The sequence below is a fragment of the Canis lupus genome, chromosome 29, assembly GCF_048164855.1.
Source record: "Canis lupus baileyi chromosome 29, mCanLup2.hap1, whole genome shotgun sequence".
In the NCBI taxonomy this organism is placed as follows: Eukaryota; Metazoa; Chordata; class Mammalia; order Carnivora; family Canidae; genus Canis; species Canis lupus.
This window is the reverse complement of record NC_132866.1, coordinates 27468227-27538925: the sequence shown is the minus strand read 5'-3', so window position 1 is coordinate 27538925 and position 70699 is coordinate 27468227. Positions and strand designations below refer to the sequence as shown.

The 70699-nt window shown below is 50.9% G+C and overlaps 1 protein-coding gene and 1 long non-coding RNA gene across 2 annotated transcripts; both read left to right on the top strand.

Annotated features, from left to right (window-relative positions):
• The first annotated feature begins 40985 nt into the window (after nt 1–40985).
• On the top strand, nt 40986–47440 carry TLX1 (T cell leukemia homeobox 1). Its single transcript, XM_072805631.1, has 3 exons — nt 40986–41866; nt 43997–44198; nt 46319–47440. Exons 1-3 carry the CDS (start codon nt 41278–41280, stop codon nt 46539–46541), a joined length of 1014 nt encoding a protein of 337 aa, XP_072661732.1. The 5' UTR covers nt 40986–41277; the 3' UTR covers nt 46542–47440.
• A 2526-nt stretch (nt 47441–49966) lies between these two features.
• Nucleotides 49967–56254, top strand: LOC140620579 (uncharacterized). Its single transcript, XR_012020327.1, has 4 exons — nt 49967–50246; nt 51886–52009; nt 55481–55599; nt 56164–56254. It is a non-coding gene; the product is annotated as an uncharacterized lncRNA (long non-coding RNA).
• Nucleotides 56255–70699: the final 14445 nt, after the last annotated feature.

Sequence of the window (70699 nt, the reverse complement as noted above, 5' to 3'; positions counted from 1 at the left end):
GCATGCGGAGGGTTGGGAGGGTGGTGCTGTTTGTTCAGAGGATGGTGGGTGCGGGGGCTTGGTGTTAGAAAACACTCATCCAGGGCAAAGAGAAGAATAGGGGCCCCACCCGGGGAGGTTCCCCAGTGCCCTGCCCTGGAGTAACCCCAGGGAGTAGGACTGCCTTCTCCCCAGGCCCCATGGCCTTTTGGGAAAGGAGAGGGTGCTGACTTGCCCACATGCCCCCCTTCCCCTGGGCTGGAACAATTGGAAGGGTGCCACTCTGGGTGTGTGTGGCAGGAAGGGATCCTGACTGGGATGGATCTAGAGAGAAAGCTCTCCCTCTCTTGCCTGACCCCAGTTGGGGTTAGGCCCAAGGGGGGTGGGGTGGGGAAGTGGGCCTGACTGGGCGGCAGTAGGCCAGCCCCTCTCCCAGGCTCCCTGAGACCCATTTCAAGTGGCTGCTTCCAGGCTGGGCCAGTCCGAGGGAGGGGAATCGGGAACAGGGAGCCTGTTTCCAAGCAAAGGTTCAAGGGTCTCCCTTCCTGAGCCCCTGCGCTCTTGTGCAGGGCAGTCATTGATTCCACCCTGTCAGTCTCCGCGTTCCCTCCTTATTCTCTATCCGGGGCCCAGGGTCAGGACAGTGTGTGCCACTCCCACCCCGTCTTGAGGCAGTTCTTGTACTTGGGGTGGGGATGGATAAAGACCCCTGGCGCAGACCCTTAGGGACCAGAATCCCCAAGTCTTAAGATTCTCTTTGTGAAAAAAAAAAAAAAAAGAAAGAAAAAAAAAGATTCTCTTTGTGGAGGTAATGGAGGATTTAACTTGTGCTGATTGTCCTTGCGTATCCCCACCCCCTCCCACCTTCTGCTTCATGCTGGATCTGGGATTGGGGCTGGGGCTCTCACACTTCTGGGGACTTTTGTGGCAGTCATGTGGGGGAGGGTGTGTTCTCCGGTTTCTAGTCTTCTCACCCCATCATGGCGGGAGTGGGATGAGACCAAGTAGGCCTGCCTTGCGATTCCCATGATGGTCCCTGGAATCTGCTCCTCTGCCGTACTTCCCCATCTAGGTAACAGGGAACTGCCTCCATCATCTCTGCCTCTTCTGCCTTAGAAGGGCAAAGGTGGGTTGCTGGGGAAGGATGGAGGAGAGATCTTTTCAAAAGACCTGTTTCAAAACCTGGCTGTCTCTCTGAGCCTCAGTTTCTTCATTTGTAAAAAGAGAGATTTAACACTAACTTCCTTGGCTTGTGGTGATGCTCAAGTGAGATGTGAGAGCAGGCCTCACACTGTGCCTGGCACATTGTAGAAGTTGAATACATATCAAAAGCACCAGCCAACGCAGGGAAAGAGCCGGGGATGTGGTGAAGGTGTGGACTTTAAAGGAGAATGACTCCTCCTCGCCTTCAGCCTTCCTTGCCTCCCTGATCGCTCACTAGCCAACAAGGCGGGGCAGAGGCCCTGGACCTGGACATCCCTGTCTGAAGAACTCATGGACAAGGCGAGGAGAACATTCGTGTTCTGGACAAGGTTGTGCTTGAGGAATGTGTGTGATTCCACGTCCCTGTTTCAAGAAAGGACTTGTTTGGACATCATCCAGGTGGTGTGCATATGTGAGTGTATACATATCTACGCACATGTGTGTATGTGTATGTGTAGGCTCAACGGCTGGCATCAAAATACTTGCTGATTAATCTCTGTCTCCCCGCACCCAGCCCTGGTCCCCCTGAAGCTCCAGGCCTGCACTGCTGTCCAATGGGCCTGAGGGTGCAGAATCGGGCCCAGGAAGATGGATTTCCCTGTTCCCTCGGCCCCCACCCAGCAGGGGAGGGAGAAGACTGCTTCATTATGTTTAATGGGATTATTAGGGGGGACAGTAGTCATGGGGCATTAGCTGTTAATTGGGTCCATAATAAAGTTAATAAAGCTCTTATGGTCTTTGCCATTAAGTGTAATTAAGGGGGTGCTCTGTGGCAGGATGGGGAATATTGGCGGGGAACGGGTACTCAGCTCTCACTGACAGAAGGAGCCAGAACAGGAGCAGGTGACAGGAAAGCTGGCAGTCATGCCAAGGCCAGGAGCTGCACCCCTGGCTGGGCTCACCAGCAGGTCCTCTGGGAGCTGGAGGGGGTGAGGTGGATGGGAAGGGAAGGGGGTCCACCATGTGCTGTAGATAAGAGCAGGGGGGAATTATTAACTTTGACCCAGATGTCCACACTCTTGAGGAGGCTCGGAACATGGAAGAAGGAGAGGATACCTCCAAGAAGAGATGGTATGGACCAGCTATGAGCTTTGGGGCCTGACTCTGGCTTGGGTGTGCTCTCTGACCTTGGAGAGATGGCCTAACTTCTCTCAGCCTCCGTTTCCCCTTCTATAACATGAGGATAATAATACTGTTGTTCATGCCGGTTCCAGAAGCTGATGTGGTGGGAGGAAACCAGACGAGTGACTGTGGCACTGTTGTTCTTTATCAAGCTTTTATTTAGTTGATTTTGTAATTATGCAAGAAAGAATTAAAGTCTTATCATAGATGCAGAAGCATAGAGTGAATGCCCTCTTCCCATTTTCCCTCTGCCATCTCTTTGGTGTTTATCTTTCCACAGTTTTGGAAATACATTTATGTGACATATATGTACATAGAGAAACATACAGGGTTTTTTTTTTCCTTCCTTTTCCTCTCTCTTTCCCCTCTCCTTCTCTCTCTTCTTCCATTTCTTCCTTCCTTCTCCTTCCTGCTCCTTCTCTTTTTTCCATAAGTGGAATGTTATTTTTGTACTGGTTTGCAATTTGCTTTTTCCTCTAACATTTGTCTTTGCAGTGTTTTCCTGCCAGTACCTATAGATCTACTTCATTATCATATGGCCACTCAGTACTCTGTAGTTCGGATATATCATCTTGTATTTATATGATTAACCTATTGGTGACCGTGGAAGTTGTTTCCAGTGTATGACATTTAAACAACAGACCATCCTTGTATAATCGTTGTGTACTTGTTTATTTCTGTAGGCTGGATTTCTGGAAATGGAATAGTCAGGCCCCAGGATATATGCATTTTATTTATTTTTGTGTTATCATAAATTTGTGGGTTTTTAAAAAAGATTTTATTTATTTATGAGAGACACACACAGAGAGAGAAGCAGGCTCCATGCAGGGAGCCCAATGTGGGATTTGATCCCAGGACTCCAGGATCATACCCTGGACCAAAGGCAGGAGCTTAATCAGTAAGCCACCCAGGTGTCCCTATAAATTTGTTTTTGAAAGATAAAACATGTGGGATGCCTGGGTGGCTCAGTGGCTGAGTGTCTGCCTTCAGCTCAGGGCGAAATCCCGGGGTACTGGGATTGCGTCCCACGTCGGGCTCCCCGCATGGAGCATGCTTCTCCTTCTGCCTCTCTTATTGCGTGTCTTTCATGAATGAATAAATAAAATCTGGGCAGCCCCCAGTGGTGCAGCAGTTTAGCACTGCCTGCAGCCCGGGGTGTGATCATGGAGACCTGGGATGGAGTCCCACGTCGGGCTCCCTACATGGAGCCTGCTTCTTCCTCTGCCTGTGTCTCGGCCATTCTCTCTCTCTCTGAATAAATAAATAAATAAATCTTTAAAAATAAATAAATAAATAAAATCTTTTTAAAAAAGATAAAACGGGGATCCCTGGGTGGCGCAGCAGTTTAGCGCCTGCCTTTGGCCCAGGGCGCGATCCTGGAGACCCGGGATCGAGTCCCACGTCGGGCTCCCGGTGCATGGAGCCTGCTTCTCCCTCCTCCTGTGTCTCTGCCTCTCTCTCTCTCTCTCTGTGTGTGTGACTATCATAAATAAATAAAAATTGAAAAAAAAGATAAAACGTGTACAATAGACAAATTTTATCAAAGTACAAAGGAGTCTCACTCCTGCCCTCAGTGCCCCCACTGTTCTTTAGTGTCACCACTGTTATTTCTTGAAGATTTAGAAATACCTATTTTCAAAAATTAGTGAATGTTATTTGCATATTTCCCCTTCTTCCACACTCCCAAATGGTGGCATATTCTATATTCTGTTCTGCACCTTGCTACCCTTGTATCTTGAAGATCATTATGATGAGAACATACAGGTAACTCATCTGACTGGCTGCATAGTATTCCATTGTATGGCTATGGCTTCATTACTTAGCTAATCCTCTAGATAGACACCTAGCATGTTTGCAGTCTTTAGCTTTTACAACACAATCTTAAATACTCGTGATATATATTTGTCTGAGCACAAGTGCAGGACATAAATAGACAAATTCCTAGATGTGGAATAGCTGAGCCAAATCAGGGGATCCCTGATTCAGGGGATCCCTGGGTGGCTCAGCGGTTTAGAGCCTGCATTTGGCCCAGGGCGTGATCCTGGAGTCCCAGGATCGAGTCCCACGTTGGGCTCCCGGCATGGAGCCTGCTTTCCCCTCTGCCTGTGTCTTGGACTCTCTCTCTCTGTGTCTCTTGTGAATAAATAAATAAAATCTTTAAAAACAAAAAACCAAACGACCTGTTCATTGAAAATGTCTGATAGGTATTCACATCGCACGTCAAGATGGTCGTACCAATCTACTCCGCTCCCAAACCCCGGTTGTGCTGCCCTCCAGGCCCTCAGCTGCAACCACATCACTTGTGCTCATTTGCACTCAGGCACACTTACAGGCAAAGGTTCTCCTGGCGGCTCCCGGGATCGGGGAGTCTCAAGGAGAATGCAGCTTTCCCTGGGAGAGGCTGGGCAGGAGGGGAAAGGCGGGAAGGAGAACTAGGTAAACACAGTTGTCAGAGGGGAGGAAGAGTTACAGTTGGGGTCAGGGGTTAATGCAGATGGAGCTACCGGACACGCTACACAGAGCAAACCAAACAAGTTGAGGAAGGGTGGGGCTGGCACTGGGAGGAGGGGGTGCACCAGGTAGCCTCGACTTGGCTCTTCCCTGGGCAGCTGCTGTCTTGAGCACAGGTTCCAGGATGCTAAAAACCCTGTAGCTAGCTGCTGGGCTCTGAGGCCTCGGGGGCAGCTTGCTCCTTCCATAAGGCCTCCACAGCCCAGAGCCAGCAGGGTGGGCCCACTGAGCAGCCCAGCCCACCTCCAGGGCCTCTCTGGGGGGTAATCCCCCTGGAGCCCTGTCTGGGAGGCTTTGTGAGGTATTAGAGATGAGCTAGGCGGCGGGCCCTGGAGCCAGGCACAGCTTTTAGAGCATTCCTGGGCATTAGGCTCCCTGTCCCAGCCCAGCCTTGCCCTCACCCCTCTGAGCCCCAGGGCCTTCTCTGCCTCAGCCACTCCTGGCCTAATTACAGGTGTCCATGTCGGGGTCAGCAGTGGGGTTAATTTGGGGCTTGTCCTGGGGCTGCCAGGGCTCATTAATGGAGTCCCAGGGAGTCCAGGGGATGAGCCAGGATAGCAGGGGATTAGGGGCTGAGGAAGACAGTTATTGGGGGATGGTGGGTCCGATGGGGCTGTGGGAGAGGCCTGATCAGCTCAAGTGTGTGTGTTCATGCATTCACCGCAGGGGTGCTCATACAGACACAACAGGTGCTCAGACACACGGACACACACAGCCACAGACCCAGACGCTGACCAGAGACGTGTGGAGGCAGACACACAGGATGTCATACCCACACAGGTTTGCACACAGAGATGTACAGTATATCATGACTTAGAACCATTGCCTACAAAGGTGCAGGGTGTGTGAGGGGTGGGAAAACTCTCTCTGCAGCCATAAACTCTGCCCTGTCGATACCAGCCTCCTCTGGTACCTCATCTCCACCCCCTTCACCCCAGAGAGGATGGCGGTGTTCCCTTCTTTTCTCGCACTCCTCCACCCACCCCAGGCCTGGAATGCTACAGTGCCGGCCTCTGGGTAGGATGACTTACAGTGGGCTCCCAGCCCGGCTGGGGGAGGGAGGGAGTTCTTCCTTCACGTCCCTGGTCCTCCAGAGGGTCCCAGAGCCCAGCTGTCAGCTGACCCTGTGCCTCATGACAGGCCTTGGGTTCTGAGGGGAGGTAGGGCCAGGCTGCACAGAGGTCAGTGGAGAGGAGGAAGAGGAGGAGGAGGAGGAAGAGGAGGAAGGAGCTGATAGGAGCCAGGGCCTGGAGGGGTTGGGCAGGGGGAAATCATTTAACCCCGAAGCCGCCACTGGTCTTTGGACACCCCACCCCACCCCCTGAACTGACAGGGGCCAGCTGGAGCTGGCTGAGGATGAGAGGCCTAAGTGTGGGAATGCAGGGAGGGGGCCTCTGCAGGGCTGCCCGGGTCAGCTGGGAGGAGGGCACCCAGAGACTTCTTCCCCAGCCTGCCCCCCCTGCCACGATCTCTGTCTAGGATGTGAAGCTAGGCCCTGGTTCCCTGGCCCTGTTGCTGGCAGGGAACTTTCTCCAGCAGTAGTCGCAGCCCCCCACCTCCACCACTCTAGCTGGCTGATGTTACCGCCTTCCTAGCATCGTGGAGGTGACAGCACGGGAAGCAGGGGAACCCAGAAACCTAACGTTTGACTCCAGAAGGGTCAGATTTTCCCAAGGATGCTTCCTTCAATTTGTGTCCCCCTTCCCAGGGCCCCCCCTTGACTAGTATTTGGAGGTGATCCCAGGGAAAAAGTGACTGCCATTACAGAAATAGCCACATCTCTGTCCCACTAGTTTAACCTTTTCATCAGCAAAGGTGTCCACAGGGCTAGGCTGCCACCTGTTGTCATCCCAGCCTTGGTCCTAGGCATCAGCTATTCCCTCCCTGGTTTACTTGTCTCCCCTATGCCATCCCAAGGACCCCCCACATACTCTAGGCCCATAATTGAATATAAAGGCCCAGAAGCCAATACAACAGCAGCATTAATCACCAGCAACCTGGCAGCCTCCTGCCATAGATCTTTCTCACACATAAAATAGCTCATGTTAATCATTGCTGCTGATTTATTGTCTTCTCCGCCTTGTACATAAATTATTCACCATTGCTGGGACACGTGGAGGAATCCTGTAATGAGGACTTCCATCCTTCCGTCTGCATCTGTGAGGTGGATTCTCAGACCTCTGGGTCTTCATGGCAGCTCTACAGGACTGTGGATTTTCACTGGTCTGGCCCAGGCAAGGAGCCGCGTGCAAAGGGATTTGACGGGATGGGAGGGAGAGGTGCTCCATTAGTGAGCGTCTGTTCCACCTGAGAACACACGCAGGAACTCCTCAGCTCTAGGAAACAGGGCTGTGGTCTCTGACACCTCTCTAGTTCTGGACAGGAGGGAGAAACGGGGCAGAAGGAGAGGCTGTGGGTGGCCTCTCGGCTTCCTAAGGCTGGAGTGGGTGGAGTAGAGGGAGCCTTCAGCAGGATGTTCCTGCACAGCACCTAAGAACCTCTGCTGCCAATCAAGCCCAACTCTTGGGAGTTCCCGGTCCCAGTAAGCAGGATGTGGGCGTGCTCACTGGGCTGGGAGACCAGCCTCCCCCAGGGCCCTGTGTCTCCGGGGTCTGGGCTGCAGTCTCTGGCCACACCTCTGAGAAGACTGAAGCCTGCGGAGGCGGTGGCAGTAGTTCCGCATTGGCCACCAGGTGGCAGACCTAAAACCCAGGATGGTGGCTCTGGAGGAAGCCCCTTTGCAAAGGCGGGCTCTGCGGGAGTGTGACAGGGAAGAGGTGGAGATGGGGGAGGCTGGCTGAGCGAGAGAGCCCTTTGCCTCAGTGGGACCTAAAGACGGTACCTATCTCACACATGAGACCACACATGGTGCCATCCTCAAGTGGGGTCGTCTCAGAAGAGTTGGGGACCCAGGCAGTGTGTGTGAGCAATGGGACCTGAGCTGAGGAGGTGGCCAGTCCCAAACTATACGGCCCAGGCCAAGCTCCCCTGAGACGCTGCCAGCCTGTCGAGGCTGTCCTTCCTGGGCTCAAGCCCCGCACTTCCCACTCCTGTCTTGGCTGGGAGACCCTTGGAATCAGCCAAGACAGGAGCTCCTGGTGTAACCGGGGGTCCAGCAAAGCCCAACCCTCAGCTTCTGGAATGCTCACTGTCCCTGCAAACTGACCATTCAGACACACAGGCCTGTGAGCTACATGGACTCTTTCCACTCAAGGAACCCTGTCCCCGTACACCCACTCCTTGCTCCCTCCTCCATGTATGCTGCGAGGTGCCCAGAGACACAAATGGGTCCTGAGATTCAGGAAACTTGTGGTCTCACCAGAGGTCTCCAGCCCAACCCTTGTCAAGCACCTCGGCCCCCACGTGCACCCGAGGGTATCCTCCCATGCCATCTCCTGAGGCTGGGCAGAGCTTCAGTATGATGGCTGATGGCGGCGGGCAGAGTGTGCGTGGCATTGCATCGCCACCTAGCTGACCAACTGCCTGCCTTGAGAGGCAGGGCTCTGGCCCTTTAAATGCCTTGAGCCCCAAGGGTGGAGCTGGCAGTACCAGGCTCTGAAGGCCAGCCAGGCCTCCTTTCACCCCAGTTGCCTCAGTTGGAGTCCTAGGAAAACAACTGAACATCCTGTCTACCTGGCAAATCTTGCCTAGGTGTCCTGCTTTCGGCTCCTCCCCCCAGCTCTCTGCAGGTATTCGCTGGGGATCCTGGAGTGCTCCAGGGATTCAAGACCTTTGGGTCCTGATGGGAACTCCCAGAGCCAGCAGGGCCCTATCTCCTGCTCCTAGGTCCCCAGAAGGCAAGGTCAAGGTGTCCCATCAGTGAGGACAAGTGTTTTTCCTAGTGTAACTCCCGGGCCTGAAGATTTACTGGGCTGTAGCCTATGGGGCCAGGCTCTGGGGAACAGGACTGTTACCTGTCTGTCTGTCTACACTGCAGGCTTCCTGGAGGCTGGGGACCTCTGAAGTTCCCCGACGACAGCTGCGCACCAGAGCGGGGTGGACTGGGGAGGTTTTCTTAGCTGGCATCTGAACCCTGACTTCCCTTCTGCAGCTGCCCTGGAAGAGGGCGCGCAGTTGGCCTCCTCCCTGTTTTTCCACCTGGGCCCTCTCCCTCCCAGCCTGCCCTTCCACACCCAGATTGCCTGGCTTCCTCAAGCCACTGTCGTTATGTCTGTCTTCACATAGGTTCCAGGGCTGCCCCAGCCTAGCTTGTTTACCCTTCAGGGGTCCGAGTGGGTGTTTCAACTCCAATTATGTTCTGACCACAGTCACCACAGATACCAAAACAAATGTCTTGGGCGTCAGAGGTGCGGGAGGCTCAGACAGACTGGTGCCAGGGGGGCTGATAAAGGGGGATCCGCTTGGGCTTGGAGGTGATGAGAGCTGCTCCTAGTGATGGGGCCCGGGGGAGCAGGGGCTCCTGGGTAATTGGCCTCCTCAGCTAGGCCAGGCCACAGAGAGGGCAGTCTTGGCCTCAGTGCTCTCCCCCCACCCATCTCAGCTTCCCTTTGGTCGGTCTCATTTAACAGTGGCCAGAGGGTACCTTGGAAAAGTCTTGCCTCTCCCCAGCTTCTGGCTAAATCTGGCCTTACCTCCAGAAGATGTAGATCTTGACCTCTCCACTCAGGCCAGCCCAGAAAGACTTTTTTTTTTTTTAAGATTTAAAACAAATTTATTCATAAGAGACACACAGAGAGAGGCAGAGATATAGGCAGAGGGAGAAGCAGGCTCCCTGCAGTGAGCCTGATGAGGGACTTGATCCCAGGACCCTGTGATCACACCCTGAGCCAAAGGCAGATGCTCAACCACTAAACCACCCAGGTGCCCCTCATTGTGGTTTTGATTTGTATTTCCCTGATGGCAAGTGATGTGGAGCATTTCTTCATGTGCTTGCTGGCCATGTGTAGGTCCTCTTTGGAGAAATGTCTGTCATGTCTTCTGCCCATTTCATGACTGGATTGTCTGTTTCTGGGGTGTTGAGTTTGACAAGCAATCAGATCTTCCTATCAGCGCTGCACGGCAGGCAGAACTGGCAGCCCTTCCTCACAGAGGAGGTGGCTGGGACTTAGAGATGTTAAGTGAATTGTTCAAGCCACCACTAGGAAGTGGTAGGTCTGACCGCCCAGCCCAAGGGTCCTGCTCCAGGTTCAGAATGGCCTGAGGGGGTTCTGGATGATGGTGGGTTTCTAGTCTCATCTCCATTCTGGCTTCTCTTGCTCATTCAATCCTGGCTGCTGCCCTGGATCTTCTAGGATTTTCCCTCTAAGATACAGGCAGCCTCTTGGCCTCAGGGCTGGAGCCATAACGCAGCAGGTGGAAGGATGAGAGTGGGCTGCTGGAGCCAGACACCTGCTTCCCTGTCATTCTGAGGCCCAGATTCATCCCCCAACACACACTTTGAATGAGGTCAAGGTTAAGATTAGAGACTTAGCCTCTGGGAAAGAGGGAGAGCCATCAGGGGCTTATGAGAGTCGATATGGGTGCGTTTGCTCCTTGTCAGTGCCTGTGCATGTCTGTGACTCTGTTTTGGCATGTGCCCTTGGGGCCGAGTGCATGCACCACTGGGAATATGGACATGTAGGTCTTTGAAAGAATGAGTGCCACTACGCAGTGTGGAGTATGGGTGCTTCTGAGTGTAAATGATTATGCTTGAATGTGAGAGCACAAAACAATAAGGAAGACATTACTGCCTATGTATCTTAGAGGGGAAATCCTAGAAGATCCAGAGCCCAAGCTCTGCTCTGCTATTGACCAGCTATGTGGCTTTGGATGTGTGACTTCTGAGTCTGTTTCTGTACCTGCAAGTGGGGAGAAAATCCCCTCAAAGGGTATTCCTGAGGCTCCAATGCAGTTGTGAGGTGGACAGCACTTTGTAATCTGTCAAATGTAGGGTCTTGGGAAGTCAGTGAGCTCTCTCCATCCTCTGCCTCTCTCCCTGGCCTCACCCTAGTCAGGTTACAAACCGGAGTGGGATGGCATCCCATAGGCATAGCCCATACGGGGAGGCTCTGGGTCCCAGGTTCAGGACTGGGTAGGCATAGGGAGAATGAGCAGGCCCAGCGGCCACATCTGTCCACTCTGGCTCTGCATATTCTACTCAAGGCTCCCATGCACTGCTCTGCTCCAGATCTGGGAGATTGCCCTCTACCTCTCACAGCCCACCACACTCTGGAACTACTAAGGCCTCTATCTGTGAAGGTAAAGGCCCCAGGGAGGGAGGCTCTCTGTCCAGGTTCCCCTTCTGACCTTCTGTAGACCATTCCCCACTGGATTCCAGGGTTGTAAGACCATGGCACCACCAGTCCCAGCCTTCAGTGAGCTGCTCAGTGCCCACCCACCCCCAGTCCATGCACCTGCATTTGGAAATCATCTACTTAGTGTGGTGGCTCTCAACTCCAGCTGCCCATCACACAGAAATCACCTGGGGAGGATTTGAAAAATCCTGATGCCAGCCAGGCTGCACCCCAGACAACAATCCCCAATCATTAATATAGATTTAAAGGTCCCTTGTGTGATTCTTACATGCAGCGAATATTGAGAACCACTGATTATGACTCTCAAACTTCCCCGATGAAGAGAGGCACTTGAGATGAGAGGCTTGTTAAATACACAGCTTCCCAGACCCCTCCCTTGGAAATTCTGATTTGGCCGGGCTAGGGTGAGGCCCGGGGATTTGCATTTTTAATAAACATCGCAGGTGCTTCTAATTCTCAGAGAATTTGAGAGACACTAGCCTAGAGCTGTCTTTTCAAACTTTGCTGTGTATAAGAATTACCTAGGAAGCTGGTTGGAATGTAGGTTCTAGTTCAGTGGTCCCCAGGTGAGAGCCTGAGGAACTATCCCTGAGCAGTTCTATCCAGACACAGCACAAATTATGAGATGGTGAATGCTAAGAGATAACACCAGAGAGGGGAGCAGGGGCCTTACAAACCCTGATAAGACCTTGAACTTGATCCCCAGGGCTGTGAGGAGCTTTTTGGTTTTGTTTTTGTTTTTAATCAGAGGTGTGGTTTGTTCAGATAACAATTTAGAAATATTCTTGTGGCCGCCTGCAGTGGATGGAGGATAGGATAGCAGCCAGGTGGCTGTTGCCTCGGTCCAGGTGGGTGGTGGCCCGTGCTAAGGAAGCAGGGAGCAAGGAGGGAGAAGTTAGCAATCCTAGGGAGGGTTTCATGATCAGGTGGATGTGAAGTGAGGTGGAGGGAGAGGAAGGCTTAAGAGTAGCCCTTGGATGGTTGCTGACTTGGCAGCTGGTGAACAATCTTCAACTGGATTAGGAAGCTTCCTTCCACACTGGCTGCCCCCAAAATCTGGTAAGTGTTTGGCCTTAGGCTCCTGTGGGACTAGAGTTGGAGAGAGGCAACAGGAAGCCGTCTGGAAAATGTTATGGAACTGTCTTAGAGAGCCCCTCTCCTTGACCTTTGAAGACTCTGGATGTTCCCTGTCAGCAGTTGCCACGACTTAGAGGCTGCTTTGGGGATTCAGTCTGCCGAGTACCTGGCCCCTCCACTATACCCCTCTCTGGCTCCCTTCTAGACACAAAAGCCCAGAGGAAGGGAAATCCAGGTTCAAGAAGCATCCTGGCTCATGGATCCTTTCTGGCTGATGCTCACTGAGGATCCTAAGTACCCCTAAGATCTGTCCCAGGCTATCCTCCAGGGATCTCAGCTGGGCACACTGGCCCCATCCTGCCCTTGACTACAGTGCCCTGACTCCTCCACCCCATAATGAGTTCTGACTGCCTCTCAGACCATCCACTCCAAAGACACTGGACCTATTTTCCTGTTTGGGGATTTATTTCTCCCTGTTGGCAGCTGGAGGCTGGCTCAGCATCCCCCAGCCTCAGATGCTCTTCTGTAGTTCCCAAAATGCTGTCACACTTTTCTCTGACATAGCTCCTTCTATGGTACAAGTGTGCACTAAAACCGAGATTCAAGTAACATTTTTTTTTCTTTTTGAAGATTTTATGTATTTATGTGAGAGAGAGCGAGAGCAAGAGAGAGAGAGAACACAAACCAGGGAGGAGAGGCAGAAGGAGAAGGAGAAGTAGGCTTCCCACTGAGCAGGGAGCCCCAGGACCCTGAGATCATGACCTGAGCCAAAGGCAGACACTTCCCCAACTGAACCACCCAGGTGCCCCTCAAGTCATGCTTACCAGGGCAGAAGGGTCGTTCCATCATAAATATTTGCCATCAGCACCTTCAGCATATTAGTGAGAGCTAATAAAATGCTGGGCAACAAACTAAGGACTTTACATATATTATTATCTTGATGTATGTTTGCCACATCCCCAAGAGAGATTCTCATATTATTCCAATTTTATGAAGAAACAGAGGCAAAAATGTTAAGTAACTTGCTCAAGGTCACTAAGCTAGAGAGCCCTGGTGCATCTGATGCCCAGTACTTGTCCTTCATCACATCACAAGGGCAGTACTACTTCTTGTGGTCTTCATCACTACCCCAAGGACTCAGTTAATAAGCTGCCTGACTTTTGAAATTTAAAATAAGTTTTAATAAAGGTGCGTTGAATGAATTAATTAATGAAGGGGTCTGCAGCGAGACCTGACATTCACACATCAGGCATCAAGAGTTCTATCAGGAGGGCAGGAGATGGGAATCCCAGAGGGAATTTTGCTGCAGCAGAAAGAATTGGGGATAAAGATTCAAAACGAATGAAGATGCATCTTGCTCTGCCTCTTGATATCTGAGTGAATTTGGTCAAGTCTTTAACTTCTTTGACCTCAGTTTGCTCATCTGTAACATGGGGGTAGCAACAGAAGCTACCTTTCAGAGTTCTTTTTTATAACTTTATTTTTTTTTTCAAGATTTTATTTATTTATTCATGATAGACATAGAGAGAGAGAGAGGCAGAGACACAGGCAGAGAGAGAAGCAGGCTCCATGCAGGGAGCCTGACGTGGGACTTGATCCTGGATCTCCAGGATCGCACCCTGGGCCAAAGGCAGGCACTAAACCGCTGCGCCACCCAGGGATCCCCCTTTTCAGAGTTCTAATGAGGACAAATGAGGAAATGTGCAAGGAAGGATCCTATCAACTGCAGAGGGCTGCTGGAGTGCTGTTCGCACCAGCCATCACTCAATATTTGTCTTGAATTGTTGGGCCTGAATCCAGAGGCTATGGGTATAGCCAGGAGCCCCTCAGCCTGGACTTGTCTCTGAGACAACAAATTACAAGTCAAACAAGGGTACAGTCAACTTGCCTCTCTCTGCCTTCCATTAACCTTTTGTGATCTTTCTGCAGCTATGGCTTGGGCCCTGGCCATCTCTCCTACCTCTGTCAAATGAGGGACTCCAGCTAGTCGGTCTGTATAGCTCCCCAGTTTTAGCATTCCAGGAATGGAATGGAAGGCAAATTCTTATGACATCTATCAAAGCAGAATTGCTGCCAAAGAGGGTCTCCACTCTTCATTCAATAGATAGAACTCTTGATGCCTAATGTGTATATGTCAGGTCTCGCTGCAGACCCCTTCATTAATTAATTCGTTCAACACATCTTGATTAAAATTTATTTTAAATTTCAAAAGTAAGGCAGCTCTTTCTGTCCATGAGTCCCGTCCCTGTGCTTTAATAAAACCACCTTTTAAAAAGTAAAAAGTAAAAAGTAAAAAAAAAAAAAAGTAAAAAGTAAGCCATGAATGCACTCTTTTTTATATTTATTATTTATTTTTTATTAAGTAAGCTCTACACCCAATGTGGGGCTCAAACTCAAGACCCTGAGATCAATGGGCAGCCCGGGTGGCTCAGCAGTTTAGCGCTGCCTTCAGCCCAGGGCATAATCCTGGAGACCCCTGGATCAGGTCCCACGTTGGGCTCTCTGCATGGAGCCTGCTTCTCCCTCTGCCTGTGTCTCTGCCTCTCTCTCTCTCTCTCTCATGAATAAATAAATAAAATATTTTTAAAAAAGACCCCGAGATCAAGAGTTACATGCTCTACCCACTGAGTCAGCCAGGTACCCCGGATGCATTCTTGAAAGAAAGGCAAAAAAAAAAAAAAAAAAAGGGCAAATGAAGCACTCTTTCCAATTCCAGAATTTTCCCCAGAGGTCACTGCCGTGGTCACGTCACTGGGTATCCTTCCAGATCATTTCCCATGAATTTGCATACATATATATATTATACATAAAGAAACATACAGGTTTTTTAGTGTGTTTTTATTTTGTATACAAGTATTATTTTTCTGCAATTTGATTTTCTAATTAAAAATATGACTTAGGGCAGCCTACGTGGCTCAGCAGTTTAGCGCCTGCCTTCAGCCCAGGGCGTGATCCTGAAGACCCAGGTTCGAGTCCCAGATCAGGCTCCCTGCATGGAGCCTGCGTCTCCCTCTGCCTGTGTCTCTGCCTCTCTCTCTCTCTCTCTCTCTCTGTGTCTCTCATGATAAATAAAATCTTTAAAAAAATAAAAATATGACTTGGAAAAATATGGTTTGGAGATTTTCCTGAATCAATACCTATAGATCTTATTATTTTTAACTGTGACATATGAAATATTCCATAGCACGGGGTGCCATTGTTACTTCGTCATGCCCCACCAGTGACTGTTAAGTGGCTTCCAATTTTTCATTGTTATAAATAATGCTCAGTGAACTCCCTGGTATGTGGTTCTGTGGGCAGACACGAGCATTTAATTAGGATAATAGATATCTAGAAATGGAGTTGCTAAGACAAAGATGGGCATTGTTAATTTTTTTTTTAAGATTTTATTTATTTATTCATGGGAGACACAGAGAGAGGGGCAAAGACACAGGCAGAGGGCGAAGCAGCCTCCATGAAGGGAGCCCAATGTGGGACTCGATCCCGGGACCCCAAGATCACGCCCCAGACCAAAGGCAGGTGCCAAACTGCTGAGCCACCCGGTGATCCCTGGGCATTGTTAATATTAATAGAAACTGCCAAAGTACCCTCCAAAAAGACTGGATCAATTTATGGTGCTTCCAATTGCTGATGAGACAACCCACTTTTCATACACTCTCTCCAACATTGGATACTAGCAATCTTTTGAATTTTGCTAATCTATTGGATCAAGCCAAAATAAATCTCATCTTTGCTCTAATTTGCATTTTCCTAATTATGATTGCATGTCTCTACTGTTGAACATTTTTCCTGTTTATTGGACATTTTTGTACTTCTACATGTATAAATTGCCTGTTCATATACTTTGCCCATTTTTCTAATGGGTTTAAATTTTTTTTCTTATTGGTGTATTAGAATTCGTTATTCTGCATATTAATATCTGTTGTGTTTTGGTTGCTTCTCTCTCTATGTTATTTTCAGGCTTTTATCAGAAAGCAATTTTAAATTTAGATGTTGTATATTTTCAATGTTTTCCCTCATGGCTGTTATAGTTTGTGTCTTATTTTATTTTATTTTATTTTATTTTATTTTTTTAATTTTTTATTTATTTATGATAGTCACACAGAGAGAGAGAGAGAGGCAGAGACACAGGCAGAGGGAGAAGCAGGCTCCATGCACCGGGAGCCCGATGTGGGATTCGATCCCGGGTCTCCAGGATCGCGCCCTGGGCCAAAGACAGGCGCCAAACCGCTGCGCCACCCAGGGATCCCTGTGTCTTATTTTAAACAGCTTTCTCTAATGTGTGCAATCATTTTATTTTAACCTACGTTGTTTTTAGAGTTTTTATTGTAACATATAACATTTTTAGAGTTAGGGCTTTATTTCCTCTAGAATCTACTTTGTAAATGGTGAGAGAAAGAACTATTCCTCTTCTAAAGTCAAGTTTAGAGGCCTCCCCCAGCATCATCAGGTATCCAGACTACAAATCTGATTTGCTGATATCAAGGCGTGCTGTTAGTGTTTTCACAATTTGAAAGTGAGAGATTTTGTAAGCAATAGCAAAAATCTGGTGCAGTGAAGGAAGGATGTGGGGGAAGTGGATGTGAGGGTCCCCTCATAAGGCTCAGTTAAGCAAGATACAGAATTCAGTCTTGGCTCTCCTGTTCCTAGCCTCCCTCGTATGAAAATGGTTCCAGGCAAAGGAATGGTAGATGATCCCCACAGGGTCCTGAAAGGTGCATCTATGTGTGCACCAGGTATACAGCCTGTGTCACATCACATGAGTGGTCTGTTTCCTTACCAGGACCCCCATTAAAATATCAGCCCCCAGGAGGCAGGCACCTGTCCTTTTCACTTGGGTCTCCTCTTGGATGTAATGCAGAGCTGGCATCCTTGGGTGAATGTACACATGCATTCTCATGTACATATGTACCTGCACTTTCCGTGTGCTCAGTCTGTGCCCGAGGGGCATGTCCCTGGGTGAGCACGTGGTCCCCATGTGCATGGATATGTGTGCATGATAGGCAGTCTGTGAGTGCAGGCTGATATGCCTGTGTTTGTGGGCACAGGAACACATGTGTGCTTTCCTCCACCACCCCCCAGTTTCTCCCCCCTCCACTTCTCTGCTCCCAGAGCTTTTTCTCCACTCAGGTGGGAGTATTTATTGATAGGGGACAAAGTCAGGACAGGGTAAATCTTACACAGTTCCTCCTAGGAAAGCTTCATCCTTTCCCCTTCTTTCTCTTCTTTGCTCTCTTCTCCCTCTTCCTATTTCACATGGCTCCCCTTCCCCCCTCCAGGAGGAAGCTCATCTGAGCTCAGCCTTTGCTGACATGGCCATTTGGGCCCATTAGCTGCCTCCTAATGAGTGACTGCCTTCTTGGTCCCTTCCCCCACCCCACCTGGGAGAGGGGGATCAATTAGCTGCCATAAACACACACACACACACACACACACACACACATACACCTACACATGTACTCATGCCCCCGTGTACATATATACAAACTACGTACACGATGATAAAAGCACTCATAGCAAACACATATGCCTTCTTTCCTCTTGACCAATATCTTTTGAGAACCCCAACCTTCTACAGTGTTCTCCAGGCCGCTAGAGAGAGATCCTGCTCAGTTCAACAAGCAGAACTCCCACTGCCAACCCCACTCATGCCAGTTCATTCCCAGTTTTCCAGGATTCCAAACTGAGTCCCAACTCTCATATTTCACAGATGGGCGGACTGAGGCTCAGAGTGGGGAAGTGACTTGTCTAAGACCCTTCAGTTGGTTAGAAGCCAAGCTGGGAACAGACCTGTGTCCTTGGACTCCCAGTCTAGTACTCTCACTATCAACAGATAGAAATGGAGTGTACCACAAATGTCCACCTGGTACTAAACAGAGCTGTGGGGCTTCAGAAGTACTAAGTCCTTGTTAAGGTGTGTGAACATGATCCTGGGGGTGACAGGGACCTGGAGAGGCTCTGCCATGTGCAGAGGGAGAGGCTGAGCCCTCGGGGAGGGCTGCCTGGTCCATTGGGAGTTACCTTGGAGTTGTCCAGAAATTGCAGAGATGGGTCCAACTTCAGACCCTCCTCTGGCTTTTGCAAACCTTGCTATGGCTTCTCCATCTACCCTGAGTATTGACCTCTGGGGTTCCTGCTATAAACTCTTGCTGGGACAGACAGGAATGGGCACCTCACTGAGGACTCTGTCCCATGAGGACTGGGAAAGGGTAGGTCCCAGCCTGGCTCTGGCCTGGTTCATTCCCTATAGTCTGTAAAAGGACAGGAGTGTAAGATATGGGACACAAGCCTGAAGCATGCAGGCCCCAGCAGAGACAGTCCAGGCCTCCAGGGTCAGAATGCTCATTGCGTCTGCCCTGTTTCTTGGGAAAGTCTTGGAAGCTCAGCAGCTCTGGCTGGACCTTGGCAATTCATGTCTCAAGTCCCAACCTGCAGGCTCTATACAAAAGAGGAGTTGAGGATTGGCCTGGGGATCCTTCTGAAAGCACAGCCAGGAGGCAGGGGCCTTCCAGAGCCTCTCCTCACATCCAGGGGCAGGAGTACTTGCCTTGACCCTGCTCGGCCGCCTCCCAGAGGAAGGGCTGGAGGGCTGTGGTTCTCATCTAAAAGTCCTTCTCCTCCCCAGGAGCCTCAGACCACCTCTTCCCCTGTCATATGCCCTGTCCGTGGAAACTGAGGCCTACAGCTCTCTGTAAACTTTCAAGGCCTCAGTGAAACCCCATGTGGACCTCAGAGGGCATTGTGGGGTGCACCGCTCGGCTGATGTGGAGCTTACAGTCATCTCAATCAAGTTCCTGGGCCTGCTCCCTGCCTTCCCCATCAGCAGGGCCCAGCCCAGCAAGTTCTCCCCTAGATTGAGTTGTCTGAGGGAGCCATCCTGCTCTAAAAGCCCAGAGCAGCAGAGTCCTGGCCTTCCCACCAGGATGATAGAGCCTCGCCTGGACCATAATGGTGCCAGCATGGGAGGCAGGAGGCAAGGAACCCTAGGGCAGAGAGACTAAAAGACATGTGTTCCAGGCCAGGACAACCTGGATTGGCAGCCGAACTTGTCCACTTGGTACCTGAGTGACCTTGGAGAGCCACCTGCTTTTAAGAGTTTCTTCATCTGTAAAAGGAGAAGAACCAAGTGTGGAGCTGCAAGGATTAAAAGCCACAAACAATCTCTAATACTATTTGCTTATGTGGGCATTGACAATTTCCAGAAGGATATACAAAGAAACTGTCAGCAGTGTTTACTTCTGGAGATGGAAATAACAGGATTAAAAATGGGGACTCTTACTTTTCTTTCGCTTTATTCTTCTTGTACTGTTTTAAGTTTACTATGAGGCATATTTTACTTATATTTAAAGAAAGAAAGGAGCACCTGGGTGGCACAGTGAGTGAAGTGTCTGTCTCTCTCTCTCTCTTTTAGATTTTATTTATTTATTCATGACAGAAACAGAGAGAGAGAGGCAGTCATAGGCAGGGGGAGAAGCAGGCTCCATGCAGGGAACTCGTGTGGTACTTGATCTCGGGATTCCAGGATCACGCCCTGAGCCAAAGGCAGACGCCCAACCGCTGAGCCACCCAGGTGTCCCATGTGTCCGACTCTTGATTGTGGCTCAGATCATGATCTCAGGGTCATGAGATCAAGCCCTGCATCTGGCTCTGTGCTCAGCATGGAGTCTGCTTCAGGTTCTCTCACCTTCTCCCTGTGCCCCTCTGCTCATGCTCTCTTCCTCTGTCTCAAATAAATAAGGAAGAAAGAAAAGAAAGAAAGAAAAAAGAAAGAAAGAAAGAAAGAAAGAAAGAAAGAAAGAAAGAAAGAAAGAAAAAAGAAAGAAAGAAAGAAGCCACTTCTAGCCAAATACCTGAGTCTCAACTGAGCCAGTAAATGTCAGCCTTAAAAAAAAAAAAGGCAGCCATAATTGCTGTTAATGGAGCAACAATCCCTCCTTCAGTGGGCACTGGATCTAGGTGTAAAAGTGATTTGTAAATAAATTACTATATAAATGTTAGGTATGATTAGCATCTGGGTAATGATATGTTTCTATGTACAATTACGCATGTGAGCCGGCCTGCTCTAAGTACGAGTGGGTGTATATATCCTTAAGGGTAATTATGCACAAGTTATAAGGTGGTGGTTAACAGCACAGGCTTAGTAGTCCTGTTGCCTGAGTTTGCATCCTGAAATCCACTCTTTACTGAAGATATGATCTTGACAAGTTACTTGACCTCTCTGTGCCTATGTCTTCCCATCTTTAAAATGGGGATAATGAATGTACCTACCCTATAGGATTGCTACGAAGGGTAAAATGAGCCTAGTTCTACAAAACTCTTTCAACAGTCCGTGGCACATAATAAGTATTCAACAAATGTTTTTTTTTAATTTTGTGCATCTGTGTACACCTGTGAGTGTCTCTCATCCTCTTAAAAGAAGGGGTACTGTCCCAGCTTGTCTTTTTTTTTTTAAGATTTTATTTATTTATTTATGAGAGACACAGAGAGAGGCAGAGAGAGAAGCAGGCTCCATGCAGGGAGCCTGATGTAGGACTTGATCCTGGGTCTCCAGGATCACACCCCGGGCTAAAGGCAACGCTAAACCACTGAGCCACCGGGGCTGCCCCCAGCTTGTCTTTCATCAGGTAGAGGGAGATGGCTGGATAGGTCTATCCTTCTTGCCTGTTTGTACACCCTACTGCAGAGATCTATTGTGCTTGCCGAGACTGAGATCCAGAGCCAGGGACCACCCTCAAAGGGAGCCCTGGGGAGGAGAGGGGTGACTCACATCTAGCTTTCATCCCTTCTATGCTTCTAGGACATTCCAAGACAATCTAGGACATTCCAGGACATTCCAGGAGAATGCCCCAATTGCCACCTTGAGTCGATCAGATAGTGTCAGCTGAGCCAAGAGGGAGGACTGAGCCTTTAGGAGTGGGAGTGAAGAGAGTTCAGACTGGCAAGAAAAGGGGACCAGGGACAATGGAGGAGGACCCCTGCAAGCTAAGTTCAGAGAGAAGCATCAAGGCAGTTTCTGGCAGCAGCAAGCCTAATTTCCCCAACCCCTTTGAAGGGACCAGCCTGCCTTCGCACCTACCTCACTCCCACACTTGCTGCCTTTCCTGATGTTGGCGGGATGGCTGTTCCCCCAAAGAGGGGCACCAGAGGAACCTCTTGAGAGATGCTGGGCTGCCAGGCGGGTTGAGCAGGTTTGGGAGAGTGTGGGAGGAGCCCTGACTTGAGGAAGGGATCTGGGCCAGGGATGGGGCTGACAGAGCCAGGTTCCTCAGGGTGCCATGCCAGGTGTCAGCCTGGGAGGGGAACAAATAAACCCAACCTGGAGGAAGATGAGAGTTGAGGCAGGCTGACCCTCTTCCTTGGAGCCACAGCACCCTCCAAGTATAGGCCCTGTGTCCTGGAAACCTGCAGAAATCAGAGGTTCTGAAGGAATGGGATATACTTACCCTGCCTCCTGCATGGAGCATGAGCACACTACCTATAAAATCATACAGGACCTCATCTGGTCACACGGGCACAAGCGTACCCACAGTCATGAGCATCACCTGAGGGCATGTGCACACAGCCCTATGTACAAAGAGACACAGGCACAAACAATCACAAGGTCAGTGCCGGAAACCGGAGCATTTTCTCACACTTTACAGATTAAGAAACCAGATCCTAGGAGCTTAGGTAGTGCAGCCAAGGCTCACCTTTGGGGGTCTTCAAAGAGAGATCCTCAAGGTTTTTCTTTTGTAAAAAGCCACCCTTAACTAATGCCCTGTAGCCAGCCACCCACTGCCTCCCACGTGTGGTTGTCCTTTGGTATAGAGTGGCTGGCCTTCCCAGTACCGCCACACTGGTGTGCACACTGGGAGTCTGACCTGCTCCAGAATGTCAGCTTGGTGGTTCCTGGAGGGGGGCAAATCTTTCCCTCGCGGAGCTCTGCCCTCGGGATGCTGCCTTCCAAGGGGATGAGAGTTCCCAGGAGAGACCAAAAAAGGTGGGGTGGAGATGAGGAGGAAGGCTGTGGGGAGAAGCTTAGAGGTGAGCAGGATTTGGGCAGGCACCTTGGCAACCCAGAGCATCCGCCTCTCACACACAGGCACCCTCTGCTTCGGGGAGGGGGTGGGGCGGGTGAGGAAAGAGAAAGGAGGCAGAAGGGCCAGTCGGAGAAGGTGAGCAACTGGACATGCGGAGGGATATGGGGGAATGTGTAGTCTTCAAGTCCTACTTTTTTGAACCAGTGTTTTATTGAATTATGACATATATTCAGATGGTAAAAATTATATATGCACCTTATGGTTTCTCATTATAGATGAGTATAGAGGTCAATCAATTTCCACAAAATAGACACAACATGGAAACAGCACATTCCAATCAAAAGGTAGAATTTTATTAGTACCCAGGATCCCTTTCAGGCCCCCTTTCCAGGCACAATATTCAATTCTGACTTCTTACACCACAGATTACTTTTTTCCTGTTTTTACTTTATATAATGTTAACAGAGTGTGTTAATTTCTTTGTCTTCTATTGCTCAACATATCGTTCTCAGATCTATCCATGATGTGCAGACACATTCTTAAGTGATATTTGTTCATGGAGGTGCACACACACTTATAAGAGCTTGCCCATGGGCAGGCTTGTGTGTAAGGTTCTGGTACAAGTATGCACACACACAAGTACAAACACACCCAGGCTGTCAGGCACACAGACACATTCTCATTACCCTCACACATATGACTACCAATACACACATACATGTGTCTATAAATACACCTGGAAACTCATGCTTACCCACACCTGCGCAGGTTCTCACACACAAATACCCACTCACACCACACACTCTCAGACTCGCACACAGCACCCATTTCTCACACACATGCCCATGTTCACACGCTGGCCAACCCCCAGCCTCTCTGGCTCAGGCTCTAAACAGACAGAGGAATGTGATCACATCAACAGCTGAAAACTGTTGTGAGAGCAAAGCTGTACTTTGTTGAGAAATCCGAGCCCTTATTGGAGGGCTACAAGTGTCTGTGTGTCTGGAGGCTGGGGGCAGAACGGAGGTGGCCGGGCGGGTCTCCCAGGGCGCCTGTAGCCATAGGGCTGTTTCCATTATAACAAAATGATGAAAGCACCAGAGCAGTGAGAGCATGGTTGAGAGTAAATAAAGCTGCCACCTTTGACCCCTGGAGGCCAGGGCTCATCCCAGGACAAATGCTCATCAGAGAGGGGGTTGCTCAGGCTCAGCCCAAGTTCTCCAGCACCCAAGGCTCAAGGCCAAACTCCCAAAGGGGAGAGGGAAGAGACATGAGGAACTGTGTGATGCTAGGGGACGTTTAAAGGGGCAGGGAGAGGGGCACCTGGGTGGCTGGTCACCTAGGTGGCAGTTGAACATCTGCCTTCAGCTCAGGGCATGATCCCAGGGTCCTGGAATTGGGTCCTGCATCAGGCTCCTTGCAGGGAGTATGCTTCTTCCTCTGCCTATGTCTCTGCCTCTCTCTGTGTCTCTCATGAATAAATAAATGATATCTTTTTAAAAAATAAATTAAAAAATAAAGGGGCAGGGAGAAAGGAGTAGGGCATACATTAGGAGGTTGGGAGGGGGACACCAGGGAGAGGTTGAGGCTCATGGGGAAGAGGTGGGACAGGGAAGAGGGCTCTGACTTTGGGCTCTCCCTCCCTGGACTCCGTTCTCCTGGCACTTCTCCCTGTCTCTTCTGCTCCTGGGCTCTGAAACCAGCACACATCCCCTTTCTCACCCTTTCTGGTGTGTAAGGCTTGCCCTGTTTGTTTTTCTAACCACCAGGAACTATAGACAAACAGGGGTTAGCAAAAACAAACAAACAAACAAAAGCAAACTACAAAGTCATTGGAATCCCAGAAAGGTTGAGAAGTGGCTGGTTCTGACTTTGACAGAAGTGAAGGTGTTGCTGGGCCTGCCCCTCGGGGGTGGGGGGGGCCTGAACCCCTTTCCCAGGGTGCCTGCCTAGCTTACACATGGCAGGCAACATCCCTGGCTTGGAGCAAAGCTCAAAAAGCAGGCTGCATGGACAAATGAGTGAATAAACAAATGGGTAGGTGAAGGAAGGAAGGTTTCTCAGTAATCAACCTCCCTGACTCTGTGTGAATTCAAAACTCTCCAAGCACACGTGTGAGGTTGGCCTCACTGGGAAGTCAAGAAGGATCCTCAGTCCTTTCCAGGCACCCCCACCCTTGTCTTCTCTTTGCAATTTCACCCTCTGGGCCCCATCTCCCAGTGCTGACACTCACTTCATTCTACAGCCACCTTGGCTACTAAAGGTTCACCTGGTCTAGTCCTCAGAAGAAGGAAGTGCTTTTCAGTCTGGCTCTCAAAGATCCCTGCCCTCCTGTCTCGCTATCCTGCATGCACCCAGGAGTCCCTCACTTTGCTTCTCCTGGGAGCACTAAGTCGACCCTGGGCAGCCCTACCTTGGTTAATGACAATAAGAATTATAATAACAATAAAATATAGCAATAAACAAAACTGTCACCAAAATATAAGGACACTCCCAGGTTTATGTGTGAGAGACATAAAGGGAAGGATGACAGGAAACAGACCCCTACACCTCCCAGCTGTGCCTGATTTAGCAAGAATACACAGAAACAGTGCAAGAAAAGCATTCCCATTTTCCTGAAAGCCTGGAGCTTCTGTGGGGAGCTCCAGTCTTCAACTGGAGAGAGTGACCTCTGGGGGAAGTTGAGCACAAGAATACTCTCAGCATGGGATCCCTGGGTGGCGCAGTGGTTTGGCGCCTGCCTTTGGCCCAGGGCGCGATCCTGGAGACCTGGGATCGAATCCCACGTCGGGCTCCCGGTGCATGGAGCCTGCTTCTCCCTCTGCCTGTGTCTCTGCCTCTCTCTCTCTCTCTCTCTGTGACTATGACTATCATAAAAAAATAAAAATAAATACTCTCAGCAGGACAGCCAGCCTGGGAGCCAACGCTCAGCTGGGGGAGTTACCTCTGGCAGCCAGGTGCTCAAACCCTGACCCTTCATTATCCCCCAAGCAATAGCCCATTTCCCTCCAAATCCCCCATGGAGACTTGGTTTGGTCTTGGCCCTTGGGGTCAGGGGAAGGGTGGGGAGGGCATGTAGGCAGGAGGAATCTAAGGCAGCTGAACCCTGTGTGTCAGCATGGGATTCTCCGTCTACACCAAGGGCCCCCTTTTGGCCAAGTCTCTCTTGCCTTGTCAGCTGAGATGAGGGAGAAAGCCAGATGCGCTAGGCTTCAAACCCAACCAGAGGCCCAGAAGACAGGAGCACCAGAGAAATTAAACACTGTCTTCCGCCTCCTCCCTTAGAATTCCTCAAACCCAACCCAGAGCATAACCAACTTTTCCTGAGAAGTTACTCTAGGCCAGACACTCTTCTGTAGGCTTCTACGAGTTGACTGATTAAATCAGTTCAATAATTTTCTAGGTAAGTACTATGATTATCCGACTTTAAGATAAGAAAACTGAGATCCAGAGAATCTGGATCTTATCTTTAAAACTGGCCCAAGGTCACCCAGTTTTTAAGTGGAGAACTGAAATTGGAACCCAGGCAGTCTGGCCCCTAGGGAGCTGGTAGGAGGCGTCTGAGTTTGGAAGCAGGGAAACTCAGATCAGGGTCAGGTTCAGGAGTCAGAGCAGAAGGTAGCAAGCATTCACAACCGGTTGTCCTGGACCTCTACTGCCAGGGTCCCTCCAGCTGACCTGGAACACCTGTGGCCCCACCCTTCCACAACAGCACTGCCTTCTCGGCTGTGTGCAAGGACAGGTGGAAGCACTCACATCCCTCTCCTTTCCCCCACTTTACTGAACTCCTACCTTCTCGACAACAAATTCCATTCATTGAGGACACCAACGACTTACATCAATCATGTTTCATCCCTTGATCCTTATCAAGGTTGAGACCTGTGCTTCTCCTCAGTTGTAGTCAGTAAGAACATCACAATCTTTGAATTTTTAAAGTTTAAGATTGCACTGTACCCGTATCTCTCTGTACCCACATCTCTTAGTCATCATCCTAGTTATTTAATCTTATCACATTTAATTTTACATGATATAAAATAACCTCTTTCCAGGGCACCTGGCTGGCTTAGCCAGTAGAGCGTCTGACGCTCGATCTCAGGGTCATGAGTTTGAGCCCCATAGTGGGTATGGAACTCACTTGAAATAAAAAATAAATAAAAAATAAAACAATTCTTTTCCAAATGGCAAAGCTTTTCCCAAACCATTTATTGAGTTAGGTTCCCTTCTTAATTGTTTTCTAACATTTATGTTAAATTCTAGGTGTGGCTGGATCTATTTCTGGGCTCTATTTTATCCCACTGATTTATTTTTTTAAGATTTTTATTTATTTATTCTTTTTTAACGATTTTATTTATTTATTCATGAGAGACACACACAGAGAGAGAGGCAGAGACACAGGCAGAGGGAGAAGCAGATTCCACGCAGGGAGCCCAATGTGGGACCGGATCCCAGGACCCCAGGATCACGCCCTAGGCCCCCAGGACCCCGGATCACGCCCTAGGCTGAAGGCAGGCGCTAAACCGCTGAGCCACCCAGGGATCCCCTTATTTATTTATTCATGAAGAGAGGCAAAGACATAGGCAGAGGGAGAAGCAGGCTCCCTGTGGGGAGCCCCATGCTGGACCGATCCAGGACTCTGGGATCACTATCTGAGCCAAAGGCAGACATTCAACCACTGAGCCACCCAGGTGCCCCTGAAATTGTTCTTTAGAAAATTATTTGCTATGTGCATGTATTACTTTTTCATGTAAACGTTGGAAATCTTTTTTTTTTTCTGAAAAAATTTCAGAGAATCAAAGAAAATCTCTGCTTTGATTTTGATCAGTAGGACATTAAGCCTATACATTTTCTTAGAGAGTATTGCCATTTTTATGCTGCTTGGTGTCTTCACCTAAGAATTTAGCCTGTCCCACAACTTACCTGTGTCATCATTAGCATTTTAAATGGCTGTTTACTATTCCTCTGTGCTGATGTTCTCTGGCTGGCTTGATTATTTCCCTCATGTTGGGTGTTTGGGCTGCTTCCAAGTTTGAGCTATTATGAATAGTGCTCCTCTCAACATTTTCACACAAATTTGCTTTTTTATGTCCTTGGGAGATGGTCCTAAAGGTGGAATTATCTGATCAAAGGATATGAACAGTATCATGGTTCTTTGTTACATACCTCGAGGAGGGTGGGATCAATTTACAGCACCACCAGCAACATATAAAGAAATATCTACTTTTCCCTTACCAAACCCTTCAGCAGCCCCAAAACTTACAAGGAACCTGTTCCTAAAGAAAACAAACACAGCCATGCAGAAGTCTGAGAGCACAGGCTTCTGAAGAGCACTGGTCTTGCAGCCGGAGAGGCAGGCTGCCTCTGAGTCCTCCTTAGAGACAGATTCCCCCTCAGTACATGGGCCTGCTTTGTTTTTATTGACTTAGCATACATTTGTGTGGCATTTATTATGTATTAGGTACTAGTCTAAGCACCTTACAATTTTTTTTTAAAGATTTTATTTATTTACTCATGAGAGACACAGGGAAGAGAGGCAGAGACATAGACAGAGAGAGAAGCAGGCTCCATGCAAGGAGCCTGATGTGGGACGCGATCTCAGATCCTAGGATCACTCCCTGAGCCAAAGGCAGATAGATGCTCAACCGCTGAGCTACCCAGGTGTCCCAGCACTTTACAAATATTAACTCATTTACTTCTCATATCAAATTCACAAGATAGATCCGATTATTATTATCATGCCTATTTTACAGATAAAGAAACCAAGCCATCAAGAAATTTGCTGGGTGGCCTGGGTGGCGCAGTCACTTAAAGTATCCAACTCCTGGTTTTGGCTCAGGTCTGATCTCAGGGTCCATGAGATGGAGCCCTGAGTTGGCTCTGCACTCAGCGTGGAGTCTGCTTGAGTTTCTCTCTCCCTCTCCCTTGGCCCTGCCCCCTTCAAATAGAAAAAAAAAATCAAGAGCTATATTCTGTAGGTCATATAGCTGGAAGGACTCAGGCATTCTGGCATTAGATTAGCCACTGTGCTCTGCTCACTTGACCAGGAACAGGCACTTTAGCTTGCAGCTGCCCTTCTTTTTCTGGATTCTGCCTTGGCATCAGCAGCCCAAATCTCCTTCAGGAAAGGAAGGCCCTAAATCTTCTGGTCCTGGGTTTTAGACCTTTTTATATTGGCCTTCTAGTTGCCTTCTTCTCATATACAGCCCCCAACTATTGGGGGGCTGTATGCTAGCCAGTCCAGTTTTTCATCTCTTTTATTCTTCACCACACCATACAAAGTAGGCAGTATATCTTTATTTTATAAAGGAGTAAACTGAGGATCAGAGAGGTTAAATGTGTTGCCCAAAATCACACAGCTAGTGGAACGGCACAGGGAAAATATGAATCCTGTTCAAACATCAATGCTTTTGATTTTTCCATTATACTTCCCTCCTCTCCAGCCTCCTGAAGCCCCCACCTTTTACCCTAGTCCATTTCTCTTTGCCATGAGTGGTTTTCTTCAAGGACATTGAGATAGAAACAAACGCTTTATAGTGCCATTGCTTTTGCTGGCCACAGTCAGGCCTGGCTTCACCAGGGCCCAAGTAGCCACCTCCAAGGAAGGTACTAACTTTACCTTGTGCTTCTTGGAACTGAGGACCACTCCCTGAGAGAGGCCCAAATAGCTCCTTCCTTTCCTGTTTCAAAGTTCACACTCCTTTGGAGCCTGCCCACTAGGTTCCTACTTCCTGCCTTAGGATCTTCACCTGATTCACCGAGTGCAGATGATGGGCAGGTTCAGATTCCAATGAGTAGACCACATCCCTCTGCTCAGATGTGTGTTCCTCCTACTTTTCTAGATCCTCTGGAATGACTCAGAGCGCAGGTACCTTGTGGGGAGTGGTTTTTCCCAATCTTGCCATACAATTATACAAGCCCCAAATACCCTTGAGCATACATACATTAGCCTACAAAGACTAAGTTCCCACCAAGGATAAAAGAAGGCACTTCCCTGATCTCTGGCAAACTCTGGAAGATTCAAGGGCAGTACCAACTTCAGAAACTGTGCTTGGCATGTTGATTGGTTGTGTATATGTGTCTGTGTGAACATGCTAACCTATGAAGTTGTACTCTTCTATGCATGCATGCTTTTCAGTGGGAGACAGCGCAGATGCATACCTGCACGTGTGGATCGGGACTTTGTGATGGGTTAATATATTATGCTCAAGAGTTTGTTCATGTGTTGAGAATAAGGGTCTGCGCGGACCTCTGAGTTTGTATGCATACAACGCACAAGTTAGGTAAAAGGGCTAGTTAGAAACCTTCCCGTAGGGTGCCTGGGTGGTTCAGTGGTTGAGCGACTTACTTCGGCTCAAGTCATGATCCCAGGATCCTGGGATCAAGTCTCACATCGGGCTCCCCACAGGGAGCCTGCTTTTCCCTCTGCCTGTGTCTCTGCCTCTCTGTTTCATGAATAAATAAATAAAATCTTAAAAAAAAAAAAGAAATAAAGTTTCCCATACCACAAGCATTAAGAAAAGACTCAGCAGGGAGACTGGACAGGACAGGTAAGGTAGAGAGAAAGGGAAAATAGAAAAAAGAATCAAGTCTAATGCTTCTTAAATAAGCGAAGGGGTGTTGTGGTAAGTCCAAAATGCCCCAGACAGATTCAGACAGGTTTGCAGCATTCAGCAAAGTCACTTGTAGCCCAGGGCAGGAACAGTAGGTTACACTTAGTGGTAAGGATGTGCTAGCCTGACCAGATGTAGCCCCAGTTGTAAGGGTGTGAAGGACTGGACAATATGGTAAAGCGTCACACCCATCCTCCAGGCCCTGGGCCTCAGCCTTTCCCCACAGACCAATGAACTTCTCTGAGGCAAAGATGGTCTGTCCTTGGTAGAGAGGTGGGGGCGGAGGGGCGAGGCTCCAGGAGGCCTCTAAAGAGGTTTTGCCAGAGCCCTTCATCCCTCTCCCTGCTCCAAAGGCAAAAGAACCTCCTTCTTCCAGAAGCTGCTGAAAGGTTTCGCTGACTTCAGAGAGATTGAGGAGGAGGCAGGAAGGAGGGAGGGGGCCTCTGAGGTGGGGAAGGTTTTGCTGAGCCTGCAGGCTACCCAGCCCCTCCCTGGTTCCTCATTACTGAGGTCCTTGGGCATGAAATGTCTTTTTATTTGAAGGCCAAGAAGAACCCAGGGCTGCATTAATGACCAGCCTGCACAAGGGCCCAAGGCAGGGGACTGGCTCTCTTGACCTTGAAATCCTGCCTATACTTTTCGGCTTCACTGATGTTCTATTTTTCCAGAATTTGTCTCTACTGCCTTAGCCCTATCCTCTCAATGGGACCTTAAGGAGGCCTCAGGAGGAGGGAAATGAGGAAGGCAAGGAAAAAACTTTCTACTAGTCCTGGGAGCTCATCAACAGTTCTGAGAAACTGAGCAGGGGTTACCAATCGGGAGTTTCAATGACTCCCAGGCAGGTAGGGATGACAGACATTTTACACAAATTTCAATACAATAAGAAGGACAGTAAAGCAGAGATACACCGAATGAACTAGGAAGATTCTGACAGTGGCTTGCTGAAAGAAAAGTCAGAGTTCATTGTGACTATTTTATAAACCAGAATAAATAAATAAATAAATAAATAAATAAATAAATAAGGGCCTGAGAAGTTCATTGATCTGTGCTGATACACATTTACAAAGCAGTGTGGCTGGGACTCCAAACCATGTCTCTGTGACTCCATATCTACAACAACAATAAAAAGGTAAATTTAAAAAAGATTTTATTTATTTATTCATGAGAGACACACAGAGAGAGGCAGAGACATATGGAGGGAGAAGCAGGCTCCCCTCAGATCCCTGGATTAGTGATCATGCTCTGAGCCCAACGACAGACACACTCAACTTCTGTGCCACCCAGGCATCCCAAAAGGTAATTTTTAGAACTTGTGTGCTGTTGGCCAACTGGACTCATGAATTATTCCTGGAGAATGTCAGGAGAGGCAGAAATTTGAGCTAGTTTTTAAGTAGGAGTAGGATGTGTGTGTATGTGTGTGTGGTTGGGGTAGGGGAGAAGTGGGTGCTCTCAGGGCACTGCACTGAGGAGATGGGTGTAAGTGGAAAGGTATGAGAGTATTTGTCTCAGTTGATACAAAATGATGAATGGTAGCCAGGGATTGGCAGAGGGTACTACCAATGAAGCAGTCAATACAAGGCCTTGAATGGCGGGATAAAGGGCTTGAATTTTCCCATAGGCAATGGTGAGTGGTTTCTAAGCCCAAGAAGAATGTGCCTTGCACAGTCCCTTAGAGGGGGAGCGTTGGGCCCCTCCAGCAGCATGAATTCCAAAGAGATGGGAGGGGCACCAGCAGGACTAAACTGTTGCCAAAAACAGAAGTGAAGTGGAGGAAGTAGGGCCTCAGTGAGACTCTGGAATTGAGGGGTGGAAATCGAGGTTGCCTCTTAAGGAGTATGGAGGGAACTCCAAGCCAAGAGGCCCAAAGAGGAGGGTGGGAGCCGAGGGAGCCCCCAACATGGTGGCCATCCTTGCCTCCTCCGCAGCCAGGGCAGCCCCAGGCTCTGCTTTCTGAGCCTCGCGCCTCATTGAGAGGTTATTAATAGGGAGTTTGTCTGGTGTCAGAGCGCAGACATAAACTGCATTAGCATTACCCCATAATCTTATTTAGTAAACGCTCATGCCGCTCCGTCTCCTGTAATTGCATTGGGAAGATGCAATATTTATGAAAGGGGAGAGGGGGATGTCACTGCTCATCTCAGTGCTGCAGTAAAAGTCCCGGGAAATATCATGAGGGCTGCCATGGCCAGGCCCTGGGCCTGAGAGAGCGGGGCCACGTTGGCGCCTAGCGCTCTCAGGGTGACCCCCTGGGCCTGCCCCAGACCCTGCCCCCACCATGTCTCTGGAACCTGGGGTATCAGGGCAGGGGGGTGGGGTGGGGGCACCAGCCACTGCGTCTCTTGGTGTTACTCCTTCAAGGGGTCCTGGTCCCTGCCCTATGCACTGAGCCCTGCTGGTGGGCAAGAGGCTCCCAAGCCCCTATTTGCATTTCTAGGGTACCTTGTCTTGATTGCATAACCTGAGTGGTTTGGCAGAGCTCAGTGGTCAGCAGCAGAGGGCAACAGCCGGCAGGAAGTCTGAGGGTCAGAGGTGCTGGCTGGGGCAAGGTCTCAGTAGCAGTGCCGACCACTGGATGGCCAGAGCCCTGGGCTCTCCAGGTGGTGGTCCTCTTCCACCCTCCTAGGATCCATGGCTCGGTCCCCTAGGGCACCCCCCTAACACATACACACTGTGGGCCAGTCCCATGTGTCCTGCTTCTGGGTGGAGAAGGCAAGGATGTGAACGTGCCCCACGGTCCCAGAAGCATAGCTCTGTGCCCACCCTCCTGAGAGCCTTGGTCTTCACAGTTCTTGGGTGGAGATCACCAGGCAAGGAGATGTCACTGGTGCTGAGAGCACCTGTGAGTGAGTGTCAGTGCTGAAGGGCCAGCTGGGACTCTGGTGTGCTCCCAGGCACTTGCAGTGTAGAGCAGGACAGACATACAGACATGCTACCTACCTCAGCGACTGGAAGGCCACCTTGGACAGAGGAGTTATTTCCCAGCCACATGTCAGGGAGCTTTCTGTGCTTGAAGCACTATGAGTCAGACCTCAAAAGACTGCTGCCTCAGTGGAGGTGCAGAAGAGGTCAGAGTGGAAGAGCTGAACAAAAAGATACCCGTTTTTGGAAATCATTATCCAGAAAGGTGGGGGCAGGGAGGTGGGGGATGGGCTTAGGAGCCACACTATCCATGGCTGGTGGTGGGGATGCGGGTGGGGTCTTGGGTGAAGCAGCTGTGGAAATCCATTATTTGAAGGCAGGTGCCCCGGGAAGGCATTTCCCAGGGCAGTGCCAGGGGCTCCTCTCTGGCCTTGGGCTTGGTAGGGCCCCCAGAGACAGGAGCATCCCCCATTCATATCTCACTCACACGCAGCCCCACACTCTGCACTTAAGCCTCATTCATACACACCCTCAGCACCCTACTCAGTGCAGAGGGACTCACAGCTCTGGAGGCCCTTATGCAGCCCGCCTCCCTCACTAAGACATCCAACTGGTCTAATTTCCGATGGCCCACTGGCTTCCCTCCCCCTTCGGCCCACACTTCTCAGACTTGGTGGGAAGGGGCACCGGAACCCAAGGCAGATGAGAACCAGAGAGAAGGGTGGGCGGAGGGAGGCCGCGGGCCCTCCTCGTGTCAGCTCCCTTGCCGCTGTCCCATTAATCACAGCGTCGCAGTCCAGTTGGGGATCCCAGGCGCCCCGTGCCACACGCAGCCCGCAGAACAATGGGATTATTTCCGGGGGGAGAGGACGCCTTGGGCAGGGGCTCAGGCGGCGGTGCCTCCTTCCCTCAATTCGTCCCTCGGCACCCACAGAGCGCCTGCGGCGGCCAGGGACCGGTGGCAGAGCGGCCACGGGTGGCGCGCGGGTGGCAGGGCCTGGCCGGTCTAATTCAATTAGCTGGGTCGCCGCCGCCTCGGTGCAACTCTAGGCCCCCTGGGGCTCAGCTTAGGGCAGCTGCTCTTTGTGTGCGGAACCATACATATGGATACAGTCCCTCCCCCCTTAGAAACCCCCACCCCCCAACTTCTGGCACCTGCGGCTCCCCCACCCCCGCCCTCCCGGCCCTCGTCCTCCCCAGAAAAGTTGGGAAACTGTGTGGCTGACTGTGGGCCCACCGTGGCCGGCAGTGTGTGCCTGAAGGGAGGGATGTGTTTTTTAGCTGAGGCGCAGGAAATCAGCGTACCAGGTTTGTAGCTTCTGTACGTACCGCGGGAGGCATGCGGGAAGGAGGCCTTGGTAGCAGCTGCCCTGCCGGGATTGCACACAGGAGTGCATGGTTTTGTGGGCAAGGGTGAATGTGGGTCAGCCTGGGCCTGAGAGAGGGTGCTGGATCTGCTCCAACGCTGGATCTGGAAAGCCTCGGGTGTTGGTTGTGTCTGCCAGGGACCACTTGTGTATATGCGGGGTTGGAGGGGGTGCCATGTGCAGTCAGGACGAGTGTGGAGCACACGACCTCGCCCACAGCCCAGCAGCTGGGGCTCCCAGGCAGAACTCCTTCCCCCTCATCCCCCCACCCATGGAAGACTAGCTCGAGCCAGTTCATTTCAAACCCCAACTCCCACTCATCTCACTTACGCGGAGGGCACTTCCCCAGCCCACCCCGCGCAGCTCTGCGGCAGCCTGGCCCTCTCGGCCAGTTGCGGGCTGAACTGGCCAGCCTGGTTTTCCATCCTCAGTGCAGCGTGGCCCCAGCTCCGCTTGGCAGCTTCTGCCGTGCCTTGAGTGCCCGCAGAAACTTCCAGACCCGCCCAAGCCAAGGTGGCCTAAGCGGGTATGGGTGACCCGAGAACTTCAGGCTTTTCCCCCCACCTCCTGCCAGAGCCCAGGACTGAATTGGGGTTCGGAACCGGGAAGTCACCCGCTCTTCTGTGGCCCAAGTGTATGCTCCCAGATGGCTGGGGAACTGCATCGAGGAGAGAAGTCTGGGTAGGTCTGGCCGCTGAGGGTTTGTGGCCCAGCCGGAAAGCCCCTCTTTCAGCTTGACTGAAATGACAGTGAGAGAACAGCACACCGGCAGAAGTCCGGCCCACGGATCCCCAAGAGCCTGCCAGCCCCCCAATGCAGGGAGTAGGTTCCTAGAAGGTAGTAATGGCCCTCGGAGGCCTGGCCTGCAGCAAGCTAGCTCTCCCTGCTTCTTCTCTCTTCCCTGCACCACAGTTGGGGGGCTGGCTATGGAATGCTCTCTGCCTCCCAAAATTCCTTGAACCAACTTGAACCCCACTTGTCCACTGGGTAGGGCCAAGGATAGAGGCCAGGGATAGGCATGCTGGGGTATGTCTGTGGTCCTGGGTCCTAGGCTGGGGTACTCTACTGGGGTTCTGTGGTGAGACACTAGGTGTCTAGGGAGCCCTTCAGGAGCTTCAGGGGATGGCAAGGCCATAGAGCTCTATCCTCTCCTGCCCAATCTTTCCCTGTTCTGGAATCCTCAGAGAAGACCTAGCATCAAAGATATACTCTGTCAAGGGCACCAGTTCTGGATGGCGGGAACTGAAGGTCTCTAGGCCTCCTTTGGGAGGCAGTTGGTCTGAAAGAGACCTGAGACCCTAGCTCGATGCCCAGAGGTAATGGGGCCGATAGCTTCCTTTATGTCAGAAGCCAAGAAGGGGAGCCTTATGGGACAGGGCTTAGATTTAATGACCCCATTGCTCAAGCAGGCCTTCAATAGGGGAAGTGGGAGGAGAAGAAAGGTGCTGGCTCCTAACCTAGGTGATAGCTGAGGTGTGTCTTACAACAGGAAATGTCTGTCCCCTGACCCTCTGTCTTCAATCTTTTTGGGGTCCTTCCACATTGGAGAGATTCCCTGTCCCTACTACTGTAAGGATTGAGTTGGAGCACCTGGGGCTGGCCCTGGACAGCCCTGAGAAATCACTGAGTTGTGTAGCTGGAGCCAGCCTGACCTGCTTTCTCCCCTCTTCCCCAGCCTAGCTTCCAAGAGTGAACCCCCTCCCACACACCTTGGAAGGGGAGTGCCTTTACTGGGTCTCTAAGTCCTTACCACCAGCTGCACCTGCCCTTCCATTTTCTGCCCCCTCTCCTGAGGCAGGTGAGCAAGGCAAAACTGGCATGTTTGGTATTGGAAATCCAGATCCCAACGGCCTCACCACGAACTGCTTCATGTTATACATCCCCTTACACATTTCTCAGCTTGTTCTACACTTTCCTGCTGCATATCTGTTGGGGATATCCCATCACCCCTTTTCCATACCCACAGTCCTTCATGTGGCCATTGCTCTGACAACTGCACTATGGAAGACACCTCTCCCACAGACACACACACACACACACACACACTCACACATCATTACACTCACACTTTCACACAGTAGCTGAAGGATACTCTCAGCCCATCATATGTGCCTGTTACACAGGAACAGTTAGAGAGACACACTCTTAGAGAGATGCAGTTACAGAATGTGTTACACACATTCACTTGGATTCTTACAAAGACAAATCCAGTTGTAAAAACAACCCAGACTCCCTTCCTCACCCTCAACCCCCTTACCGATATGTGTTTTGCTTTCAGTTGAATCCCAACAGCCTCACAATGGTACAAAATAGACATCCAATACATATTTGTTGGGTAAGTTTTAAAAATTATTCCTCAGAGACATGCCCAGTACATCTGCATGGCCACCCTCACTGTCATGCACACTTTCACATCTGGCTTTCCCCTCATGGACACACAGTCCCACAAACACAAAGTAATTAAGTTATCACACACACACACACCCCTAAGCTAAAGGACAACCCCTGGCCCAAGGGGCTCTCCCAGAGGGGGGAGGGAGCCTTGTGGGATCCAAAGAGGCTGCCCTCTGTGGCTGAGCCCTCCCCGCTCTCCTCCCCCAGCCCCAGTCTCAGCCCCAGCTGCTCCTCTTTTAATTGGAGGCACTTCTTTATTCTGCAGGCTAGGAGAGTGGATGGTGCTTGGGGAGGAGGTGGTTACCAGGTGGCTTTAGGGCTGGAACTCACCTAGTCGTGTGCATGTGCACAAGATACTCCTACAAAGCAAAGGCCACATCTACCAAGTTTGGTATTGAGAAATCAGCTTGTAATGAATGGAGTCAGAAAAACAGCATTTTGAGTCCAGTCCCTGTCCCTTCCCAGCTTTCAGTGCCTCAGTTTTCTCATCTGTGAAATGGAGATAACATCACAGAGTTACCAGTGGATAAAGCGAGATAATCACTGTGATGGAAGGTGCCTAGGACATCACCGTGCTTTGTCCTTCTGCCTACTTTTCCTCCTCTACTCCTTCCTAACAAGGGTACTCTGTGAGGTGGGCAGAAACACTGTGCCAACACAAAAGCTGTCCCAAAGGTAAGCTCCATGGGAATCTTCTCCTCGGTTCAGAAAACTCTCCAACCTGCAGCAGCACTCAGTGCTCCAGTAACACTGCTTCTGGGAAGCAGGGAGGGGAGGGGGAAAGTCAGTGACTCCTGACCCTCTTGTCTCAACTTCATAGGAAGAGAAGGGGACTGAAAGGTACCCCTGGCCCTCAGCAACTACCCCATTGGAAAACAAAGGTCGAGGTGAAGTTGGACACAAAGAACCCCATCCTGGGGGAGGCCAGCAACTCAGAACTGGATTGGAAGAAAAGTCAACCCTGATAAGGAGGAGCGGTGGGGGCAGAGTGGGGTATGGAAGAGATGGGTGAGGGGAATGGATGTAAGGGCAGGAGAAAGTCAGGAGGTCCCTGGGTTGCAGGATATTGATGAGAAGAGCATCCTGACAGTCTTAATGGGCCACTAGGCAGCTGTGGCCTTTGCCAACCCTGGGCTGGCTGGGCAGCAAGGGTGAGATCTCCTGCTGGGGACCCTGACCAACTGATGCCAGATCTGAGGCATTCAAGAGGTGAGTAAGGCAGGGATGCCCAAATGGATGGAACAGGCAAGATCAGAAAGACTGAGGTAGGGGCTGGGAAGTTTCATCCAGAGGAGGAGGGAGGGAGGAATGGGGAGAGTGTTAGGACCACTCAGGAGGCTGCCTGCATGGGCCAGAGAGTGGCAAAGGGAAATTGTTCTAAGGATAACCTAGAAAGGCAGGGTTTTAATTGCAGCAGGCAAAACTGTAGTTAATCATGAAAAGGAGCAGGGCTACTGAGGTCCAGTCTCAAAGGAAGTGGAAGTACCCCTCTCCATGCTTCTCAGTCTCATACAGGGAAAGGAGTTCAGGTTTTGAGAATCCAGATCAATCTTCTATCTGTGGAAATTTGGGCAAGTTTGTTCATCTTACCAAGTCTCAGTTTTTGTTTTTTTCTTTTTTAAAATGAATATAAGGGCAGCCCTGGATGGCCCAGCAGTTTGGCACCTGCCTTTGGCTCAGGGCGTGATCCTGGAGACCTGGGATCGAGTCCCGCGTCTGGCTCCCTGCATGGAGCCTGCTTCTCCCTCTGCCTGTGTCTCTGCCTCTCTGTGTGTGTGTCTCTCATGAATGAATACATAAAATTTAAAAGAAAATAAAATAAAATGAATATGATTCATATACCATAACATTCTCTTTAAATCATACAATTCAGTGGTTTTTAATATATTCATAAAGTTGTACAACCATTACCACCATCTAATTCCAGAATATTCCAAATATTCATCATTCCAAGTAGAAACTTTGTATCCATTTGCAGACACTTCCTACACTTCCTCTTCCAACCCCTGGCAACCACTAATCTACTTTCTACCTTCATGGATTTGCCTATTCTGAATGGTTCATATAAATGCAGTCATATGGCCTTTTGTGACTGGCTTCTGTCACTTAGCATAATGTTTTCTAGGTTCTTCCTGTTGTAGCAGGAACCAGGACTTCCTTTTTATTCTTTTTTTTATGAATAATATTCCATTTTATGGTTTTACCACATTTTATTTATCCATTCATCAGATGTGAATATTTGAGTTGTTCCCACTTTTTGGCCATTATAAATAACATCACTATGAACATTCATTCAAATTTCTTTCTTTTTTTTTTTTTTTTTTATTTATGATAGTCACACACAGAGAGAGAGAGAGGCAGAGACACAGGCAGAGGGAGAAGCAGGCTCCATGCCGGGAGCCCGACGTGGGATTCGATCCCGGGTCTCCAGGATCACGCCCTGGGCCAAAGGCAGGCGCCAAACCGCTGCGCCACCCAGGGATCCCTCATTCAAATTTCTTATTTACAAATTGGAGATGTTGCCATTAACTTCACAGAGTTGTGAGTCTTAAATGAGATCAGTGTGGCATGGTGCCTGGCGCATAGTAGTTTCTCAGTAAAACACTTATATTTATCTCTGCTTTAGTTCCCCCAAGATAAGAGACAGGAAAGAGACAAATTCAGGCTCAAACAGCTTTTGAAGAAAGCTATGGAATCTCCAGGGTAGAGGTGTAGAACCTGAATTGGGTGGATGGAGAGGAGCAAACTGGCAAGACAGTAGAGCTCTCTCCTGTTTCTGCTTAGTGTTTACAAACCACCACCTACTTCACATCTGGCCTTGCTTTGAGTGGGCTTTTGTCCTCCTGCCTGGAGCCCAGACAAGGTTTTCCCCATATAGATGTGCTTCCAACAAGCAGCCAGGTTTCCAGGCTAACCCATAAAAGCAAGTCCAATCCAGCTCCTCCATCTTGATCAAATCGAGGTGACTTAGCCTTTCTGAAATTTGGCCTTCTTACATCTATAAAATAAGACTAATACTCATCTTGAAGAGTTGGTGAAGCTCCTAGTGTTCTCCATAACACTTATCACCATCTGACTTACTGCATTTGGTTTTTTGCTTATTGTCTGACCCCTCCTATGGAATGTAAACTCCATGAGGGCAGGACCTTTGTTTTGTTTACTGCTGTTTTCCCAATGCCAAGAACAATGCCTGACATGTAGTAGGTATTCAATAAATATTTGTTGAATAAGGAGGTTCATTCATTCATTTTTCACTGAGGATGGGTATATCCTATGGTTTGGGGCTGTACTCCACAGCAAGGAAACTGAGATGAGTAAGCCATTCCCTGCTTCCAAGGAGATCTCTTCAAGTGGAAATAACAGACATGACAAATAGACAATAATGAGACCTGGAGAGTAGAATGGAAAATTTCACATTCTAGCATCTTGCCTGATAGCGACAGTCCCTCCTTGAACATCTGTTGAATCTAATATAGACCAGAAATAGATCCCAAGTGATCCAATCTGCACCCTTCCCAGAGCTTGGCTCCTGTGAGGGAGCAGACCTTTCCCTAATGAAGAGGGGAAAGAAAAGAAGCAGAAGAAGGGAGTTTCCTCCTCCTCTCCTGGGCTCTAAGCCAGTCAGCCAAAGACAAAACTTTAAAAGGTCTCAATTTGTCTGGAAGCAAGCACTTCCCTGATCTTAGTCCCACCAACCTCAGCCCCTACTGCCTTAAGTCCCTAGGCCTCCCTCCCAGGATTCCAAAAGTCAGAAAATAACTCCTTCTCCTCACCACAGTCCAAAGGTTTCTTGCTTGGAATAGCCAGCCCAGGGATAGTTGCTAGGTGAAAGCAATCTAATTGAATTAATTCACATACAGTAGGAACTGCTTCTCCAGGCATCTGTTTATTTTAAAGGAACGGTGGTATCTTGAGGCATGGGCACCCTAGCAGCAGGCCCAAGCCAACTCCCTGGACCTGTGGCTGCCTCTCAGGAAGTCTTCCTTTCCTCAGTTTCTCTAAATAGGCTGAGTTGGAGTGGTTGTTGATTTCTTTCAACAACATATAGCCAGTTATACATAGGCTTGTGTTTTTAAAAAGGACAAGCCTGAACTCACCTTCCTGCCTCAGGGGCCTGGGCTCCATACCTGGGGAGTAGACAGTCTTCTACTTTCTAACAGGCCAGATTTGAAGTTTGGAATAAATCCTCTTGTTGAAGGACAGACGCTTCCCAGCTGAGCCCTTGGGGAGATTCTCCAGTAGCGCAGGGACACCCTTCCCCAGAGGCCTAGTAAGCCGGACCCCTATGGCCCAATTCAGAGTTAGGAGAGACTCCTGCCAGGCTGGGAAGAGGGCTCTGTCCTCCACCTCCTTGGGTCCGTCTGTTTATGGTTCTCTGGGAATGGCCGCCTCCTGTTCTTTTTCTGCTCTTACGTCTCTGAATCCCTTCTTCTCTCTCTTCCCGAACTACTTCTCCGAGCCTCAGTCTCGGTCCCTCGGTCTCTGGCTCCTGCATCAGTCTCGGCTCCCGGCCTCCCTCTCCCCCTCTCCGCCCCTCCCCCGCGCTGTCATTCACCCCGCTCCTCTCCACGCACAGCCAATGGAGAGACCCGGCCGAAACGGCTAGGCTCGCTCGCACCGGGCTTTTTCGCCCTGTGATTGATGTCCCAGAGTCAACATCTAGCTAGCAGCGGGAGAGGGGAAGGAGCAGCCGGAGAGGGGAAGAATACGGCGCCCCCTCTCTCTTCCCCTCCCCCCTACTTTAGCCCTCCGCGCACTTCGCCTCCAAGTCTCCGCACAGCCAGGAACCGCCGCCGCCTCCGCGCCCCTGCGCTCTGCCCACCGAGCCAAACACAGCAAACGCCGCCGCCCAGGCCCCCCCGCGGGGCCGGGGCCGGGGGCCAGCATGGAGCACCTGGGTCCGCACCATCTCCACCCGGGCCACGCGGAGCCCATCAGCTTCGGCATCGACCAGATCCTCAACAGCCCGGACCAAGGCGGCTGCATGGGGCCCGCCTCGCGCCTCCAGGACGGAGAATACGGCCTTGGCTGTTTGGTTGGAGGCGCCTACGCTTACGGCGGCGGGGGCCCCGCGGCCGGGGCGGGGGCCGGGGGCGCGGGGGCCTACGGTGCCGGCGGTCCAAGCGGCCCTGGTGGCCCGGCGAGCGGCGGCGGCGGCGGCGCCTGCAGCATGGGCCCGCTGGCTGGCTCCTACAACGTGAACATGGCCTTGGCGGGAGGCCCCGGTCCCGGCGGCGGCGGTGGCGGCGGCGGGGGCGGCGGCGGCGGCGGCGGGGGGGCCCTGAGCGCTGCGGGGGTGATCCGGGTGCCCGCGCATAGGCCGCTTGCTGGAGCGGTGGCCCACCCTCAGCCTCTGGCTACCGGCTTGCCCACCGTGCCCTCCGTGCCTGCGGTGCCAGGTGTCAACAACCTCACCGGCCTCACCTTCCCCTGGATGGAGAGTAACCGCAGATACACAAAGGACAGGTTCACAGGTGAGTCCGGCCCGCGCGCGCCCCGCCTGGCCGCGGCCCGGGCTCTGCGCTACCTTTCCCCGGCCGGCGGCTCCCCGCGGCCCCTCTGCGCACCAGGCTGCCCGGCTTCTCTTGGTACTTCCCCCAGGCGCAGCCGCCCGCCACCTTTCCACGCTCGCGGAATCGCCACGCTCGAAGAGTTCTCCCAGTCTGGGCCCCTCTCGGTCTCTCCCGCAGGACCCCCACTCTGAGAAGCGCTCCCAGGTCCCCTCTCGGAGTCCCTGGGCTCAGTCAGGCGGAGGGAAGGGGGGGTGTAGCTTCGAGACTACCTTTCGCCCGCATTTGGGGCTCGGGAATCTTGGAGAAAGGGGCGCAGTGTGAACAAACTGTTTCTTCCGTCCCGGCCAACGCTCTCTGGCCGAGGCGGGGAGCCCCAGAGTCAGGCGCAAGGAAAGAACAGGTTCCCCACCTCTCGTTCCCTACGCGCGCACACACACACACACACCACTTGGCGCTCCGGAGGTCCAGCGCCCGCTGCGCTTGCCCTCCCGGCAGAGGCCGGAGCCTGAGTCCAACAGCAGGGCTGACGGGCCCGTCTTCCCGGACTGCGGGCTTCGTCCGGCTCGGTGGCAGCGTGAGGCTGAGCCTCCTGCTTCGTTTTCGTTCGGTCCCGGCATGGCGTCCTCCCCTCTGGGCCCAGCCCGGTTCCCTCCAGTGTGAATAATGCACCCGCCCGGCCCGCGATCGATCGGCGGCCGAAGGACAACTCCTGGGACGATTACGCACTCAGCGCGGCCGGCTGCCGCCCTCCTCGCTGCCAGCTCCGCGCCTTCCTCCGCTCGCCCCGGCTCCCTCCGCTCCCGCTTCCGCTCTCGGCGCTCAGCTCTGGCTCACGCGCGCGCCCTTCCCTCCGGCCTCACTTCCCGCTGCCCCTTAGCATTCCTGGGATCCGAGGCTACGATCCTCGATCCTCGATCCTCCTGCCGAGCCCAGCTCCCAAGCCGGTTGGGAAGTAGCCACGAGCTATGCCTGGGTTCCTGGCCCGGCCTCAGAGAGAGGAGGCACGGGCCGCTGCCGTTGGCGACGTGACTCCCATGGGGCTCGGGATCCAGGGCCCAGGGGTGGAAAGGAGACAGGCAGCTTAGAGCTACACCCTCAGCTAGGAGACCTCAAGGCACCCCAGGCCCCCTGCTCCTGTTACCGCCTTGCAGCCCTGGCTCCAGGCTGGGTCTGTGGCAAAGGTGGGGGTGAGTGGGGTGCGGTGCAGCAGAGGCAATACAGCCGGTCTGCTGCGGGCCTCCAGGAAGGACGGACCTAAGGTACTCAAGGGATCCCAGTGCCCCAACCCAAGTCCTCTCAGGCCTGGGGAGGCAGAGCCTGCTGCCCTTTCTACTCCCCCCACCCAGGCCAGGACAGCCTTGAAGGGCTCTAATCGAACCCTCCAACGAGAATCTACTGCTCTTGGGTCTCTACAGAGGGCCTACCTGGGGAGCCACAGCCCACCCTAATCTTGCTTCAGGCCTGAAGGAGGTTCTCAGGAAGTGAATCGCTGTCACCCTGTGCTGCTTTGTGTTGCCCTGTGTCCTGTTTGTGTCTGCCCCTGTGCCTGTTGTGTCGGATGGGATGTATAGATCTGTAACTTGCCCCTGTGGTATGTGATGTGTCTGTGTATGCTGCTGTGTGGTGGTCGCTCAGGTCAAGACCCGAGCACCCCCCCTCCCCTTGACCAAGCACAGCCTCTGGCTGCTGGGCAGCTTCACTGAGGCTGGAGGCCTGGGGCTGTGGGGGACTGTGACCTTTAGCTCGCCTCAACCGTGCCCCTCAAGGAGACTGGGGCGGCGACTGCGCCGGTTCAGGCTGGGCACTTGGGAGCCCCGGGCTAGAGAGGCCTCCGTGGCGGCGGCGGCGGCGGCGGCGGCGGCGGCGGCGGCGTCGGCCTGGCGGGCGGGAGGGGGCCGTTTCCCGCCGCGGGCTTGGAGCCGAGGGCTGACGGGAGGATCGCCGCCCCGCTCCTGGGGTCTAGCCGCTGCGCTCGCTGATCGCGGGGAGTCGGGCCTGGGACGCCTCCTGACGCTCTGCCGCTTGCCTCTGCCGTCTGTCTGTCTCCCGCTCCAGTGGCCCTCTCACCCTTCACTGTAACACGCCGTATAGGTCACCCCTATCAGAACCGGACGCCCCCCAAGAAGAAGAAGCCGCGCACGTCCTTCACGCGCCTGCAGATCTGCGAGCTGGAGAAGCGCTTCCACCGCCAGAAGTACCTGGCTTCGGCCGAGCGCGCCGCCCTGGCCAAGGCGCTCAAAATGACCGACGCTCAGGTCAAAACCTGGTTCCAGAACCGGCGGACGAAGTGGAGGTGAGCGCGCTGGGCGGGCGGCTCTCTGCCCCGGGGTCCCTGCTGGGGCGGTCGCACCCCGTTTGCTCGCCGGCTTCCGATCGGCCCCTCTAGGCTCGCCGGCGCCCGGGGTGGGGCTGGAGAGCCCTGGCTCTGTTTTACCGGAGGCTTCTTGGCTATCTGGCCGACACGCTCAGTGCGGGTGTAGACGCGGCCGGTCGCCGCCGCTGCTGGGGGAGACAGCGGGGCCAGAGCTCAGTCCATGCAGTCTGCGCTTTGCAGACCAGCGAGTCCTGAGGGACTTTTTGTTTGCGCAAACTCGCGCTTTCAAAGATGCCTCTTCCCCCGAGGCCGGAGGCCCGATGGCCCGCGCCTTGTTTCTGCGCCTCAGCCGGGGCTCCAGGCGGAGCGGCCAGGCCCCAGACCCGGGCCCTGCTGACTCCCTCCTCCCCCGGCTCTCCGCCCGCCCTCACGCAGCGGGTCCCCCACCCTGGAAGAGGAAAATCAATCCGCGCCGGCTGCGGAGGGGTTTTGGAGAGTCCCACTGAAAGAGGGATCAATTAGGAGCAGATGGGTGTGCGTGAGACACACACATTTACCCTTCTCCCGTCACACACCCACAACCACACTACCCCCCACACACACCTCTCTGTCTCTCTCTCAACGCGGCCCACACTCCTTGCCAGACTCAATCGCCGCGTACCGGCGCCTTCTCCAGTTGCGCCCACTTGCACCCCTGTACCCTCGCGCACAGCGGCCCGCATACTCCGTTCCACAGGCGCGAGAAGTTTCTCGCCAGCTCAGGCCTCAGGGCGGAGAGCGCAGGAGAGTCTCGGCGAAGTCCGCGGCTCTGGGCCCAGCCGGCCTAGCGCTGGAGGAAGGAATCAGGAGTTGTCTCTTTTTTTGAATGAAGGCGAGGAATCTGCCGGGGATTCCGACGTTGTGGCCACAAAGGAAGCCACTGCCCCACGACTCTGCCCACCCCCCTGCTCTCCTGGGGAAGACAGGGGGGTCATGGCTTCAGACCTCTGGAAGGCTAGTTAAAGAGGTGTAGCAAGGGCTAGCTGAATAGGGGTGCGGCCACTACTGTTCCCAAGCCCCCCACCCCACCCCAGGCTGCAGCCTCAGCCAGGAGAGGGAGAAGGCAAGCCCCTGGAAGAGGGGCTGAGAGAGGGGAGGGGGCAAAGATAAATAGCTCACCCCAAGGAGAAAAGGAAAACACAGGCAGCCTGAAGAAGTCTTAGGATAATAAAGGAAAGCAATGGATCATTAAGCCTCATTTTCGTTTTAAACAAATTCTCCTAATTCTGAGAGAACGAAAGAAGTGGGGGTGAGAGAAAAAAGGAGATCCAGGCACAAAGCCTAAAAGGAAGAGAACCAGTCCGGCCGTTTGAAATGCAGGAAAGAGGGTTAGGACGACAGTCAGACTCGCGGAGCAAAAGGCAAGAAGGGGCGGCGGGAAAGAGGCCGGCGGCCACCGCTGGGAGAGGCCCTCGCCGGCTTCGCGCGGCTTCATCGATCGCCTACAAATTGCTTCTGGAGGCCCCCGGGACTCCCATTAGGTCTGTCCACCTTAGAGACAGACGTTTGATCTCAGTTGACGGGGTGGAGGGGAGGCTTTAAATGGAATGAGTGAGTCATCGCCTCCCCGCACCGCTTCGGAGGAAGGCGGCTGGTCCGGCGGGAGTCCCGGCCGGGCGCGGGGCGCGGGGCTCGGGGCAGGAGGTAGGAAGCCTGCCACAGGCTCGCAGAGGAAAGGGGGAGCCGAGAGGTCAGGCCAAGCAGCTCCTAATCCACCGCCCCCGCCGTCTCTGCCCTGGGCTGGTGGGGAGGGTGGTGCGCCGTAGGCTTGGGACAGCGCAGCTCGGGAGGGGAGAGATGCCATCCTCCCCTGGGAAGGGGAGGCTAGTGGGAAGGGGGGGACCAGATGCTTGGGCCTAGCAGCAGATTGTCCCACTGGGTACCTGCGCTCCTTTGACTTTTGGGGTTTCCAGTCTGTTGGAGTCAGGACCCTCCAGATAAGGGTGTGTGTTAAAAGGGCCCAAGCTGGAGCTGGGGAGGGCTGTGAAGGGAGCAGTGCAAGTCCAGGCTATCTCCCCGGAGCGCACCGAAGCATCGGTAACGGCTTATCCCCGGTGCAGGCGGCAGACCGCGGAGGAGCGTGAGGCTGAGAGGCAGCAGGCAAACCGCATTCTCCTGCAGCTGCAGCAAGAGGCCTTCCAGAAGAGTCTGGCGCAGCCGTTGCCCGCCGACCCACTGTGCGTGCACAACTCTTCACTCTTCGCCCTGCAGAACCTGCAGCCGTGGTCTGACGACTCCACCAAGATCACCAGCGTCACATCCGTGGCGTCGGCCTGCGAGTGAGCCTGCCTGCTACGCCGGCGAAAGCCAGCGTCCAGCTGTGGGGTGGCGGAGGCTGAGAGCCAGGACTTTCCGTCCACCCTCCGGCTTCAGACTGCACGCGGGAGGGGGACGCGGGGCACCCCTCCACACGGGCCTGTGCTCCTGCCCACGCTGTTTTCTCTTCGGTGGAAAAAAAAAAAAAAGAGCGCGGGAGGGAAACAGGGACACAGGACCTCCTTCCAGACACCTAAGTGGTCCCGTGCCCTCTGGAACTGTTCAGAGTCCTCTCAGTTTGCGTCTATTTTATTTTATTCTGATTTTTAACGTGGGACTGAGAGGCAGAGGAGGTGGGGGAAGAAGAGCTTCTGGGGTCTTCAGAAGACAGCATGGGCTGTCATTTGAAATTGCTCTGGGGAGACCCCCACTGTATTCCACTCTCCATCACACACGCACCCAAAGTACCACCCAGAGGTGATGTTACTGTCCCTTGTGGTGTCACCCAGAGTCAAACACAGAGGACCTATGGCCAAGTGTCACGCACACATAGGGCCATAGCCTTCACACCCTTGATTCTCACTATCAGGCATAAGCTAGTGGTGACCCAGCTTCATTGTGAACAGCATGGCACTTCTCACAAACACAAGGCTACGGCCGCACTGTGACACACTATCCCACACACAACAGCACCACAACCTGCCAGGCCCCCATCACACATCCTAGCTGCACCCAGGTACGCGCAGGCAGGTTTTCACACAAACTCAGCCTTTTTCTCCAGATCCTGTTCATAGGGGAGTTTAAGTTATGCACTTATAAGGTGTTTTCTGTGTAACCATTTTATAAAGTGCTTGTGTAATTTATGTGAAAAAAAAATAAAACCCTCCGGATCCGGAGCCAGGGCTGCCTGCGCCTTGCTGAGCCCAGCACATTGTAGCTACTTGGGTTTGGTGTGAAATGGTGCTGCTGGGGCAGCTGCTGTGTCTGAGCATGAGGGACATCTGGGGGCCAGAATCTGCAGGCTCTGGAGAGAGGGAAGGAGGGGGACAGAGAAGGCAGACTTGAGGAAAGGAAGGAGTGCCAGGCTCTCCTGGGATGGCTAATGCTCAAGAGAATATACTGTCTTTGGGTACAAGGGTTGTGGGTGTGCATTGTGTGTGTGTTGGTGTGGACTATCAGGATGATACTGATAATGAATGTAATAGTGTTTAAATGTGTCACTGTGTTTGCAATTATTGTGAGTGCTGGTTTCTGCTTAAGTTGCAAATCGAAACTATCATTGTACGCATGAACTTGCAGCAGTGTGTGTAACGTGTGTGAATGCAACTGTGTCTTTTTAGGTTATTGTGATCATCCACCCGTATATGTGACTGTATGAATCATGTGTTAATGTGTTAATTCATTGCTCCTCCAAATCTATTTTTGTGTTAAATGCGTGAGTGTTTGTAATTGTGAATCATCTGTAATTGTATGAATATAACTGTGTGTGATATGTAATCATGTGTGACATGTAATCATATATAAGATGTGTGTTTTACTGCATATATGTGTGACAGTATGTAATGGGGGAGTGCATTAGGGGGGAGTGTGGATCATTGTGGGTGACTCTTCCTGCAGGTGAGTGTGTGTGGTTGTGACTGCGTGGATGTAAATGTGTAATACTGGTGTGGGGGGAGGGTCTAAAGCAGGGTGTGCAGATACACTGGAGGGAGGGTATCAACATCTGCTAGGGATTCTGGGGTTCTAGGCCCTTAGCCTGCAAGCCACACAGGTTGGAGCACAGTAAGTCAGTATGTGGGCCAGGATCCTCTGTGGTGCTCTGAGTAGGACTTCCCACTCGGAGCACTAGTCTAACCTAGGAGAGATCTGAATGAGTGACTTCCTAGGGACCTTCAGGGAAGCCCCAGACCACTCCAGCCAGGAGAGCAGCCACAGTATACAACATTCCCTATAACATCTAGTCCCCCACCTACTAGATGAATCTCAGGTACACAAAACTGACTTGGGCCTGCTTTTCTGGAAGAAGCTAGGTTGTGGAGGGTCTGGGGACATGCCATCCTGGGGTAATAAAGTGGTGGGGGATAGGAGGCTCTTTGGGATGGGAGAGTGAGAGAACTTTGTGACTAGAAACTAGAAGTGAGTGGGTGTGGGTCTTGTTCAGGTATACAGAGCTGTGTGTACCCAGAGGGGTTGGAGGAATCACAGAAACTATCAGAGACACTGTCCTTAATCCCTGCCCAGGCTGACATCCTGGACCTGCCATACCACAACCACAGGGGGACAAAGCACAGCAACCTCCTACCCTAGGAGGCCCAAGGGGAAATTTGACTAGGAGAGGCAGTGCTCATCCATCCCTCATTCTTGGCCCCCTTGGAGCCTGATTTCAGGAGAAGAGGATTCTGTATCCAAAGGACTAAGCCTGGCCCTCCTGCTCCTGCCTCCCAGGTCCACCAGGTCACCAGGCAGGGCCCCGACAAGCCGTGTTGGTTGTGGGGAGAAAGTTCTAGCCACAATACTGGGTCTGCAAGCCGGCTTCCAGCCCGCACCAGTCGAAACACCCAGTACCTGGCTGGAAGAGATCCGGAAATGGCCTCCTGGAACCACCGAATTCGTTTCCCTTTGCCTGGGCAGGTCTAGATGATCCCTCCTCTCCAGCAAGGACTGAAGCCGCCTGCGCCTGGCCCACACTTTCTCTGCGTGATGCCATATCTTCCTCATTTGTGTCTTTAAGACGCACCTTTAGTGCCTCCCAGCTGTAAGATTCCAGAGTCTCTGAAGCTGAGACTGGAGCCTTCCTCCCACCTCTCAATCCCCAGGATCCCTGGAGAGGCTGCTGGCGGGAGGCTGCTGGATATTTTCTGGCTATCGCCTGTCCAGATGAGGAGCAGAGGCAGGAGTGCAGCATAGCTGCACCGCACAAAAACCACCCTCAAGCCCCCTCCAAAGTCCAGGCTTTGCCCCCAACTCCTCCTCCCCTCTTAAGAGACAAACTGAGCAAAATTAGATATCATACACCCCTCCTCATAATACCTCCTACCTCCTAGATCTTCACAAACAGCTAGGGTTCACAGGAGCACAGGGGCGAATGCCCCCTTCTGCCCCACTGCTCTCTGACTCCATCCAGCTTGTCAGAGACTCGAGAAGCGGGCGCCCCCCAGGCGGGGATCCCCAGCCCTGGGGCCCTGCGTCCACCGCTGGAGGCCACCCGGCTCGGGGCTCCCGGGGTCCTCGCTGGCTCTCGGCACTCGCTGGCTGCTGGAGGCCGGGGTCGCGCACTCCCGGGGCCCCTCCCACGCGCCCAGGCCCTGGGGCGAGGCGTCCCGGGGGGTGCCAGACTCCCCGGGGCACCCGGGCTCTGGGCGCCCTGGGGCCGCGCACGACTTCCCTGTCTCCGCCGGGAATTCGTTGGGACGGAATCTCGGCGAATCCCGCGTCGGCCGAGGCCGCGGCAGCGGGGAAAGGCCAGGACGGCGGCGAAGCCCCACGGGGGCAGCTGGACCCCACACCCCGCCCCGAGCGGAGCGGAGGCTGCTGGGGAGGGGGCTGCGAGGGTCAAAGACGGGGCCAAGTGCCCGCAGCCAGAAGCTCACCACTCCGGGCCTGCCACCGCGCCTGCCGGAAGCGGTCGGCCGGGCTCTGTTCAAAAATAGAAAAGGAACTTCAGTATCCGCGTAACTGTGTGGAGCGGTGCGGAAAGAGAAGAGGAATTAACGAACCTGCCTGAGCAGAAAGGTCCGCTTCCTTCCTTGCCTTCAGTGAGCCGACTGCACTGACCAAATTCGGAGGCGAGGGAGCCCTGAGCTCCGGTCAGACCCGGCGCAGCCCGGCGTGGTGGCTGCTGAGAGGGTGGTGGCCTGCGGGGCGCAGAAACCCAGGCGGGGCTGGGGTCGGAGAGGCCCGCGTTGGGCCGCCGGTGGTACACACAGAGAATCTGGCTCAACCTGTTAACTATAATAGCGGCTTTGTGCCGATCTGTGCTGGGGGGCTGTGTGGGCATGGCCTGAGCACTGCCTTGTGATGCCCCTACTGTGGTTGCAGCTGTGGGGCTTTGCCGTGGGCCCAGGACTCAGGAGGGCATCCTATTTATTGTGTGACTTGCGGGTGGGCAAGGTATGTTCCAGGTGTATGACCCCACTAAGAGGGACCTCCCTCCAGGCTGTGCAGAGCTGGAGCAGTTGGTATTCAGCTGCAGCGCTATGGGGTGTTTGTGCATGTGGGGGCGGGAGCTGGGGCCCCGGTGCTGCCTTGAGGGCCCCTCAGGCCAGGTGCGGGAGGAAACCCCCTCCCTCATGCTCTGCTCCTCCTGCTCTCCTCACACCCACCTTCAGACACTATTCACTCCCACGCAGCCCTCAGAGTCTTGCTCCCTGAACAGCTCAGAGTTTGGAGCCGCACAGCCAGGCCGCTTCTCCCAGCAACTAACAGGAGTTTCTTCCGTTTTGTCCCACCTGCCCCCCCACCCCCCATGGCTTGAATCTACTGCCCAATTCCAGCCCTGGGAGGCCCTGGCACCACTCCCCTGCACCCACACCTGAACTCATCCTGGGGAGCCCCATCAGAACAGACTGAGCAAGGGCTAGAGCCAGTTTGGATTTTCCAAGGAGCTCAGAGCAGAATCGTTAAGACAGTACGTAAGATGGAAGGGGTAGGGTGGTGAGTGGAAGGAGCGGTGGTGTACCCATGTTGTGTTGAGGGGTGCCTACAAACTCACATCTCCTCAGTCACAGCCTGCATCGCTACAACCTCACATATGGCCTCCCACTATGCAGCCCTTGGGCTGTGCGATATTGCACAAGGGGAGGGAGCTACAGGTGTGCGGGTGCTAGGCACACACACACACACACACACAATCTCCAGCCACGGCATTCTGATTTCCCTCAAACTCACGCCCCTCTACGTCCGCGAAGCTTCTAGGGGCGGGAGGTTACCCTAGGCCTCCTCGCCAGGGCATTTCCCACATTCCCCACCCCCTTCCCCGCCCCTCCTCCCCCTGCCCGGAGTGCCCTGCCGAGGCCTAACTCGCCTGCCAGCGGCGCGGGTATGGGGATTTCCTAGGTCCGTGCTTCTGTTGCCAACCCTGCGGCTCGCTCCCATGGGTGAGGACACCCCAAGACGCTGAGACTGGGCTTGGGGGCTGTGAGTCGTCCGGGATTCCAGCCAAGGACCTTCGCCAGGCTCAGAAGGTCCAGCAGTCGCCGCTGCCACCCTGAAGCCTAAGGAAATCTGGCCTCCTTTTGTATGCAAGAATGTTGCCCTATGTTGTTAGGGGCAGGGAAACAAACAGGGTGCAAGGCCCCCACCGCTGCGTGCCGTCGCAAAGGGGGGCTTTGGTGAGAGCTGCTCCTGATCCCTCAAATTTTCCGCCCTGCAGTCCCAGAGCCTACAGATCTTCCCTTCCTTCGGAAGGAGTCACAAGCCCCTAAAGCTGGAGAAGGCAGCAGCTACTTAGCAGTGGGAGCCAGGCCTGAAGCTTCAGACGCAGAAACGCTGGACAAGTGAGTTCCGGGCGCCCTCTAGGGGCTGCGTGGGGAGAGGCACTTGGAGCAAGAGCCCTGGGAGCCCGGGGTCTCAGGGACCCTAGGGAGTACTGGGGCGGGTGCTATGGCGGAAAATAATAACGGTAAAACTATTAAAGATTTTTATTACTTATTTATTTATTTGAGAAAGAGAGCGAGAGCACGAATGGGCCGAGGGGCAGAGGGAGAGGAACAAGCCGGCTCCCTGCACAAGCAGAGACTTAGCCAACTGAGCCACCCAGGCGCCCCAATAACGATAGTAATATTAATAAATAACAGTAAGTGCTTGCCGTGTTCAAGGCACTACACAAGATTTGAAAAGTACTGGGGGATCCCTGGATGGCTCAGCGGTTTAGCGCCTGCCCCGGAGTCCCGGGATCGAGTCCCACATCAGGCTCCCAGCATGGAGCCTGCTTCTCCCTCCTCCTGTGTCTCTGCCTCCTCCTCCTCTCTCTCTCTCTCTCTCTCTCTCTCTGTCTATCATAAGTAAATAAATCTTTAAAAACAGAAAAGTACTAAATACATTTCTAACAACCATCCTATGAGGTAAGTGGCATTTTCATACTATTTTATAGACAAAGAAAATGAAGACCAGAGAGATTAAGCTAAGCAACTTGCCTAACTAAGATCTTGCAGTTGGCAAATGAGGGCAGTATCCGAACCCGGGGTCTAACCCTAGAGCCAGGGTCTCTGGTAGGAATGTCTGAGTCCAGGGGTGTGGTGGATTTGGGCAGTCCTGGATGTGAGACCCCACCAGCCTCCTCAAGGGATTTCTCATATTGTGGAGGGAGCTCTTAGCCTGGAGATCTGCTGGGAGATTGCCTCCTAGAGCTCTGGAAAAACAACCTCTAGTCCATTCCAGTCTACTGGATGTCCTCCAGCTCCAATTGTCCCCACCACCCCTCGAGAAGGCACCCTGGAGCACTGCGGAACCTATGACACCTCCTCCTCCTTCTTCCCCATACTTGTCCACCACCCACCCTCTGGGCCTTCCCAGCCTGGGCTTGCCTCCTTCCAGAAGCCCTCTGAGATTAGAAGGAGGTTCTCTGCACTTTGACTACCTCCTCCTCCCTTTCTGGGTCAGCAGGGTGGGAGACTCAAACAAGCAGAAAGCTAAAAATAGAACCGAATGAATCACCCTCTATTAGATAAAGGATAAACCAGGAAGGAAAATCCTTCCTCTCCTTTTCCATCTGCTCCGTGAAAAGCCTATAGCTCTGGGCTGGAGAATGGGGGATCAGGTTGGGGTGAGTGGGAGAGTACAGCCTAAAGTTCAGAGAGCTGACAGGGATTTATTTTGGCCATTTTGACAGTAAGGTTCAGTCAGAGTATGAAAAGAGAGCAGGGCCTTCCCTTCCCTGCCTCCTCCAGAGTTGTAGGGGAGTGTCCCTGGGGATGTTCTTTTATATACATTATTAAATGTATTCATTTATTTTGTAAAGTAAGCTGTATGCCCAACATGGAGCTTGAATCCACAGTTCTGAGATCAAGAGTTGCATGCTCTACTGACTGAGCCAGTCAGGAGCCCTTTTATTTTTATGTATGTAAGTATGTATGCAAGCTCTCTGCCAAACATGGGAAGGTATATTCATTTATATATAAATAGCTCCTGCCAATGTCTTAAACTTGAGCATGTTGGGGGATCTTGTTAAAATGCAGATCTCATTTATTACATCTAGGGTGAGCATGGATCCTGAATTTAGACCAAATTTCAGGTGCTGTTGATGCTACCTGGAGGATCAAGGTCCTAAATTACCACCTCTTGTCTGAGATCTAATCCTGGATTCTCAAATTTGCCTGTTACATATGGCCTGCAGCCTATTTTATTGCCCAAGAGTATTTTTTCCATTTTATTTAAATGAAATATGTAGACATAATTTATATCCCTTCTGATAGGTTTTATTTTTTAAAAGATTGTATTTATTTATTCATGAGAGACACAGGCTCAGAGCTTGATCTCAGGGTCGTGTGTTCAAGCACTGGTTGTGTTCATCACTGGGTGTGGATCCTACTTAAAAAAAAAAAAAAGCATTCTCCTCTATGCCACACACCTCACCACTCACTGTTATCTTGTGTCCTGCCCCTTCCTTGTGACCTACAGTGGCCCACTCCCATTCCCCATTTCTTCTCCTTCTGCACCTGTCCCTCTTTCTAAAATCCTTTTACTCCTAGGCGGCTGCTGAGGTGCCTTTGGACATAGGCCTAGGTTTTGAGCTCAGCTACTCTGCTTTCTAACCTCAGGCAAGTTAATTAAATTTTAGGTGCCTACCTTTCCTTGCTCAAATTATAGAGCCAACCCCTTCCCGGATTACAGAAGGGATTAAGGAGATAACACAGATAAAAACGCTTGGCTCCTCGTGGGTACTCCAGGAAAGGTGCAGGGAGCCCCAGGGTGGCTTGACCTGATTTTTCTACGCAGCAGGCAGGGTGGGGCAATAGGAGGGGAGGCCTACAAACTATAGGGGCCCCGCCCTCCAGACCTAATTCCCAGACCCCATTTCCTGGGGAAAGTTGAGTGAAGCCCTCCTCACCAGGAAGGAGGTTTCCTTCCTCAGTGCTTAGAAGGGGGGCTACTGTGCATTAACTGCTCTGCCTGCCTCTCCTCCAATCAAGGAGCAGATAAGTGAGTGCCCACTTTCACAGGCGCCCAACTGTCCATGGGGCAGGCAGATGGGTGGGGAAAGAGCTGGTACTGACCCTGCTGGGCTGGGTGGAGACCCGAGGGAGGGAACTCTCAGTGAAGACTCACCTAGCCCTAGAGCCCTCCCTGTCCTCCAGGTGCCAGGCAGGGGTGAGGTCGTTGCAGAGCAGGCCTCATCTCTCCCCCCACACCCCTGTGCACGTGTGCACAAGCACACGGTATCACTCTGTCAGGCTGGGTCTCAGGCTGAGACCCTGGGTCCACACAGTCAACAGTAGTGTTGCGTGTCTAGACATTTACTCCCACGAGAGGTCTTGGTTACAAACCGGCTGCTGTCCCAGACCTCACCCTCATATTTGCCTCCAGTCCAGGCAAACACAGGGTGGCAAGCATTCACCCACCTGTTCCCAGGTGGCCACATGGCCATCTGCTGATGGCACACAAACTGCTGGCAGATGCCACAGGTTCATAGGAAAATGTTTAAGGGGTACTGGTGAGTTCTTTCCCAGTTCACCTGCCATCAAGGGAAAGGCAGCTCCAGCATGCTGGCACATTCTGTTCAGGAGCCCAGGCCTGCGAGTTCACAGACACCCAGGTATATACTCTTGAACATACTTCATATCCATGGGTTTTGACTTCTTTCCCTTTTGTATCTCAGGCTAGAAACTGGGCTCTTTCTGGTCAGCACCAGAGCGGCATGGTTACTGAATTGGGGTGGATTTTGTTGAAGGGTGGACAGGAGGAGTGGGTGAAGACAGTATATGAACCCCTTAGAAGTCCTAATTCTGCATTTTTAACTACTGTCCTAGGGTGGAGTGAGGTGCTGTCCTTCCGTGGCCGCAGGGCCTTGGCCATCGAAGGCTCCTACAACTGCTTTACCGGGCTGGTGACACCAGTCAGTCTAGACCCAGTGGGAGAAGCTCCTCGGGTAGGGAAGCCGCAGGGGCGGTCGTGTGTGGGACATGCGATGTGTCTCCATAGGCGTTGAAGCAGTGGATCTTTGTTTTTTTTTTTTTTTTTTTTTTTTTTTTTTTTTTTTTTGCAGTGGATCTTTGGAAAGTCTGGGGGCCTTTGGTTGCACAAACTGAGTAGAACTCCCACGTCAGAGCCGCCCCCCCCCCCCCCCCCCCGCCCAATCCCTGAGCAGTTCTGCTCTGGGGTGGGTTCCACTGTCCCTTCCACGCAGCAGTCTCGCTTCCTCACTTGTCACGGGGCGTCACTCCCAGTTCACAGGAGCCCAGGGAGCGGCCACTTGCAGGGAGCGGCCCCGCGGTGAGCCAGGGACAGCCCAGGGCGTGGGGAAGCCCTGCTTCCTGCGGCCGCGACCTCTCGCTAAGGCCAGACGGAACGCTCTGTAGGGCAGGGGAGGAAACGCTTCAGAAGCATCCGACTGGAGGGGCCCCGGGCTCAAAGGACACTGGGCAGGGGGATGCCGGATGGGAATCTACCAGAAATGCGAAAAGGACGCGAGAAACGGACTCTCATTTTGCAGCCTGGCGGGCCATCTGGGAGGAAAACGCAGCCTGCGCCCAAGTGCTCGGCGGCGACGGGTCCGCAACAGCCGCCACCCTGCTCGGGCCGGGTCTCCGCTGCCCGCGGGCCTCACTGCCCGGGCGCCACGGCGGCGGGAAGCCCGCAAGCCCGGCCGCGGGAAGCCGAGCGCGCCCGGCCGGGAGGGAATCCCGCCCCCTCGGGGGCGTCCCGGGAGGCGGCGGCCTGGGCCCCCGCAGGGAAGGGCTTGTTTTTATTCCTGCGCGCCAGGGCCCCAATCCCGGCCGCACGACCCTGGCCCTCTCGACTCCAGCCCTGGGTTCTCCTGTGGTTCATCCCTAGCTGGGACCGAAGACCTGGCCTGGGCAGGAAAGTGCGCGGCTCCCTCGCTTTTTCTGCAGGCTCCGGACCCCCAACCCCAACCCCCCTCCAGTATTGATGGGAAAAGGGCGCTGGGCCGTGGCCTGTCCGCCCCCCACCCAGAGACCGCCCAGGCCGCAGATCTCCCGTGAGTCTGGGGCAGAGACTCCCGCGCTGCACCAGCCCTGACCTGGCACCGCGCTCCGCTCCCGGGATCCTGACCCGCCCGGCGGCAGAAAGGTAAGCGCTCAGAAACCCACGGGAGGAGTACGGGCCTTTGAGTCAGGATTCTTCCAGTGGCCAGGAGGACGAGGGCGCGGGACTCCAGGGCTCCAACTTGCAAGGAGAAAGGCACACTTTCCCCGTGGCTCTCCCACGCAGATAAGCACCACCAGAGTTTCCTTGTCTCCAGTTCTACCTGTGTCCTGCTCCTCTCAGGGCAAGGCTGAGACAGAGTTCAGATGCTGGGATCCCTGGGTGGCTCAGCGGTTTAGCACCTGCCTCTGGCCCAGGGCGTGATCTTGGAGTCCCGGGATCAAGCCCCACATCAGGCTCTCTGCATGGAGCCTGCTTCTCCCTCTGCCTGTGTTTCTGCACCGCCCCCCGTGTCTCTCATAAATAAATAAAATTTCTTTAAAAAAAAAAAAAGAAGTTCAGGTGCTGTTATTTTTTTAGATGAGGAGAAAGCCCACCTGCACCTGTGTGGCTGGGAAGCTGCTGTGCAGCTGTGTGATGAGATTCCTTACAATGAGTGCAGCTGCCTCCTCTTCACATTTCCCTGGAAGGGCAGGAATCCTGGGAGGATAGCCAGGGGAGGAAGAACCAATGCAGCCCTGACTGCTCCTCTCCAGAGAGCTGGATCTTCCCTACATCTCTGCCTTTATGGCCCTTGGATGTAGGAGTACCAGGTAGGAATGCTGAGTCCTTTGGATCTCTGGGCTGCGGGCCTGGCAACTGTCAATAGCCACACCAGTTGTCCTGATATATGAGTCTTCTTAGTGACTAGAGTCCGCAAAAGAAACCTGTAGTGAACATCATCCCTCTCCAACCAGTATAGGGTAGAAGCCCATCTCACCTACATATGGTTCAGGGAATACTTTGCAACCCTAGCCTGCAGAGAATACTCCCCTTCCTTGAACCCTTGATTTTCTCCATGCCCCTCAATGTGTAAATCTGGGTTCAGCTAACTCAAGAGAAAAGTTAACTTATTACAGGGATACTAGGATAGACAGGAAGACCAAAGAATTAAGGAAAATCCATTTTAGGAAACACCACGAAGTCAAATGGCAGGAAAGCCTGATTAGGGCATTGCTGCTGGCACCCCATCACTAGACTCTTGGCATGGGCACCACTGTGTATAATTTCTCAAGTCTCCTTCCATTATTACTACCTTTACTTCCTCAAGATTAAAAGTTTCCTGTGGGATCACTTGATTGGCTAAATCTAAGACACTTTAGGCACCAGCTGTCAGAGATGGGGAGAGAGCAAACATTGTCTCTAGGTTTCTTTTTTTTTTTTAAAGATTTTATTTATTCATGAGACACACACACACACAGAGGCACAGGCACAGGCAGAAGCAGGCTCCATGCAGGGAGCCTGACATGGGGGTGTCTCCAGGAACACACACTGTGCTGAAGGCAGGGCTAAACCTCTGAGCCACCTGGGCTGCCCTGTCCCTAGGTTTCTATATGAAAAGCAAAAACTCCTCCACCAATACTTATCTCATTTGGGGAATATCTCCCAAATCAGGAACAGTGTTCAGATGCTAGGTTTAAAAAGTCAAAATGATAATGTCACTACAGTCCACCCCTTTGTCAGCTCCACATCACGTGTGCCTTTCTTTCTGAATTTACAGTTCTTTCCCTCAAAAAATGCTCACATCCAACCTATGCTGCTATTACTCATACAGACTGTACTCAACTTGCTGCCACAGGGATAATACAAACCTCATAGCTCTAGGTTCAGGATCTTTGTTCTCTTCCCCTTGTAGTTCCCTTGGAATCCTGTCTCAGTATTCTGCAACCTGTGGACTAGACCAGATTATAAGGTTAATCATCATCATACATAACAATACAATAGCAAGAGAATAAAAACTGAAAAAATGCAAATGTTAAAATATACAAGCATCTACCATGACAAAGTTGAGGAGGTGAAAGCCACTATCTTTCTTTCTGCAATATGAGATTCTATTTTGTATTTATGACATCATTCCTCCCTTTTCCATGCTATGTTTCTTTTGCCTTCAGCCAGCAACTGAGTGGGTTTGTGTTCTCTACTCAGGGAAGAATCAAACCTTTGCTCCTGAGGATCTGAACTCTCGATGGTGCTGCCTATGAAGGCTGTGACGGCCTTCCATTAACTTTTACCCCTGGACATAATAGCACTAGGAAGCACCCCACCCCAAGGGAGCCCCCTTGGTTCCATGAATACTTCCTGTTGCCTATTGTGTAGAGTAAAAATCCTACTTCACCTTGATATTCAGAATTAATCACATTGGCCAGTCCTGCTATTCCCCTTTAACCTGTCCATCCACTGGCAAGAGCAACCAGAAATGACCAGGCAGCAATTTCTGCTTCTAATTCAGTAAAAATATTGCTGTTTCTCTGGTTGGAACTTCCCTCCTGGACTCTCTAGCCTTAATCCAGCAGAAACAAGAGCCACAGGAAGTGAGGGGGTCACTTAGTACTTGTAAGAAATGCCACTCCTCTTTCTGGACCCATAAGATGGGGTGTGGAAGCAATAGCATCCTGATATATTTTTTTAAAAAATTATTTATTTATTCATGAGAGACATACAGAGAGAGACAGAGACATAGGCAGGCAGAGGGAGAAGCAGGCTCCCTGTGGGGAGCCTGATGTGGGACTCAGTCTCAGGTCCTCGGAATCATGCCCTGAGCTGAAGGTAGGTGCTCAACCACTGAGCCACCCAGGTGCCCCACATCCTGATATTAGTCACTAGTTCAAAGCATATACCTCCTCCTTGAAGTACTGTACCCCACCACCACAAAATTCTTAAGTTCTTCTAACAAAGAGTCCAAAAAAATAATGGCTCAAACAAGATAAAAGTGTATTTTTGTATTACAAGTAAGGAAGAAAGATAGCTCTGCTCTGTGAACACATCTAGAGACCCAAGTTAATGAGGTACCTCAACAGGTACCTTCCAAAGTTGTCAGTCCTGGCCAGCAGGAAGGAAAGGGCGTAACAACTCCAAGCCAAGCTCTTTAAGAAGATGACTTTCAAGCTGTACCTGTCAATTCCACCCACATTCCATGGGGGAGAACTAGCTACAAGGGAGGCTGGGACAGGTTGTCCCTGGGTGGACAACCATATGCTCAGGAGAAAGGGAGAATGGGCTTGAGGGGACAAGCTGTAGTCTTTACTATACCATTCCATGGATCTATAAAGTCAGCTGCTTCTGGATAATGTGATACATAAGTAAGGTCAGTGAATCTCATGGACATTAGCCTGTTTTTTTTTTTAACTGCAAAATGAATTCCTGTTAAGAAGCAATGCTGTGTGGGCAATCAGATAGTTATAAGGCATAAAGTCCATGGATGATGGACTTTATTATATTAGCACAAGCTTGATGCTTGGTGAAGGCATAGCCAAACTTTCCACTAGATACCTGTGGTATCTCCCTGGGGCTATAGAACAGTTTGGGGGACTTGGAGTTGATTGCTGCTGCTGGAAAATTGGGCATTTTGCAGTGATGGTAACCAGGTTAGCTTTGATGAGATGTTTTGCTCACACAGAACTTTCATCTCAATCTCTGGGCCATGTGTTCCAAAGCAGACCCTGGGATTCCCTATGAAAGGAGACTGAGATCCAGAGTGGGAGGCATTTTGTCCATCTGATGATTTACGAACCATTTCTGTAGTGGGAGGCACTTAGTGACCATTTCCATAAAACACAAGTATTTTCACACTCTGTATCCATCCCTAATGAACCTTTTTTTTATACTTTTTCTTCCTTTTCCTTGTCCCAAATTTTTTAAAAGATTTTATTTATTTATTCATGAGATACACACACACACACACACACACACACACACACACATACAGAGAGAGAGAGAGAGAGAGAGAGAGAGAGAGAGAGGCAGAGACACAGGCAGAGGGAGCAGCAGGCTCCATGCAGGGAGCCTAACATGGGACTCAATCCTGGGACTCCAGGGTCAGGCCCTGGACTGAAGGTGGCGCTAAACTGCTAAGCCACCTGGGCTGCCCATCCTTGCCCCAAATTTTTAATCTTATTCCTTTCACATCCTTGCCACCTGTCTAAACCATTTGCTACTGCCCATACACTCAGTACAAATCCTTACATCGGGCCACCTTTCCCTACAGACTGAATGAACTGCAAAATATACTATTTAGCATTCTACCCACAGGGAAAGCTTCTCGTTTTTCAGAGCCACCTCTGATTGGGACTGTACAGCAATTGGCCATTTTTGGCCAGGGTTGCACTATAAACTAGACTTGACATTTTTCTTTCTCTGTCATCTGGTGTTAGGGTATTCCCCATGGGCTCATAGATGTGGAGTGAAGGGTAGCACATCACAGTACTTGTGATGGTGGGGCAAGTTGGTTGCCTGTAGTAAAAAGTGTAAGGAGGCCCTCATTGCCAGGGTCATGCAAATTCTGGGTTAGCACCTAAGTGAGTACCTCCATAAATTTATACCTAAGGCCTCTTGTCTACCTCACTCTGGTCCAGGCCTTGGTGAGTGGCCTGCACAGGATGCTTACTTATGCCTTCAGGACCTACTTGGACCTGATCCCACAGATTCCATTTCTACTTGATGGACTAACTCTAAAGGACACAGTCTGCACATGGCTAGGTACACCAGATAGTAGTCAGGTCAGTACATCTTGGTGTCTCATGTACACCCAGGCTAGTAACTATGTTTTTGTTGTTTTTTTAAAAAAATTTTAAAGTAGTCTCCATGCTCAACATGAGACTTGAACTCATGACCCTGAGAAGATCAGCAGTCACATACTCTACTGACCGGGCCAGCCAGGCACTCTGTAGCTATTTTCTTTTGAGGGAAAAAAAGGCTCTTGATTCTTTACTGGGCCATGAGAGGTGCCTCCACTGTAACATGCCATAGGCTCCATATAGCAACCTGATGTGCCATAGAAAATACAAACTTTTGGGATGCCTCAGTGGCTCAGCGGTTGAGCGTCTGCCTTTGGCTCAGGGCATGATCCCAGGGTCCCGGGATTGAGTCCTTCATTGGGCTTCCTGCGTGGAGCCTGCTTCTCCCTCTGCCTGTGTCTCTACCACTCTCTCTCTCTCTCTCTGTCTCTCATGAATGAATAAATAAATAAATAAATAAATAAATAAATAAATAAATAAAGTTTTAAAAAAAGAAAATACAAACTTTCTCCAAGCCTCATCCATGTTCTACTATCTCTTGATAATTAAATGGAGATGTGGTAGGAATCATCACCATTCACTTTTAACGTATTTTATGGTGTAATTTTTGTGATTCCTCCAGGACATAGATTTTTATTTAAAATATTTATTTTTTTAAGATTTTATTTATTTATTCATGAGAGACACAGAGAGAGGCAGAAACACAGGCAGAGGGAGAAGCAGGCTCCATGCAGGGAGCTTGACGTGGGACTTGATCCCGGGTCTCCAGGATCAGGCCCAGGGCTGAAGGCAGTGCTAAACCGCTGAGCTTCCAGGCTGCCCAAATATTTATTTATTTATTTGAGAGACAGAGAGAGTGTGGACAAAGGGGCAGAGGGAGGGGGAGAGAGAGAATCTCAAGCAGACTCCCTACTGAGCACGGAGCCTGACATGGGGCTCAATCTCACCACCCTGAGATCATGACCTGAGCCAAAATCAAGGGTCGGACACTTAACCAACTAAGTCACCAGCACCCAATGTAGCTTTGGATCTACTATTTTGGTAGGAAGTAGAGTTTCAGGGGCAGGGTGCCTGGATGGCTCAGTGGTTGAACATCTGCCTTTGGCTCAGGTCCTGATCCCGGAATTCGGAATTCAGTCCCATATCGGGCTCTTACGAGGATCTTTCTTCTCCCTCTGCCTATGTCTCTGCCTCTCTCTCTCTCTTTCTCTCTCTGTTTCTCATGAATAAATAAATAAAACCTAAAAAAAAAAGAATTCCAGAGCCTCCTATTTTGCCTTCCCAACTACTGGATTCCCAAAGTGTATTTTTTGCTAGTTTCTGAGGATAGAAAGGAAGATAGCCATGGAATGGGTTTGCAATCCTACCCAGCCCATTGTAAGGCAGGTTGAGTCCAAAAAATTATCTCATGACCTCCATAAGCCTGTACTCTGACTGAAGGGTCACAGGGGCATTTGTGTTAGCTGAAAGCCAGTGATGAATAACCTCTCAGAAGGGTGGATTTTTCTTTCTTTAGGGCTTAATTTCCCTGGGAATAGTCGAGGATTCCTTGAAGGAAGGTCAATAGGAGAATTCAATATAGTTCTGTGGTCAAGAGCATAGATCTGGAGCTGGCCTGGGTTTGAAATCTTTCTGTCTTCATTTCTTAAACTCTAGAATGTGGTAGTGCCTAAGTAGGTAGTATTGGGTAGTTTCCCCCTTCTACAGAAAAGTTTGCCCTTTTTATGGACAGTTCTGAGTTTTGACAAATGCACCCATTTGTGTAAGCACTGTAGAAACCCACAGATTATAACAATATAGTATAGTGAATGCCACTGTTGGTGAAGCCAGAAGGCGTTCCCAAACTGGCCTGGGAGGGGCAACCTGGGAAGACTACCTACAGGAGGTTATCTTTCAGCTAGGTGCTAAAGGGTGAGGAGGAGGTCTCACAACCAAGATATAGAACATTTTCATCATCCTCCCTCCCTTACCTCCCTACCACATTCCCTCATATCCCTTTGTAGGCAATTTCTTCCCCTATCCCCAGCTCCTGATAACATCTGATCTGCCTTCTGTTCCTATTATTTGCCTTTTCCAGAATGTCATGTAAATGGAATCATATTGTATGTAGCTTTTGAGTCTAGCTTTTTTCACTTAACATGATGCAATTAAGGATCGTCCATGCCGTTACATGTATCAGCAATTCATTGCTTTTCATTGCTGAGTAATATTCCATTGTGTGGATGTATCATAGTTTGTGTATTCACTCATCAGTTAAGGGACATTAGTATTACTTCCAGCTTTTGGCAATTATGAATAAAGTCAATATAAACATTCATGTTTAGGGTTTTGTATGAACATAATTTTTCTCTTTCTTGGTTAAATACTCAGAAGGGGGGATTGCTGGGTCATTTAGTAGGTATGTATGTATAGCTTTATAAGAAACTGCCATGCTGTTTTCCAAAATGCCTGTGCCACTTTGCAATTCCATGAGCAAGGTATGAGATTTCTAGTTACTCCATATCCTGAGCTATACTTCAGTTTTTAAATTTTTAATCATTTTATTTTATTTTATTTTTTTTAATTTTTTTTTATTTATTTATGATAGTCACAGAGAGAGAGAGAGAGAGAGAGAGGCAGAGACACAGGCAGAGGGAGAAGCAGGCTCCATGCACTGGGAGCCCGATGTGGGATTCGATCCCGGGTCTCCAGGATCGCGCCCTGGGCCAAAGGCAGGCGCCAAACCGCTGCGCCACCCAGGGATCCCAATTTTTAATCATTTTAAAGTAATGATATCTTATTGTGATTTTAATTTTTTTACCCTAATGATTAATGATGTTAATCATCCTTCCATGTGTCTATTTGGTAAAGGATGTCTTCAAATCATTTGCTAATTTAAAACATTAGATTGCTGGGATCCCTGGGTGGCGCAGCGGTTTGGCGCCTGCCTTTGGCCCAGGGCACGATCCTGGAGACCCGGGATCGAATCCCACATCGGACTCCCGGTGCATGGAGCCTGCTTCTCCCTCTGCCTGTGTCTCTGCCTCTCTCTCTCTCTCTCTCTGTGACTATCATAAATAAATAAAAAATTAAAAAAAAAAAAACATTAGATTGCTTACTTTATTTTTATTGAGTTTTGAGAGCTCTTTATGTATTCTGGATAGAAATCTTTGATCAGATATCTATTTTACAAATATTTTCCTCCAATCTGTAGGTGGTCTTTTAATTCTTTTAGAAGTCTTTTTTTTTTTTAAAGATTTTATTTATTTGACAGAGAGTAAGCAAGCAGGGGCAATAACAGGCAGAGGGAGAAGGAGAAGCAGGCTTCCTGCTGAGCAAGGAGCCTGATGCAGGCCTTGATCCCAGGACCCTGGGATTGGCAGACGCTTAACCAACTGAGCCACCCAGGCGCCCCTGAGTTTATTGAAGAGCAGAAGTTTATTATTTTATTTTATTTTATTTTATTTTTTAAAATATTTTATTTATTTATTCATGAGAGGCACAGAGAGAGAGAGAGGCAGAGACATAGGCAGAGGGAGAAGCAGGCTCCACGCAGGGAGCCCGACATGGGACTCGATCCCCGGTCTCCAGGATCACGCCCTGGGCTGAAGGTGGCCCTAAACCGTTGGGCCAGCAGGGCTACCCGAAGAGCAGAAGTTTAAAATTTTTAGGAAGTCTAGCAATTTTTTCTTTTATAGATAAAGCTTTTGGAGTTATAACTAAGAAATCTTTGGCTAACCCAATGTCATAAAGATTTTCTTCTGTTTCTTCTAAATGTTTTATAGTTTTAAATTTTACATTTAGATCTATAATCCATTTTGAGTTCATTTTTGTACCTGCTGCAATGTATTCATCAACTTTTTGGTATATGGATTATAGGAGAGTTTCGAGGATTAAATGAACTAATACGTGTAAAGCACTTGGAACAGTGCTTGGTTCATAATTACATTCAATAAATGGTAGCTATAATTGTGAAAGAACATTATTGTGCTGTTATTACAGAATTCCTCATTACAAATGCTTAATTTCCCTTTTACTTAAGGGGCTTTGGGTCTGTGAAATGACTCAGGTCTGGGAATCGAAAGAGATGCCTACATTCTCTATCATTGGGGGCTTACTATCTATCATCATTACTTATTCACTTACTCTTTAAGTAACAGAGACCTAAAATAAGGATTAAATAAGATAGAAGTTTATTTCTCTCTCATGTGACAACCCAAATGTATGCTGTCCAGAGGCCGTGGTAGGATGTCTCTATTTCAGAAGGCCATCCCAGAACCTAGGCTCCTAAAAGCTTGTTTTCTTACCATCACTAAAATATTGCCCTGGTCTACATTCCAAAATGTCTCATAACCACTTCTTATTTTTAAAATAAGATTTTATTTATTTCTTTATTTGAGAGAGAGAGAGTGAGAGAACACAAGCAGGGAGGACAGCCGGCAGAGGGAGAAGAAGCAGGCCCCCCGCTGAGCAGGGAGCCTGATGCAGGGCTCAATCCCAGGAGCCTAGGATCATGACCTGAGCTGAAGGCAGATGCTTAACCAACTGAACCACCAAGATGCCCCTCATAACCACTTCCTTTTTTTTTTTTTAATAGTTTTTTGTTTAAAGATTTTATTTATTTATTCATGAGAGACACACACAGAGAGAGCCAGAAACACAGGCAGAGGGAGAAGCAGGCTCCATGCAGGGAGCCCGATGCGGGACTTGATCCCGGAACTCCAGGATTACACCCTGAGCCAAAGGCAGACGCTCAACTGCTGAGCCACCCAGGCGTCCCTCATAACCACTTCTATATTCTGAGCAGCAAGATGGAGAAAGAGGAAGAAGAAGGATGCAACCTGGTGGTGCTTGGATAGCTCAGAGGGCTGATATATAAATTTGAATAGCTTGTCACCTGTCCCTACATCTTTGAGACATCTCCGGTAGGAGCATTAATTGGCCTAGCTTGGGTCATGTGCCCTGGGCTGGCTGAGAGTGGGGTAGAGAGAAAAAGTTCTGGCCCCTTTGCTTCTCTGGGGGCAGATGAGATTATGCCTTCCTCCAAGTCACACACAAAGGGTTCCTCCCAAATTGGAGTGTGTCTACATGTGGAGTAGCCAAGCACACAGTTGTTCACTGTAGTTGGGGACTTTCTGGCTCTCCTCCATATGGCCAAAAACCCCTCTCCAACTGCAGCCTGCCCTTGCATTTAACCTATGCTGCTGACAAACCCCAGCGCTGGAGCCACATCTCCACCGAATGCTTTCTCTTTCACCAGGCCACAGAGCACTGCTGGAGAAACTCACACAGCGAGAGGATAAGTAAATCCGTGGGGTCCAGCTTTTGTTGAGTCTCCCCAGGGCCTAGAAATCCTTTTATATTAGATATCATGCTATTGACCTCTGAAAAGTAAGATTCTTTTCATATGTGGCTCAAATGAACAATAATTTTTTGAACAATAATTTTTTTTAACAGCATCTAATATCCATTCCACATTCAAACTGTTCCCCAAATCTCATAAAGGTGATCTTTCTGTAAGGAAAATACAGTTATATCACTTCCTCCATCAAATTATTTTAACATATCAGTATTGTAAAATAATGCAAATGCAAACAGTGCAAAGTGGTATGGGGTAAAAAGGAAGAGTGTCTCTCTTCCTCCTTTCCTTTCTCTTCTCTCCTTTCCAGTCCAACTCCTCAAGTATTGATTTTTTGTTTTCTTTCAGTAAGTTTCCAGACATTGACATGCAAGCAGGTGCATATATAGGTATATCCTCAATACAGAATCCAAAAGGATCACACCATAAACACGCTCATGTGACTTGCTTTATTTATTTGATAACCTATCTTGGACATCTTTCCATATCAGTAAAAAATGGAAAATTTTCAGTTATTCCTGTCTCCCTGTCTCCTTGGAGTGCCAGCTCTACCAAGTAGTGTGTAGTTCCCTGAGTGCGCCACAGTCTCATGCTGTTGTGACCATGTGCATGTCATTTCTGGTGTCTGGAATATCTTCTCTTTTGTTGGACCCAGTAAACTTTTTTTTTTTTATTCTATTTATTTATTCATGAGAGAGAGGCAGAGACACAGGCAGAGGCAGAAGGGAGAAGCAGGCTCCATGCAGGAAGCCCGATGTGGGACTCGATCCAGGACTCCAGGATCATGCCCTGGGCCGAAGGCAGGCGCTAAACCACTGAGCCACCTAGGGATCCCCTCGGACCCAGTAAACTCTTACCTTCTGCAAAGCCTCACTGCCCTTGGGAAAGAATTAAGCTTTCTTCCCAGTTTCCCAAATGTCCTTGGTATTCTTCTCTAATCACATTCATCATGAGGTTTTGAGTGCTTATTTACCTTTTTCTCTCATGAGACCATAAGCTCCAGAGGTCATCCTCTGAGTTATAACCAACTCTGTCCCAGTGCCTGTCTCAGAGTAGAGTCAGAGTGGTGCTTAATAATAGTTGTTAGTGGGCTCCTTCTCCCATCCACAGAGATCAAGAACATCTTCTGGTAAGAGGAATGCAGGGTCACTGCCCTCCCCACATAGTTCAGTCAGCAGGACACTAGGAGACAAGACCTGGAGAGGACTGAAGATTGAGATTCACCAAGTCTCATTGGCATTCAGGGGAATCCTCTGAATTATAATAAGCCAAGATTCCTCTGTTTTGGGGCTCTCATAATTAAGGCCTATTGTGTGAAGGCAGAAACTTTGCTAAGAATAGTTGGGGACTTGGGTAACAATGACCCCAAGCCCACCAGCCTGATCTTGGCATTTCAGGGACAGACAGAGTGAGAATTACTGAACATTGGTTGTACCCAGAGAACAAGGCTGTGTTTCACTAAAACAAATAAGACATCTTGGGATGCCTGGGTGGCTCAGCAGTTGAGCATCTGCCTTTGACTCAGGGCGTGATCCTGAAGTCCCTGGATCGAGTCCCACGTCGGGCTCCCTGCATGGAGCCTGCTTCTCCCTCTGCCTGTATCTCTGCCTCTCTCTGTGTCTCTCATGAATAAATAAAATCTTTAAAAAAAAAAACAAACAAGACATCTTTACAGTGGGTGGGATAGGGAAGATCCTTCTTCCCTGCGACAATTAGGCTGGGGCTAAGGTAGAGGAGGATTGTGGGTATGGGCTAGCTGGATTGAGTCCATGGAATTTCTGGGAGAGAGGATGGAGTTCTGCCTTCAATGGAAGGTGTGGTAGGTACTACAAATTGGCCCAGTATACATTCATCCAACCCTCTGCTAGTATGTTTTCCTCTCACAAGGTTATGGTCAAGGTATCATCTGGGGCTGCAATTTCATTCGAAGGCTTGACTAGGGAAGGTCTGCTTCCAAGTTCATTTACATGGTTGTTGACAGAATTTAGTTCCTTAAGGGTTTTTGGACTGAGGACTTAAGCCCTCAGTTTCTCACTGGCTATTTACTGGTAGCTTCCCTCAATTCCTTGCCATGTGAGTCTCTCCACGGGGCAGCTCACAACATGGCAGCTGGCTTCATCAGAGCAAGTAAGCAAGAGAGTCTGAGAGAGAAAGCAAGATGGAATACATAGTCTTTTCATAACTTAATCTCAGGAGTGACATTCCCTCATTTTTGCCATACTGCATTCATTAGAAACAAGTCTCTAGGTACAGCCCACCCTCAAGGGAGGGTGATTCTACAAGGGGAGAGAGATTACACAGGAAACAGGGATCACTGGAAACCATCACAGAGACTGCCTATACCACACCCGTCACTTGTAAAAGCTCTCAGTACCAGGACTACTCCTTCCTCCTCCCATCTGTATCCTGACTCTCTCCCAATGACCATGGCCATACAAGGCAAGCATCCTTATAGCCCTGGCTGCCATTTTTTCCATCTCTGATCCTTCCTTCATTTTTGTCTTTGTTTTGTCAATTCTCTTTTCTCTGATTCCTTCTCTTCTCTCGATTTCACATCCTCGATTTTTCACATAAAGCCCAGGACACAGGATACCCCTAAAATTGAACCTCTGCTGTCTAGTAGGGGATGCCAGGATTTAAGAGGACTCTTCCTCCATGCCTTTAGCACCTGAGGCAAAGGAGGGGTCTTGAGGGCACCCAACTGAGCACCAGAAGACCAAGAGAGTCAGGCTCTCCTGGATCTCCCCACATGCTTCCACAGAGGTCCACAAGAAGGTGCTCTCCATCCTGCACCTGTTCCTACCATCTCCAACCCACCTCCCTGAACACTACTCAGATGAAGATTGACAACTGAAGCAGAACACTGTCATACACAGGAAGGCTTGGGAAGGGCACAGTGCAGTGTGAAGAAGAGTGTGGTCCACATGAGTCCCAGAATCCTTCCAGGAGCTTGGAGCAGGTCAGTCCTCAGACCTGTGGTCAGCCTCGGGTTTCCAGAAGCAGGATGGCCAATACTTCTTCCATGCCCCACTCACCATCTCTGCCAAGGTGCACACTCCTCCAGGGGGGAACCAGGGACAAGTCATCTCGGTGTCCTCAAGGCCTGAATGAATGAATGGCCAAACAAACAAATGAGCAAACGCTTGAGACGCTTTGATGGAGCTGTATGTGCACATGTGTGAAATGGCATGTGTACAAACATATTCGTTGGAGCATTATCTGTAATCTCAAAGATTGGAAACAGGGATCCCTGGGTGGCGCAGCGGTTTGGCGCCTGCCTTTGGCCCAGGGCGCGATCCTGGATACTCGGGATCGAATCCCATGTCAGGCTCCCGGTGCATGGAGCCTGCTTCTCCCTCTGCCTGTGTCTCTGCCTCTCTCTCTCTCTCACTGTGTGCCTATCATAAATAAATAAAAGTTTAAAAAAAAAAAAGATTGGAAACAAATTCAATGTCCATCAGTAGAGGACCAGGACAATACATTATTTATCAGTGTAATAGTATACAGCCTTGAAAGGAATGGGACAGCTCTCAATATACAGATGTGGAACAAACTCTAGTTATAGTGTTAGGTGTAAATAACAGGATGCAGAATAGGGCACATACTAGGCTGCCTGCCACGTATGCTATGTCCGAATATGTGTAGAAAAGCTCAGGAAAGATACCCAAGGGAAATAGAGCTCTGGCTCTCCGGGGAGAGCAACAGGATACCAGAGCTAGAGGGTGGAAGGAAGGCTGACGTGTCACTGTTTGGAACTGTTTGGATTTTGTATTGTATATTATTTAATCAAAACAAATTTTAAGAGCACACATTTGGAGCCACAGACTTAGATCACCATCCTGGTTCTGCCAGTCACCAGCTGTGTGATTGTGAGCGAGTTATATTGGTCGTTGAGTATCAGTTTCTTCATCTGTAAAAATAGACTGTGAGGAGTCTGCCCAGTGCTCTGAGAATTGCCACAGGTGTTTCTG

Coding starts and splice junctions, on each gene's coding strand:
- TLX1 (XM_072805631.1), top strand. CDS start 41,278: ATGGAGCACCTGGGTCCGCACCATCTCCACCCGGGCCACGCGGAGCCC. Junction 41,867..43,996: donor CACAAAGGACAGGTTCACAG/GTGAGTCCGGCC, acceptor CACGCCGTATAG/GTCACCCCTATCAGAACCGG. Junction 44,199..46,318: donor AACCGGCGGACGAAGTGGAG/GTGAGCGCGCTG, acceptor TCCCCGGTGCAG/GCGGCAGACCGCGGAGGAGC.